Source organism: Zingiber officinale, chromosome 9A (assembly GCF_018446385.1).
Source record: "Zingiber officinale cultivar Zhangliang chromosome 9A, Zo_v1.1, whole genome shotgun sequence".
Lineage (NCBI taxonomy): Eukaryota > Viridiplantae > Streptophyta > Magnoliopsida > Zingiberales > Zingiberaceae > Zingiber > Zingiber officinale.
In genome coordinates this window covers 25441636-25513724 of record NC_056002.1, presented here as the reverse complement: position 1 = coordinate 25513724, position 72089 = coordinate 25441636, and the positions used below count along the sequence as shown (strand labels likewise).

The following is a 72089-nucleotide window of genomic DNA, read 5'->3' as shown; positions in this document are numbered from 1 at the left end:
ATTTCAGCACTTCAAATCACTTTGAGTCCCGTTAACCATTCCAAACCCCTTGGAATATATTTGTATACATTTAGGGAGAGTTTTCATGTGAAAACAAGTATGGATTGGTTAAGAAATACCAAAGTGAAGTTTAGGATAAGGTTTAGTTTCAATTCTGAATTTTGGAACCTTAAAACTTCAAGTTTTGGTTTTCAAGGGTCATTAACCATTCCTAACCCTTTGGTATACATTTGTATACATTTAGGGGGAGTTTTCATGATGAAAACAAGCATAGTTTGATTAATGTCGACTTAGGTGAAGTTTAGGTTGAGGTTAGTTTCATTATTGAATTTTGAACCTCAAAACTTCGAGTTTTAGTTTCCCTAATTATTTAGGAACCCCAAGTCATTGTTGGTGCAATGATAGAAGTTTGACCATATTTTTAGGGGGAGTTACTCTTTGAAAACATAAAATTCTTTTCAAAGATCTTAGAAGGGGGTTAAACCTTCGTGATGAATTAATACTCAGGATTGAGTATTGGGGAGCAATGAAAGATTGGTTATCTTCATTGTTAGGATGAAAAATACTCTCGAATGAGCATTGTGGAGTAGATTACTGCTTAAGGGGGAGCATTGAATATAATGAATGGGAGGTTCATTGGGAAGTTGATGCATGCTCTAGGATGAGCATTGTGAAGTGAAGTAGAGCTCAAGGGGGAGCTTTGGAGACAATGAAGAATATGAGATCTTCATTGTGGGGTTGTTAACAACATGTGAGGTTGTAAATAATGAAGAGTTACCTCTTATGGAGAAGAGTTTGTTTTCTAATTTGATGTGTGACAAAGGGGGAGAATGAAAGGTTAAGTTAGACCTTCATCCCAAGCAGAAGGAGTTTGCCCTCTAGGAAAGGGAGAGAATGAAGGAAACCTTCATTCATGCTTTGTCATGAGAGATTAAGGCTATGAGTTTTAGCCTTGGTATAAAGAAGAGATTAAGGCTATGGGATTTAGCCTTGGTATAAAGAAGAGGTTAAGGCTATGAGATTTTGTTGGTTGCTACTCGGAAAACCTAATGGTTCCACTGTACAAAAATTTGTACAAAGGTCTGAATCTTTTCCTAGCTACCATGTGTTCTTTTAAATTAAAGTTGGATCGCCTACGGAACTTAACACGTTTGATCCAAAGTTTAATCTATTTGTTCTTTTAGGTTTAGACTTGGATCTCCTGCGGAACTTAACACTTTCGATCCAAATCACCTAGGTTATTAATTCTATTAAATATTAATTTCCAAAATTGGCTTCCAGTTCTAACATGGCGAGGCACATGGCCTTCTTGGATATGGGAGCAACCACCACCGACTAGACAAAGCCTTTTAAGGAAAGCTAATATTTAATTTCCTTAAATAACTTTAGGTCAACCGAAAAGAACAATCAAATCACAAGGAAAAAGAAAAATAAAAAAACACAACATCGAAAATAAATTCGAAATACTAGAATCGCATGCCTCTTGTATTTGGTATTATTTCCAAAAAAAACTAGTATGATGCGGAAAGAAAAAATACTAGTTATACCTTTTAGAAAGACCTCTTGATCTTCTACCATATTCCTCTTCTAACATCGGACGTTGTGTGGGCAACGATCTTCCAAGATGAGGACCACCTAGCACCTTCTTCTTCTTCCTTCAAGTTTCGGCCAAGCACCAAAATCCAAGGATGAAGAACTTTTTCCACCAACCAAGCTCCAAGGGATGCAAGCTTTCTCTCCTTCTTCTTCTTCTCCAAGTAGTACCCGGCCACCACAAGAGCTCCAAGCAAAGAAGGGTTTCGGCCACCACAAAGAAGAAGAGAGGAAGAGAGGATGGCCGGCCACAACACCAAGGAAAAAGAGGGAGAGAATAATAGAGGTTGTGTCTCATGAAAGCACCCCAACCCCCTTTTTTATATTCCTTAACTTTGGTAAATAAGGAAATTTAATTACAATAAAATTTCCTTAACTTTCCTTGACAACAATTAATTAAGAAAAATTAAATAAAATTTCCTAATCAATTATGTCTTGGCCGACCACATCAACAAGAGCAAACAAGACAATTTCAATCAACAATTAAAATTCCTTATTTGTCTTTGGAAATTTTTAAAAAATAAAATTTCCCTTTAAAATCCCTTCATGGTTGATAAAAAGAAAATTCTATAATTTTAATTTTTCTACTTGTGAATAATTTATAAAAAAGAAAAATAAAATATCTTTCCAATCTACAAATAAGGAAAGAGATCTAATCTCTTTCTTTAATCTTTTGTAGACCCTTTTAAAAGAGATATTTTAATTTTAAATCTCTCCAATAAATTATATCTTTCACATAAGAAAATTTTAAAATTAAAATTCTTTCTAATTTAATGGGGGCTGGCCACCTAAGCTTGGGTTCAAGCTAGGGTCGGCCACCCATGAACCAAGGCTTGGCCGACCCTAGCTTGAACCACAAGCTAGCTTGGCCGGCCCCTACATCATGGGTACGAAGGTGGGTATAGGTGGGTATAGTACTCTATAAATAAGAGGCTACGATAGGGACCGAGAGGAGGAATTGGTTTTGGTCTCCCGATAAAATTAAGCATCCCGTGTTCGCCCCGAACACACAACTTAATTTTATCAATAATAATTCATTCCACTAGAGAACTATTATTGAACTACCGCACCAATCCCAAATTATATTTTTGGGCTCCTTCTTATTATGAGTGTGTTAGTCTCCCTGTGTTTAAGATGTCAAATGTCCACTAATTAAGTGAGTTACTGACAACTTATTTAATTAATATCTTAATCCAAGAATAGTACCACTCAACCTTATCGGCATGTCGGACTGAGTCCACCTGCAGGGTTTAACATGACAATCCTTATGAGCTCATCTTGGGGACATTATCAACCTAGATTTCTAGGACACAGTTTCTTTCTATAATCAACAACACACACTATAAGTGATATCATTTCCCAACTTATCGGGCTTATTGATTTATCGAACTAAATCTCACCCATTGATAAATTAAAGAAATAAATATCAAATATATATGCTTGTTATTATATTAGGATTAAGAGCACACACTTCCATAATAACTGAGGTCTTTGTTCCTTTATAAAGTCAGTATAAAAGAAACGACCTCTAATGGTCCTACTCAATACACTCTAAGTGTACTAGTGTAATTATATAGTCAAGATAAACTAATTCCTAATTACACTACGACCTTTCCATTTTGGTCGTGAGCTACTGTTTATAATTTATAAGGTACTGATAACATCATCTTCTGTATGTGGCACCACATACTATGTTATCTACAATATAAATTAATAGAACAACTACAACTCAATGTGGACAATTTGACCAAATGTGATTCTTTATTCAAAATAAATATTTACAAAAGCTTAGGCTTTCAGTATACACTCTAACAGATTTAGCCTAACTTAGAAGAATTGTCAAACATCAAAAAGGGGGAGATTGTTGGGGTAATTTCCCTAGGTCATGTTTGACCAGTTTGACTAAACTTGAGTTGGGTCAAGCTTGAGTCGGGAATTGAGTATTGATGTTTGACAATGTATGGAGATTGCTGGAGCAATCGTCCGATTGTGGAGATGGTCAAGAGATTGACCAGGTTGATGAAAAGACAAGTCAAGTGAGTCAGTGTTGACCGGAGACTTGACCGGGTAAGTCCTAACTGGAGTTTAAGCAATGGGAAAGTCCTAACTGGAGCTTAGGCATCTGAGAAAGTCCTAACTGGAGGTTAGGTAAGAGAGAAGTCAAGTAGGTCAAGGTTGATAGGAGACTTGACTGGGAAAGTCCTAATTGGAGATTAGGCAAAGGTAAGTCCAATAGGAAGGTTGGCAAGAGTGAAAATCCAAGTAGGTTAGTGTTGACCAGACTTGGCGGTGAAAGTCCTGATAAGTGAGATCAGGCAATTGGAAAGTCCTAGTATAGCTAGGCAAAGGAAAAGTCCTGGTGAGGAGCCAGGCAACTGGAAAGTCCAAGTGTGATCTTGGCAAAAGGAAAGTCCTGGTAAGGAGCCAGGCAATTGGAAAGTCCAAGTGTGATCTTGGTAAAACGAAAGTCCTGGTGAGGAGCCAGGCAATTAGAAAGTCCAAGTGTGATCTTGGCAAAAGTTGTAAGTCCAAGCATGTGGTCTTGGCAAGGTAAGTCCTAGTGTGACTTGGTGAGGAGAACCCGACAACTAGGATGAGGCCGATGGAAGCTCCAGAAGGCAAGGCGTGAAGGATGGGGAGATATCCGAGGGACGCAAGACTGATGGAGTAAGCTAGAAGGCTAGTTCGAGGTTGGTCGGGAGTAGCCAAATGCTAGGCGTGTAAATCCAATAGGTCACGGTTGACCGAGAGTTGGGTTTGGGAAGCTGGACTTGAGTTTGAGTCAAGTCTAGGGTGTTCAATCGATCGGGCGATCGATTAAACAGGCTCCAATCGATCAGCCGATCGATTGGAGTGTGCGCGATTGTTGGAATGACCCAATTGATCAGCCGATCGATTGAGGTCAGGAAATCGTGAGCACAAAAGCTCTCCTAATCGATCAGGCGATCGATTGGGACCTGCCAATCGATCGGTCGATCGATTGGGCAGGGGTGTTCTCGCGCAATCGCGAGAAGCACAGAATGCTTCTGGATCGATCCACCGATCGATCCAGATGTTTCCAATCGATCGGTCGATCGATTGAGATTCGACTGTTGCGCAGGATGCAGGTGGTGGACGGTTGGGATTGTCCGGATGTGACGCAGCGATCGATTGGGGATGAATTCAATCGATTGGAGTTACTGTATAAAGCCAGGCGGAGCTTTTTCTCAGCAGAACTCTTGCGATCTTTTGCGTCGTTCTTCAACGATTCACAGCGAGCTTCTCCGATCTACTCACGCCAGTTCTTGAAGGCACTTGGGGAGTTTCTCCAAGGTTCAAGAGGCGACGATAAGAACAAGTAAGCAAGAAGAAGGATGTATTACATTGTATTTTTGTCTCTTCTTCTTGTGTTCGTGTTTGTGTGTGAGTACTGTATGAGGCTTCTCCGCCTCCGGCTGCAACCAAGAAGGAGGTTTTCATTAGTGGAGTGAGTGTGTCGTGTGGATCCTTGGATTAGTCACCTCTTCTTGAGGTGGATACCAAGTAAATCCTTAGTGTTAGCGTTGTGTGTGTCTTGTGTTTATTTTCGCTACATATTATCAAGACGAAGCAACTGACAAGCGCAACGACACGTTATTCACCCCCCCTCTAGCGGACATCAAGGTCCCTACACATCCAATATTCATGTGTATGTTTGTATTCTAATATAAATGCTGGTTGATGGAAAATATAAATTTCCTCTTCAATCTTACAGATATCAGATTTTAAACTCTATAGTCGTGAGCACGTTGCTGCTATTGATCCAAAATTTGGAAGGCATTATCCGTTCGATAAATGGGTCTCTCGCACAATAGAATGTCCACAACAACAAGTCAGGTAAGTCGAGCACAGAGTGTGAATAGAACATATTGATAAAAAATATTGACCATTAAAATGGTATTGTTATTTATAGTGTTGACTGTGGCTTCTTTGTGATGTAATACATTCGATATCTCCTATACGATATGAAGATGGACTTCAAACAATGAGACATGAAAAAAATTAGAATTGATGTAATGGTATCAATTTTGTGGGATAAATTTTTTAAAACATTGGATTAAATATCCAGTCTTGTAAAGCAAAAACTTGTAGATAATGTAAATAAACGTACGAAGTGTAGGTAGTTTTATATCTTTGTATGTATCTTTGTTGTTTAATACACTGATGGAATGTATTATATGACAAGAGTATAAACTGTCATTGGAATATTAATAATATTGCATAGTGATTAGTCACAATATCCAAATTGCAATGTTGGTGCTTATCAGTGAAATCCAAATTGCGATGTTGGTGCTTATCAATGAAAAGAGAGATAATGTATATAAGTTATACTGCACACCATTTCTATCTTCTCAAAACTAAAAACAAGGTAACGGTTGGGATTGTTTAGAAAATCAAATTGGCTGGAATCAAAACTCAGTTTCAATAACACAAGGTAGACTTTGAAATTTGAATTTGGCATGTAATTATGGAACACCAAAGTAACTAACACTACAAAAATACCTGTAATTAACGACGGGAGTAGCGACGGAATTTATATTCCGTCGGTATATTCCGACCGAATTAAATCCTGTCGGTAAATACCGACGGATTATATATTCGTCGGTAACTACCGACGAAATGTATATTCCGTCGAGAATTTACCGACGGAATTTATATTCTGTCGGTAATTACCGACTGATATAAATAATCAGTCGGCAAGTACCGACGGAATTTAATTCAGTCGGGAATACGAACGATAGGCAACAGATCTAGAAGATCCGGGTTAGCGGTCTTCGTAAATTACCGACGGACCTAGAATTCAGTCGGGAAACACCGACTGAATTATATTTCCGTCGGTGAGTTTTCGCCCGCACCCGCTAATTTTAAACCCGTTAAAATTTTATACCGATAAGCTTTACTGCTTACCGACGGAATTAATTATTCCGTCGGTAATTACCGACGGAATTGTAATCAGTCGGCAATTACCGACGGAATAATTAATTCCGTCGGTATTTCAGTATTAGGGCACCGAATCGGCCGCTTTCCTCTTCTCGCGATATGCTTCCTCCTCCTCTCTCGGCGATTTCCGTCCACGATCGGCGATTTTCCAGCGCGTCCTCTCCTCCCGTTCATCGGCATCTGCAACCAGCAGTTAGGTATGCTCCGTGCCCCTCTCTCTCTCCGTTTTCACACAGCCGGCGGCCACCGCGGCCTGCTCGCCGCGAGCGGGGCGCCGCGGCCTGCTCGCCGCGAGCGTGGCCTGATCGCGGGAAGAATAATGGTGGCCGGCGCGGCCTGATCGCGGCCAGCTGGCCGGCGCGCCCTGATCGCGGCCAGCTGGCCGGCGCGGCCTGATCGCGGCCGGCGCGGCCTGATCGCGGCCAGCTGGCGGCCAGCTGGCCTACTCGCGGCCAGCTGGCCGTCGCGGCCTGCTCGCGGTAGCTCGCGGCAGGCCACCCACCGCAGGCAGGTCCTTGCGGCAGGCCACCCACCGCAGGCTGGTCCTCGCGGCAGCCCAGCTTCCCTTGTTTGCGGCATCCCAGCAGTCGCAGGCACCTGCTCGCTGCCTAATCGCGGCCAGCCAAGTGAAGTTGATAAAGTTAGTGTTAACTGTTAAGCACTTTGTTCATTCTCCTCCATATCTAAATTATCCTGCTATTGAACAAACCAATTGAAATTGATGCAAATTTGATATGTACACGAAAGCTTGTATTCTCTTTTAATGTTATAATTAGAAAAAGTTGTCTTGTAGCAAATCTTCAGCTGCACTACGATATATCATTTGATTCTGCTTATGTAATGGATCACTGGATCATTAGCTCTCTTCCTTGGTTCTAGTGTTTTATTGTAACCTGCCCTTATTTCTTTCTTTAGTTGTATAAAGTTCTAATGCTTGGAAAGAAATTGTTGCTTAAACTTTCACTTTGAATTCGGATATATGATATGTTAGTTGTTCAACAACAATAAGAAGTCCCTTCGTATTGGTTTTGAGCGAAACGGGCATTACTTTATAGTTTGCATTTCAGAGATATTAGTTTCATTTATTTGCTTTAGTGTAGAGGAGATTAATTGTAATATGATACAATGATTGTGAGATGAAATTGTGCGCATTTAAAATTATTTCAAGTGATATAAGTTTAATAATGTTTCAAATTATATTCTCTTTAGGTTATAATATAACAATGGATATGAACAAAGCTTGGATGTACAATCGATTAGATAATTGTTTTATTAGAGAGGATTTTATTGCTGAAGTTGACCAGTTTGTGACCTTTGCTAAAAGTCATCCAGAATGTATGAATGGTGCTGAGTTACGGTGCCCCTGCAATCATAAAAAATGTCAAAATAGAGCATTTCGTGATGAGGATACTGTAAAAATACACATATGTAGAAATGGTTTTGTGCCAAATTACTACAATTGGTACTGTCACGGAGAGACTTATTTATATGAACCAATTGGGCCTTCTGCTAGTTCATCTTCTGGGACTACTGTTACCGCTCCTGAAACATCAAATAATATTGATATTTCAATGCAATCAATGGTTCAAGATGCGATGAATGCAGTTGATTATTCAAATATAGATGAAATACCAACCCCTGAATATCAGCAACTATATGAAATGTTACAGGCTAGTGAAAGAGAAGTGTGGGAAGATATTCCTTCTGGTCATTCTCAACTATCAGCTACTGCAAGGTTATTGAATATGAAAGCATAACATCATTTCTCAGAAAGGTGTTACGATGACATTTGTCAATTGATGTCATAGTTGCTCCCTGCTAATAACATAATGACTGATAGCTTCTATGATACAAAGAAATTGATCAGAAGTTTAGGTTTGCCTGTACAGAAGATTGATTGTTGTATAAACAACTGCATGATATTAGTGTTGTTTGATTGTGAACCGAACATATGGTTTATTTTCCCCATCATAAAATTTCTCATAAACATTTAATAACCATTTGGATTAATTGTTTATATTTTAAAATCATAGTATTTTTTCTGTCATTTGTCTTATTCTAATGTTTATTCATTGTATTTTTAATTTTTCTTCTCATGTTCCACTAATGTGCTGTGTACAACTTAAGTTTCAGTTTTAGTTAAAGCATGAGTTTAATTTATATCACTTTCAGTTTTGCATATTGTTGTAAAGGAAGGATTTGAAAATCCCATCACCTCTGACTAAAATATCTGTAAAGTTAAATTGCTCTTATTATAACACAACTATTAAAACTTATAGTAAGCTTATTCAATTACTTTATGGTATATATAGTAGTTGCTAACAAAGCTATTATTACTCATTAATGATAGCACTATTGTATCAAGATACATACTTCCAAGTTTTTGCTATGTCTTGTGTATTTTCAAATTTCAAATACCAAATGCATGCTGAAAATAAATCTGACACTACCATGAGCATGTTGCATACATCTTGCTTTCCACTAATGCTTGAATATGATTAATTGTTTCCTTATCTCTTATAAGATAGAGTAGTCGTAACAATTTCATATTCTTGTTAGGTTTTAGATTCTTAACAAATTTAGATATTTATCTTAAATTGTATTACATTTTGCAGGAGTTCGTATTGATACAATCACCACCGTACTATCATTGGATATCTACAATATAATCCAGGTATTTTATTACATGCAAAATTACTTATATATTACAATTCTTGAGGTATATATTACATTTATATCGATTCAGTCTGATTATAATCTTTTATATTTGACTTTTACAGGATTATATTTGGATATATGTGTAGGTGATGTATCATTGTAAGTTTGGATATTTTGTATTTGATGTTAACTTGTTAGTACTTTTGGATATTTGTGATTGTCAGTATGTTTTGGATATTTGGAATTTTGGAGATATGCTTGTTACTATGTTTTGTATTGTTTTTTAGACAGTTTTATTATTTGTTTGGTTGCATATTGTATGTTGTGTTGGTTGTGTATTGTATGGATTGTTATTATATATGATTTGAGTTTGTGTTACCATCGTTTGTGATGGTTTTTATTGTATAAAATTTGTATGTATGATAATTGGAAAATGCAGGGCAGACATTTCAAAACTTACTGGATATTACCGACGAAATTTATATTCCGTCGGAAATCACCGACGGAAATATTCATTCCGTCGGTAATCTATAGAATTGTACCAGGTAGTTGCGATACAATCACCGACGGAATTTAACTTCCGTCGGTAGATTGCCGACGGAATTATGAATTCCGTCGGTATCCACCGACGGAAATTTCTATTCCGTCGGGAAATATAGAATTTTGAATAGACATTTACGATACATCACCGACGGAATGATGAATTCCGTCGGCAATTTACCGACGGAATTTATAATTCCGTCGGAATTTTACCGACGGAATTTAAATTCCGTCGGTGATTTCCGACGGAATAATAATCCGTCGGTAAACTCCGTTACTCGCTGTTGGCCATTTCTCCGACGGGAAACTTTTCTGTCGGTAAAAATTACCGACGGATCTTATAATTCCGTCGGTAATTACCAACGGAATATATATTCCGTCGGTAAATTGACTACCGACCCAATTCTTTCTGACAGATAAAACTCCGTCGGTATTCCGTCGGAAAACGCATTTACCGACGGAATACCGACGGAATATTCAGTCGTTATTTGCAGGTATTTTTGTAGTGTAAGTTACGAGAAAAAAAAATTGGTTCTTATTCTTGAAACTGCTAGAAACACATATTGTGTTCCAAATGGCATGGACAAAGAACTTCTTACCGAGGGTTTATAACTATGTTTTGAGACCATATATACCTTCCGCCCTCTCAAACCTTTGTAGGGAGGGTGGGATCAAGTAAATTCAAGTAGGGTAGGCCTATCAGTGGGTTTTGGCCAAAATTCACTGATGGACCTAGACACCTCTGATTCGACCCATTTCAAGTCTCGTGTGATTAGGGAATTGCAAGGACTCCAACAGTGCTATCCAATACAAGTTCAAAGCTCTCTATGGGTGATAGCACGTGGAGAAAAAAAATCTAGCCTCCCTTTGGGCCTGATATGATACCATATCAGGCCCAACGTGGGCCTGATATAGTACAATATCAGGCCCAACGTGTGTAACTTTACATTTCAATTGAACATCTCTCTTTTGTAGTGGATTTCAAAGTCTGCTATTTTTTTTTTCAAACTATAAATACCCTAAAACATAGTTAAAAGGATTGTTTGTTGTAATGCTTGCCAAAAAAGAGGATAGTCTGCTATGAGCACATATTAGTGGGTTTAAGTCTACAGCATGACCATTAGTGGGTTCTGTGCCAACTGGCACGGAGCAATAACTTCTAATCCAGGGGGTATAAATAAGTTTTGACACCATTTATACCATCTCCCCACTCAGACCATCACAGGAAACGTGATTTCAGGTAAATCCAAGTAAGGAAGGGCCATCAGTGGGTTTTGGTCAAAACCCACTGATGGACCTAGACATCTCTGATATGACCCATTTCAGTTCGAGTGGGATTGTGGAATTGCAAGGACTCCAACGGTGTTAGCAAATCATGATTTAAAGCTATATATGTGTGGTAGCAAATGTTGAAAAAAAAAATCAGCCACCGTTGGGCCTGATATGAGAGCATATCAGGCCCAACGTGGGGCTGATATGAGCGCATATCAGACCCAACGTGGGTCTGGTATGGTATCGTTTCTTAAAACTTGATTCTATCTCCCCCTTCTATAAACTCAACACGTGCTACCATGCTCCTTATTAAAAAAATAAAATAAAATAAAATTTGAAGGTGCTACCATAGGGTTTAAGTCTACAGCATGACCATCAGTGGGTTATGTTCCAACTAGCACGGAGCCATAGCTTAGTTTCCAGGGTGTATAAATTCATTTTGACACCATATATACCATTTTTCCACCCAGACCTTCACAGGGAACTTTATTTCAGGTAAATCCAAGTAGGGGAGGGCCATCAGTGGATTTTTTTCAAAACCCACTGATGGACCTATACACCTCTGATTTGACCCATTTCAATTTGAGTGGGATTATGGAATTGCAAGGACTCCAACAGTGCTAGAAAATCATGATTTAAAACTATATATGCGTGGTAGTAAGTGTTAAAAAAAAAATTCAGCCACCGTTGGGCCTGATATGAGAGCATATCAGGCCCAACGTGGGCCTGATATGGTATCGTTTCTTAAAACTTTATTCTATCTTCCCCTTCTATAAAGTCAACACGTGCTACCATGCTCCTTATAAAAAAAATAAAATAAAATAAAATTTGAAGGTGCTACCATAGGGTTTAAGTCTACAGCATGACCAACGATGCACTGTTCTGTGCCAACTGGCACGGAGTCATAACTTAGTTTCCAGGGTGTATAAATTCGTTTTGACACCATATATACCATTTCCCCACCCAGACCTTCACAGGGAACTTTATTTCAGGTTAATCCAAGTAGGGAGGGCCATCAGTGAGTTTTGGTCAAAACTCACTGATGGACCTAGACACCTCTGATTTGACTCATTTCAGTTCGAGTGGGATTATGGAATTGGAAGGACTCCAACGGTGCTAGCAAATCATGATTTAAAGCTATATATGTGTGGTAGCAAGTGTTGAAAAAAAAATCAGCCACCGTTGGGCCTGATATGAGCACATATCAGGCCCAACGTGGGCCTGGTATGGTATCGTTTCTTAAAACTTGATTTTATCTCCCCCTTCTATAAACTCAACACGTGCTACCCTGATCCTTATAAATAAAATAAAATTTGAAGGTGCTACCATATGGTTTAAGTCTACAACATGGCCATCGGTGCATTGTTCTGTGCCAACTGGCATGGAGCCATAACTTAGTTTCCAGGGTGTATAAATTCATTTTGACACCATATATACCATCTCCCCACCCAGATCTTCACAGGGAACTTTATTTCAGGTTAATCCAAGTAGGGGAGGGCCATCAGTGGGTTTTGGTCAAAACCCACTGATGGACCTAGACACCTCCAAATTGACCCATTTCAGTTCGAGTGGGATTATGGAATTTCAAGAACTCCAACGGTGCTAGCAAATCATGATTTAAAGTACCGTGGGCCTGGTATCATATGAGAGCATATCAGACCCAACGTGGGCCTGGTAGCAAGTATTGGAAAAAAAAATTCAACCACCGTTGGGCCTGATATGAGAGCATATCAGACCCAACGTGGGCCTGGTATGGTATCGTTTCTTAAAACTTGATTCTATCTCCCCCTTCTATAAACTCAACACGTGCTACTATGCTCCTTATAAAAAAATAAAATAAAATAAAATTTGAAGGTGCTACCATAGGGATTGAGTCTACAGCATGACCATCAGTGGGTTATGTGCCAACTGACATGGAGCCATAACTTAGTTTCCAGGGTGTATAAATTCATTTTGACACCATATATACCATTTCCCCACCCAGACCTTCACAGGGAACTTTATTTCAGGTCAATCCAAGTAGGGAGGGTCATTAGTGGATTTTGGTCAAAATCCACTGATGGACCTAGACATTTCTGATTTGACCCATTTCAGTTCGAGTGGGATTATGGAATTGCAAGGACTCCAACGGTGTTATCAAATCATGATTTAAAGCTATATATGTGTGGTAGCAAGTGTTGAAAAAAAAATCAGCTATCATTGGGCCTGATATAGGAGCGTATCAGGCCCAACGTGGGCCTGATATAAGTGCATATCAGACCCAATGTGGGGCCTGATATTAAAGAGTATTATTAGAAAATAATAATAATTAATCATACAAATAAATCGTGTCGAATAAATTTAAAATAAAATAATGGGATATCGTGCCCAAGTTTCAATCTGTAAAAGCGCACACTCTCCTGCTTTGGTCGTCATCTTCTTCTCGAAGGCATTCTACGTAGCTCCGTTCGAGGCGTGACTCTACCATCACCGGCGTTCTAGAATCGGTTTCATACGTAGCTTCATTGCTCATTTAGTGGTTTTTTCTATAACGGTTTAACCTAGGGTTTGTGTTACTGTTATGGGCATGTTAGAATAAGAGCATAGTCGTTATTACGGAATCTAAAAGTTGTTTTTCTGGGTGTGGTTATATGGTAGCTAGGTTCGCAATGGCTACAAAAGAGGCATTGACCAGTGTGAGTGATGATCGACCAAGTTATCCAAGTTATGTCAACAGAGGAAGAACTAAAAGAATGAACTGGAAAAGTATCATTTATCACTTCAGAAAATTTATTTCTTCTGTTCAACCGACTGTAGAACAAGAACAGAAGATTCGAGGCACACATTCTTCGTGGATCCTCGACCTCCCTAATAATTCTTTTGTAAGAGCTCAGGTCCAAAATATATTTGATAATTGGGATCAGGAGGAAAAAAACTTTATCTTCCATGAGAAGATACTCAAATTTACAAAGGTAGACGTGGGACTGATTCTTGGCCTTCCCGACAATGGAGAGATTGTTCGTCTTGATTTAAATGAGGCTTCCAGCGCACTGTACAAGGAGTTTTTCCAAGATTCGGATTGTTCTGCCAAACATTTGGAGAAACTGATTAGGAAGTCGAGATCAAATGACAAGCTCTACTGTCAGCTGTATATCCTGTATTTTTTTGCAACTGTTCTGTTTTATGGTAGTAACAGTGTTCTCAGAATACCTGTGCTCTCCCTAATTGACTGTGTAGATGATTTTGACAACTTAGCTAGGTTTAACTGGTGCAATGCAGTACACAGTTTCATGACTCCTCAATTAGACGTCATTGGCTTGGAGCTTACATTAAGACCAAAACCACAGGTTGTTGATGCAACGCCCAAGGCACCCTTGCTCAAGGGATTTCCAAATATTTTGGTTGTAAGTCCGATTACATATATATTTGTAATGAATATAAATTATCTTTATAATCATATTGTAGATATGGGTGTGTGAGCACATCAACATTATTGATTTTGACCATCTAGAAAAATTGCTTAGAATACTACGGTGGAGGTGGCCTAACTATCATGTCGACACAGTCAAAAAAATGATAGACCGTGTAACTGCAGATAAAATTTTAGTAGATTTTATTTTGGCAGAATCAGAGTTGGATTTATTGCCAAACAGGGCTCAGCCAACTGAGCCTCTTGAGTTGGTTGGCTAAGGATCTTTACAGCAACCCGAAGAAGGTCTACTGCAGTGTGACGATACGGTAGATTGTAGTCAGTGCAAGGAAAAGGGAGAAAAAATTGAAAGTTTAAAGCAAGAATTACATAAAGCTACTAAAAGTTTGGAGGAAGCTAATAGAAACTTGGCAACGGTCATAGAAGAAAATGATAGTCTCTTAACAGCAAAGGATATTATGATTGCTAAGATGGATTCTATGCTTAAAGAAAAGGATCTACAAATAAGTAAACTACGTAAGGAACGGGATACGAGTGCCACCAAGGCTAAGACTATCAATGCTGACGTGGATAACAGAATTTTAAATGTAAAAGACAAAATCATCGTCGATGCTAAAAATAAGATTAAAGAGCTCCAGGAAATTATACAAAGTAAGGTATCAGGGGAGCCAAGAGCATCAGAAGGCATAGACCCTAATCTGCCTACACTACCAACTAATTTTCGTGTAGGCCCTAAAAGAAAGAGAACTCAGAGAAGTTTGATATCCGAATGTATAAAAAAAAAAAAGGCAAACAGATTGTTCGGGCTGTCGAACCAGATGCTCCTGCACCATCAAAGACAGAAGATACAAGTTCATCACAAATAGAAAAAAATTGTGCTGAACTTAACGAGGTCAAGACCAAAATATTGAAGGTATAGTCGAGAGTAGGTAAGTCATTATTTTATAATCCTTAATGACATAGTAGTATTTTAATTCTCTCAGCAATTGAAGACATTTTTTAAGAAGAGTACAGATGCTGTGATAGTCGATGCATTATTGAAGCTCAGTCAGTTAAGGTAACGTATTTGGCAGCATAAATACTTAAACCACATGTCAATGAAGGATTATTATTGGAGTTTAATAATATTTATTATACTTTTCATTTATTTGGTTATTTCCATTGTCTATATCCTTGTGTGTAGGGTGACGGTGCATCCAATATGGAGGAATGATACTTTCTCTTTAGATATGCAATCTTTTATGACAATATTTGATTAGACGCAATACACCAATGGGGATTGCATAAATGTTTATTGGACTATTCTTGCTAATGAAGGCAAAAACTCTAACTCACCATACCACCCATCCATATTTTGTGGGGTTGGATTTCGAGTATGTCCCTTATCTCATTGTAAATTGTTTATAATATATATTCGATGTAGTCAACTCATTAGCTATCTTGTTTGCATAGGACTTGTTTGGAATGATGCACGTGGATGCATTGAAACAAAGTGCAAAAACTGATGAGGACAAGACCATTAGATATATTTTCTGTCCTCTAAATAACCAAGATGATCATTGACATCTAATGGTCATAGACCTGGAGGAAGGTCAAATAATTCATTATAACTCTCATGGCACCACAGAAAATTACACTTCTATTTTTGATCAAATTGTAAGTATTAAATTTCTTATATTCAATAATCATTGGTTATGTATTAATTAATATTGTTTGTTATTTGTAGGTGTTGTTTTTTAAGGAGTTAAACTAGTCATACTATCACATATGGCATAAAGGATTAGCACCTTTCTCCGGGAGAGAGTATAAAACGATTCAAGTTAATGGCCCCACACAAAGCAAATAGTAAGTATTTGTGTCTGCTCCATCATATTTGGATTGTGCTTATTTTATGATGGATTGTGCTTTTGTTTTGTAGGTTGGATTGTGCTTTTTTTTATGAAGCGCTATGCAGAGAGTTTGATGTTTCAGAGATTTGCAGACTTTATACAAGATGATATGAGAGCTTATAGATTTAGACTTGGACATAAAATCATATCTGACAAAAACTTTAAACTGTAGATACTTAAAAAATGTAATAGACTATTCTTGTAATGATTTACTGATTGTGTAAATTAAAATTATGGTGACTCAAATTATTTTATTTTATTTTATTTTATTTTTTGATAGGGGGGGGATAGAATCAAGTTTGTTGATACGATATACGAAACAATACCAGGCCCACATTGACCCTGACATGCTCTCACATATTTTATTTTACTAATTATGGCTGATTTATTTTTTTTTTCAACACTTTCTACCACACATATGAAGCTTTAAACCATGATTTGCTAGGACCGTTGGAGTCCTTGCAATTCCATAATCCCACTCGAACTGAAATGAGTCAAATCAGAAGTGTCTAGGTCCATCAGTAGGTTTTAACCAAAACCCACTAATGACCCTCTCCTACTTAGATTGACCTGAAATAAAGTTCCCTGTGAAGGTTTGGGTGGGAATATGATATATATAGTGTCAAAACGAATTTATACACCCTGGAAACTAAGTTATGGCTCTGTGCCAGTTGGCACAAAATAGTGCACCGTTGGTCATGCTATAGACTTAAACCCTATGGTAACACCTTCAAATTTTATTTTATTTTATTTTTTTATAAGGAGCATGGTAGCACGTGTTGAGTTTATAGAAGGGGGAGATAGAATCAAGTTTTAAGAAACGATATCATACCAGACCCACGTTGGGCCTGATATGCGCTCATATCAGGCCCACGTTGGGCCTGATATGCTCCCATATTAGGTCACGTTGGTCATGATATGCTCTCATATCAGGCCCAATGGTGGCTGATTTATTTTTTCAACACTTGCTACCACACATATATAGCTTTAAATCATGATTTGCTAGCACCGTTGGAGTCCTTGCAATTCCATAATCCCACTCGAACTGAAATGGGTCAAATTAGAGGTGTCTAGGTCTATTAGTGGGTTTTGACCAAAACCCACTAATGGCCCTCCCCAACTTAGATTGACCTAAAATAAAGTTCCCTGTGAAGGTCTGGGTGGGGATATGATATATATAGTGTCAAAACGAATTTATACACCCTGGAAACTAAGTTATGGCTCTGTGCCAGTTGGCACAGAATAGTGCACCGTTGGTCATGCTATAAACTTAAACCCTATGGTAACACCTTCAAATTTTATTTTATTTTATTTTTTTATAAGGAGCATGGTAGCACGTGTTGAGTTTATAGAAGGGGGAGATAGATGTTGGAGTGTATACTGAAAGCCTAAGCTTTGTAAACATTCATTATGAATAAAGAATCACATTTGGTCAAATTATCTACATTTAGTTGTAGTTGCTCAATTAATTTATACTGTAGATAACATAGTATGTGGTGCCACATGCAGAAGATGATGTTATCAATACCTTATAAATTATAAACAGTAGCTCACGACCAAAATGGAAAGGAACAAACCATTAGAAGGTCGTAGTATAATTAGGTATCAGTTTATCTTGACTGTATAATTACACTAGTACACTTAGAGTGTATTGAGTAGGACCATTTGAGGTCGTTTCTTTTATACTGACTTTATAAAGAAACAAAGACCTCGGTTATTATGGAAGTGTGTGCTCTTAATCCTAATATAATAACAAGTACATATATTTGATATTTATTTCTTTAATTTATCAATGGGTGAGATTTAGTTCGATGAATCAATAAGCCCGATAAGTTGGGAAATAGTATCACTTATAGTGTGTGTTGTTGATTATAGAAGGAAACTGTGTCCTAGAGATACTAGGTTGATAATGTCCTCAAGAGGAGCTCATAAGGATTGTCATGTTAAACCCTGCAGGTGGACCTAGTCCGACATGATGATAAGGTTGAGTGGTACTACTCTTGGACTAAGATATTAATTAAATGAGTTGTCAGTAACTCACTTAATTAGTGGACATTCGATATCTTAAACACAGGGAGACTAACACACTCATAATAAGAAGGAGCCCAAAAATGTAATTTGGGATTGGTGCGGTAGTTCAATAATAGTTCTCTAGTGGAATGAATTATTATTGATAAAATTAAGTTGTGTGTTCGGGGCGAACACGGGATGCTTAATTTTATCGGGAGACCAAAACCAATTCCTCCTCTCGGTCCCTATCGTAGCCTCTTATTTATAGAGTACTATACCCACCTTCTATACCCACCAATAGGGGGCCGGCCAAGCTAGCTTGGGAACCAAGCTAGGGCCGGCCTAGGTATAAGATTGGGTGGCCGACCCTAGCTTGAACCCAAGCTAGTGGGGGCCGGCCAAATTAAATTAAAAAAGAAATTTAATTTTAATTTTTATTATGTGGAGAATATAATTTATTAAAGAGAATTAAAATTAAAATATCTTTCTTGTAAAAGATCTACAATAGATTAAAGAAAGAGATTAGATCTCTTTCCTTATTTGTAGATTGGTGAGATATTTTATTTTCTCTTTAAAAATTATTCACATGTTGTAAAATTAAAATTATGGAAATTTCTTTTTATCAACCATGAAGAGATTTTTGAAGAGAAATTTTAATTTTAAAATTTCCGGAAACAAATTAGGAAGTTTTAATTGTTGATTGAAACTTGTCCAATTTGTTCTTCATGATGTGGCCGGCCACTTGAATTTAATTGGGAAAATTTTATTCTATTTTTCTCAATTAAATCATATCAAGGAAATTAAGGAAATTTTATTGTAATTAAATTTCCTAATTTTCCTAGGCCAAGGAATATAAAAGAAGGGGTGAGGGTGCCTTCAAGAGACACAACCTCTATTATTTCTCTCCCTCTTTTGTTCTTTGGTGTGGCCGGCCATCCTTTCCCTCTCTTCCTCTTGTGGTGGCCGAACCCCTCTCTTCCCTTGGAGCTCTTGTGGTGGCCGGATACTACTTGGAGAAGAAGAAGAAGAAGGAGAGGAAGCGAGCATCTCTTGGAGCTTGGTTAGTGTTTTGATTTTCTTCCTTGGTGAAGCTTCTTTCTTTGTGGCCGAACCTAGTGTTGGAGTGTATACTGAAAGCCTAAGCTTTGTAAACATTCATTATGAATAAAGAATCATATTTGGTCAAATTGTCTACATTTAGTTGTAGTTGTTCAATTAATTTATATTGGAGATAACATAGTATGTGGTGTCACATGCAGAAGATAATGTTGTCAGTACCTTATAAATTATAAACAGTAGCTCGCGACCAAAATGGAAAGGAACAAACCATTAGAAGGTCGTAGTGTAATTAGGTATCAGTTTATCTTGACTGTATAATTACACTAGTACACTCAGAGTGTATTGAGTAGGACCATTTGAGGTCGTTTCTTTTATACTGACTTTATAAAGAAACAAAGACCTCGGTTATTATGGAAGTGTGTGCTCTTAATCCTAATATAATAACAATCACATATATTTGATATTTATTTCTTTAATTTATCAATGGGTGAGATTTAGTTCGATGAATCAATAAGCCCGATAAATTGGGAAATGGTATCACTTATAGTGTGTGTTGTTGATTATAGAAGGAAACTGTGTCCTAGAGATACTAGGTTGATAATGTCTTCAAGAGGAGCTCATAAGGATTGACATGTTAAACCCTGCAGGTGGACTTAGTCCGACATGACGATAAAGTTGAGTGGTACTACTCTTGGACTAAGATATTAATTAAATGAGTTGTCAGTAACTCACTTAATTAGTGGACATTCGATATCTTAAACACAGGGAGACTAACACACTCATAATAAGAAGGAGCCCATAAATGTAATTTGGGATTGGTGCGGTAGTTCAATAATAGTTCTCTAGTGGAATGAATTATTATTGATAAAATTAAGTTGTGTGTTCGGGGCGAACACGGGATGCTTAATTTTATCGGGAGACCAAAACCAATTCCTCCTCTCGGTCCCTATCGTAGCCTCTTATTTATAGAGTACTATACCCACCTTCTATACCCACCAATAGGGGGCCGGCCAAGCTAGCTTGGGAACCAAGCTAGGGCCGGCCTAGGTATAAAATTGGGTGGCCGGCCCTAGCTTGAACCCAAGCTAGTGGGGGCCGGCCAAATTAATTTAAAAAGGGATTTTAATTTTAATTTTTATTATGTGGGAGATATAATTTATTAAAGAGAATCAAAATTAAAATATCTCTCTTGTAAAAGATCTACAAAAGATTAAAGAAAGAGATTAGATCTCTTTCCTTATTTGTAGATTGGTGAGATATTTTATTTTATCTTTAAAAATTATTCACATGTTGAAAAATTAAAATTATAGAAATTTCCTTTTATCAACCATGAAGAGATTTTGAAGAGAAATTTTATTTTTTTTAAATTTTCGGAAACAAATTAGGAAGTTTTAATTGTTGATTGAAACTTGTCCAATTTGATTTCATTGATGTGGCCGGCCATAAGATTTCAATTGGGGAAATTTTATTTTATTTTTCTCAATTAAATCATGTCAAGGAAATTGAGGAAATTTTATTGTAATTAAATTTCCTAATTTGCCTAGGCCAAGGAATTTAAAAGAAGGGGTGAGGGTGTCTTCATGAACAACCTCTATTATTTTCTCTCCCTCTTTTTTCTTTGGTGTTGTGGCCGGCCATCATCTCTTCTCCTCTTCCTCTTTGTGGTGGCCGAAACTCTCTATTGCTTGGAGCTCTTGTGGAGGCCGGATACTACTTGGAGAAGAAGAAGAAGAAGGAGAGAAAGCTTGCATCTCTTGGAGCTTGGTTGGTGTTTTGTTCTTCATCCTTGGTAAAGCTTTTTTGTGGCCGAACCTAGCTAGGAGGAGAAGAAGGTGATTGGTGGTTTCTCATCTCGGAAGATCGTTGCCCACACAACGTCCGAGGTTAGAAGAGGAATACGGTAGAAGATCAAGAGGTCTTTCTAAAATGTATAACTAGTAATTTTTCTTTCCGCATCATACTAGTTATTTTTGGAAAAATACCAAATACAAGAGGCTTATGATTCTAGAATTTCGAATATGTTTTTCGATGTTGTGTTCTTTTATTTTTTCTTTTCCTTGTGATTTGATTGTTCTTTTCGGTTAACCTAAAGTTATTTTAGGAAATTAAATATTAGCTTTCTATAAAAGGTTTTGTCTAGTCGGTGGTGGTTGCTCCCATATCCAAGAAGGTCATGTGCCTCGCCACGTCAGTACTGGGAACCGATTATGGAATTTAATATTTAATGGAATTAATAACTTAAGGTGATTTGGGTCGAACGTGTTAAGTTCCGCAGGAGACCCAAGTCAAAACCTAAAAGAACGAATAGATTAAGTTTTGGATCAAACGTGTTAAGTTCCGCAGGTGATCCAAAATTTAATTTAAAAGAACACATGGTAGCTAGGAAAAGGTTCAGACCTTTGTACAAAATTTTTGTACAGTGGAACCTCTAAATTTTCCGAGTAGCAACCAACACCTAGCTAGGAGGAGAAGAAGGTGGTTGGTGGTTTCTCATCTCGGAAGATCGTTGCCCACACAACGTCCGAGGTTAGAAGAGGAATACGATAGAAGATCAAGAGGTCTTTTTAGAAGGTATAACTAGTAGTTTTTCCTTTTCCGCATCATACTAGTTATTTATGGAAATAATACCAAATACAAGAGGCTAACGTTCTAGTATTTCTAATATGTTTTTCGATGTTGTGTTCTTTTGTTTTATTTATCCTTGTGATTTGATTGTTCTTTTCGGTTAACCTAAAGTTATTTTAGGAAATTAAATATTAGCTTTCTATAAAAGGTTTTGTCTAGTCGGTGGTGGTTGCTCCCATATCCAAGAAGGTCATGTGCCTCGCCACGTCAGTACTGGGAACCAATTATGGAAATTAATATTTAATGGAATTAATAACTTAAGGTGATTTGGGTTGAACGTGTTAAGTTCCGCAGGAGACCCAAGTCAAAACCTAAAAGAACGAATAGATTAAGTTTTGGATCAAACGTGTTAAGTTCCGCAGGCGATCCAAAATTTAATTTAAAAGAACACATGGTAGCTATGAAAATGTTCAGACCTTTGTACAAAATTTTTGTACAGTGGAACCTCTAGGTTTTCCGAGTAGCAACCAACAATTGGTATCAGAGCTAGGGTTTTGCCTCTGTGTATTTGGTATTAGTTTAATTATGCGCATGTCATACATAATTTAGGTAGGTTAATAGTAGGATGTGCTAATTTTGTGGATGCAGGATCCAACTATTATGACTTTTAGTTATTATGTGTGTGATTGGACCCTTGGACATGTCAAGGGCATTTATATGTATGTGCATGATTGTATTAAAATACCGCAGGAGCTGTATTTAGTTTTATTAGGATTTTATTTTTGATCTAGATAAATGTACATTCCTTTTATGGAATATAGGATTAAAAATGTAAAATTCTATTTATGTCGCGGATCGAATCTTGCAAAGCGTGGAACCTTCTAAGGACCAGAGGCGCAACGGAACTAGGAGCAAGATGGATGCGACAGCTAGACCCGGTGGCGGTGGCCAAATATGGCAGCAGCTTGGGATGACAACACACGGAGGACAACTAGAGATAAAAGCCATAATAGTTGAAAATTAGATTTTTCTATTTATTGCTTTTATATTGTGTTGTGTGTATATGTTAGTTTACATGTTTAGTAGGCTAGCATAGTTAAATTCCTCATTTATAAATAACTAAGTGGGAGAGAGATTTTTAAATAAATCTCATGGTCTCCATTACTGGTTTGTAAGTGATGCAAACAAGCTTGCGCGTTGGCTCTGAGTGCCTTCCTCCATAACGGATGAGCTTGTTTGTGGATCACTAGAACATACTTCCATTTTTGGATGACTATAGGAAGTTAATTAAGAGCGTGTGATCTTCCCCAACGGAAGGGGCATAATCTTATTAATGGACTTAGTGTCAAGTAATAGTATACACTTAGACACATCTAATAGTATCCTCCCAATCGGAGTCACTGCTATTATTTGTGTGACCAAAAGACACCAACTATTAATTTTATTTGTCAAAAAGTTAGGTTGACAAGATAATAAAATTAATGGGATAAAACCCTCCTTTTACAAATGTTGAATTTGTATACGTCCACACTAACATGGCATACAAAATTCACGGTGTTATGAGGTGTTGGTTAATTTAAAATAGTATTGTTTGAGAAATCAATATTATTCTAAATTTAGAGTTCTGACTAAAAGTTATTTGTGATTCTTAGGATGACTTTCAACCCACTGTCTATCATACTTCAACAGAATAGACTTACTGGACCTAATTACATAGATTGGAAAAGAAACCTAGACATTGTTCTTACTGCTGAAAGCTATAAATTTGTACTGACTGAGCAGTGCCCTGAAGCACCTACTGGTGAATCTACCCAAGAGGAGATTGAATATCATAGGAAATGGGTAAAAGCAGATGAGATGGCGCGGTGTTACATTTTGGCTTTAATGTCAAATGTATTGCAACATCAGCATTAAGATTTACCAACAGCCTATGACATTATGAACAATCTCAAGGAACTCTTTGGTCATCAGGATTGGGCTTCTAGGCAAGAAGCCATGAGAAAGATAATGACAGCCACCATGCAAGAGGGTAAAGGATCATATCCTAAAGATGATGGCTTATCCGAACGAGATCTGATCCTTGGAGGAGAAATTGATGGGAAACCCGGATCGATATGATCCTCCAACGCTACCTAGAAGTTTTGAGCGGTTCCGCTTGAACTATAATATGAATAAGAGGATTTATTCATTAGGGAAACTACTGAAGCAGCAGAAGGATTATTTCGTCACAATTCTCAAATTCACTATGCTGAAAATGGTTCTACTTCTAAACCGAGAGGAAAGAAGAAGAAGAAACAAGCTGGCTCAGCAAAGAAAGTGAATAAATCTCAGAGTACAGGATTTAAAGCTGGAGTGAAGAAGCCGAAGGGCAAGTGCTTCATCTGCAAGCAGTCAGGGCATTGGAAGGCGGACTGTCCTCGTAGGAATCAGAACAACAAAGGTATATCTCATGCTCTAGTTGTTGAAACATGTTTAGCGGTGTTATCTACCAGCACCTGGTGTGTAGATACGGGAGCCACTGATCATGTCTGCAATTCCCTGCAGGGGTTCCAGGAAACCCGACGACTAACTGAAGGAGAGATTACCGTCTACATGGGCAATGCTACTAAGGTGGCGGCTGTTGCAGTGGGAGACGTCTACTTATCTTTTAGTAGAAATAGAAATTTGGTTTTAAGAAATTGTCTTTATGTACCCAGTTTTAGAAAGAATTTAATTTCAGTTTCTAAACTATTCTTAGATGGATATTCAGTTTCTTTCAGTAACGATATAGTTATTAAAAGAAATAAAGTGATTATCTGTTCTGGTGCATTAGTTGGCAATTTGTATGCTTTAAATCCAAATTCTTCCACAAAGCAAAACATGGAAATTTATAACTCATCTTCTAACTCTAATAAGAGAAAAGAACCTTCGGAAATAAACCAAGCATATCTTTGACATCTAAGGCTTGGTCATATTAACTTAAGTAGGATTCAGAGGCTTATAGCCGATGGACTTTTGAGTTCATTAGAGTTGGAAAATTTTCCAACTTGTGAATCTTGCTTAGAAGGTAAAATGACCAAGAGACCATTCAAGGCCAAGGGGTATAGAGCCAAAGAAGTGTTAGAATTGGTTCATTCTGATTTGTGTGATCCTATGTCTGTCCAGGCAAGAGGTGGTTTTGAATATTTTGTCTCTTTTATAGACGATTATTCAAGATACGGATACATTTACCTAATGCGCCGCAAGTCTGAGTGCTTTGATAAGTTTAAAGAATACAAGGCTGATGTGGAGAAACGACTAGGTAAAAGTATCAAGACACTACGATCTGATCGTGGTGGCGAATACCTCTTAGGAGAGTTTAGGAATTACTTATCAGAGGCCGGGATTCAATCTCAATTGTCTGCACCTGGAACACCCCAACAGAATGGTGTAGCAGAACGAAGGAACAGGACTCTTATGGAGATGGTTAGATCGATGATGAGTTATTCAGAATTACCAAATTCATTTTGGGGATATGCTCTGGAAACAGCAGTATACGTTCTGAACTTAGTACCTTCTAAATCAGTTTCTTCTACTCCTATAGAATTGTGGAATGGGCGAAAACTCAGTCTAAGACATATTCGGATTTGGGGTAGTCCAGCACATGTCTCTACAACAAAAATGACTTTTCGCATCGCGCAAGTTCGCTTTCCAAAGCGCGAATTGCATCTTGCACAATTGAAAGTTGTTAAAAGGTCTATGTTATTAACGGCGTGCTTTTAATGAGCACTATTAATGGCTCGCTGCGGAAAAGTTGTTTTCTTGTAGAGTGTACTGAAACCAGATACTGATAAGATAGAAGTACCACAAGAGACCGCAACACGTGTCACACATGATACACAACCACGGATGCCTCGTCGTAGTGGGAGGTTGTAAGGCAAACTGAAAGATTCATGTTTTGGGAGAGTCTTGGACTTGATCCGGGTAAACATGAACTGATCCACGAACATATGAAGCACTCCAAGATATAGATGGATCTTGGCAAAAGACAATGAATTCGAAATAGAGTCTATGTACTCTAATAAGGTGCGGGAGCTTGTAGAATCACCGATGGTGTAAAAGCCGTTGGATGCAAGTGGATCTACAAAAGGAAAAGAGGGATGACGGAAGGTAGAAACCTTCAAAGCTAGGCTTGTTGCGAAAGGGTACACTCGGAAAGAGGAATCGATTATGAGAAAACCTTTTCACCGTAGCCATGCTTAAGTCTATCCGGATACTCTTATCCATTCTGCTCATATGGATTATGAGATTTGGCAAATGGATGTCAAGACTTTCCTTAATGGAAGTCTTGAAGAGAACATCCATATGAAGCAACGGAAGTTCATTGAAAAGGCAAAAAGCATCTAGTGCAAGCTCAATCGGTCCATTTATGAACTCAAAGCTTGAGGTCTTGGAACATCCGGTTTAATGAAGTAATCCAGTCATATGGATTTATTCAGTGTCCGGATGAGTCTTGTGTATACAAGAAGTGTAACGGAAACATGGTGGTATTTCTTGTACTATACGTAGATGATATTTTGTTAATTGGCAACAATGTCAAGGTATTATCAGACGTAAGGGTATGGTTGTCCAAACAATTTGATATGAAGGACTTAGGAGAGTGTGCACACATTCTTGGGATCAAAGTGATAAGGGATCGCAAGAAAAGAATGTTGTGTCTGTCCCAAGCTTCATATATAGATACAATCCTTGCTCGTTTTAGTATGCAGGATTCCAAGAAAGGTTTCTTACCTTTTAGGCATGGAATAGCTCTATCTAAAGAGATGTCTCCGAAGACATCAAAGGAGATAGAAGACATGAAAGCAGTTCCTTATACTTCGGCTGTAGGAAGCCTTATGTATGCAATGCTATGTACGAGACCTGATATTTGTTTTGCCGTGGGCATGGTCAGCAGATATCAGAGTAACGCTGGACAAGGACATTGGACTGCGGTAAAGCATATATTAAAGTACCTGAGAAGGACTAGAGATTATATGCTAATTTACCAAGCAGACGATTTGCTCCCAGTGGGTTACACGGATTCAGATTTCCAATCAGATAGGGACAATAGTAAGTCTACATCAGGCTATGTGTTTACTTTAGGAGGTGGAGCCATTTCATGGAGGAGTGTTAATTAGAAATGCATATCGGACTCAACCATGGAAGCTGAGTATGTAGCAGCCTCTGAGGCAGCTAAAGAAGTAGTATGGCTCAGGAACTTTCTAATGGACTTAGATGTGATTCCTGGTTTGCCCAAAATCATCACAATTTATTGTGATAATAGCGGTGCAGTTGCAAACTCGAAGGAACCACGAGCTCATAAGGCAAGTAAACATATAGAGCGCAAGTACCACCTGATACGAGATATCGTGAAGCGAGGAGAAGTTGTCATCGCCAAGATTGCATCAGCGGATAACCTAGTAGATCCTTTCACTAAGGCCCTTCCGGCGAAAGCTTTCGATCGGCATGTGGAGGGAATGAGAATCAGATGTATGGTAGAAGATATGGCAGCTTAGTCATTAGTATAAGTGGGAGATTGTTGGAGTGTATACTGAAAGCCTAAGCTTTGTAAACATTCATTATGAATAAAGAATCACATTTGGTCAAATTGTCTACATTTAGTTGTAGTTGCTCAATTAATTTATACTGTAGATAACATAGTATGTGGTGCCACATGCAGAAGATGATGTTATCAGTACCTTATAAATTATAAACAGTAGCTCACGACCAAAATGGAAAGGAACAAACCATTAGAAGGTCGTAGTGTAATTAGGTATCAGTTTATCTTGACTGTATAATTACACTAGTACACTTAGAGTGTATTGAGTAGGGTCATTTGAGGTCGTTTCTTTTATACTGACTTTATAAAGAAACAAAGACCTCGGTTATTATGGAAGTGTGTGCTCTTAATCCTAATATAATAACAAGTACATATATTTGATATTTATTTCTTTAATTTATCAATGGGTGAGATTTAGTTCGATGAATCAATAAGCCCGATAAGTTGGGAAATGGTATCACTTATAGTGTGTGTTGTTGATTATAGAAGGAAACTGTGTCCTAGAGATACTAGGTTGATAATGTCCTCAAGAGGAGCTCATAAGGATTGTCATGTTAAACCCTGCAGGTAGACCTAGTCCGACATGATGATAAGGTTGAGTAGTACTACTCTTGGACTAAGATATTAATTAAATGAGTTGTCAGTAACTCACTTAATTAGTGGACATTCGATATCTTAAACACAGGGAGACTAACACACTCATAATAAGAAGGAGCCCAAAAATGTAATTTGGGATTGGTGCGGTAGTTCAATAATAGTTCTCTAGTAGAATGAATTATTATTGATAAAATTAAGTTGTGTGTTCGGGGCGAACACGGGATGCTTAATTTTATCGGGAGACCAAAACCAATTCCTCCTCTCGGTCCATATCGTAGCCTCTTATTTATAGAGTACTATACCCACCTTCTATACCCACCAATAGGGGGTCGGCCAAGCTAGCTTGGGAACCAAGCTAGGGTCGACCTAGGTATAAGATTGGGTGGCCGGCCCTAGCTTGAACCCAAGCTAGTGGGGGCCGGCCAAATTAAATTAAAAAAGAATTTTAATTTTAATTTTTATTATGTGGAAGATATAATTTATTAAAGAGAATTAAAATTAAAATATCTCTCTTGTAAAAGATCTACAATAGATTAAAGAAAGAGATTAGATCTCTTTCCTTATTTGTAGATTGGTGAGATATTTTATTTTCTCTTTAAAAATTATTCACATGTTGTAAAATTAAAATTATGGAAATTTCTTTTTATCAACCATGAAGAGATTTTTGAAGAGAAATTTTAATTTTAAAATTTCCGGAAACAAATTAGGAAGTTTTAATTGTTAATTGAAACTTGTCCAATTTGTTCTTCATGATGTGGCCGGCCACTTGAATTTAATTGGAAAAATTTTATTCTATTTTTCTCAATTAAATCATGTCAAGCAAATTAAGGAAATTTTATTGTAATTAAAGTTCCTAATTTGCCTAGGCCAAGGAATATAAAAGAAGGGGTGAGGGTGCCTTCAAGAGACACAACCTCTATTATTTCTCTCCCTCTTTTGTTCTTTGGTGTGGCCGGCCATCCTTTCCCTCTCTTCCTCTTGTGGTGGCCGAACCCCTCTCTTCCCTTGGAGCTCTTGTGGTGGCCGGATACTACTTGGAGAAGAAGAAGAAGAAGGAGAGGAAGCGAGCATCTCTTGGAGCTTGGTTAGTGTTTTGATTTTCTTCCTTGGTGAAGCTTCTTTCTTTGTGGCCGAACCTAGCTAGGAGGAGAAGAAGGTTGTTGGTGGTTTCTCATCTCGGAAGATCATTGCCCACACAACGTCCGAGGTTAGAAGAGGAATACGATAGAAGATCAAGAGGTCTTTTTAGAAGGTATAACTAGTAGTTTTTCCTTTTCCGCATCATACTAGTTATTTATGGAAATAATACCAAATACAAGAGGCTAACGTTCTAGTATTTCAAATATGTTTTTCGATGTTGTGTTCTTTTGTTTTATTTATCCTTGTGATTTGATTGTTCTTTTCGGTTAACCTAAAGTTATTTTAGGAAATTAAATATTAGCTTTCTATAAAAGGTTTTGTCTAGTCGGTGGTGGTTGCTCCCATATCCAAGAAGGCCATGTGCCTCGCCACGTCAGTACTGGGAACCAATTATGGAAATTAATATTTAATGGAATTAATAACTTAAGGTGATTTGGGTTGAACGTGTTAAGTTCCGCAGGAGACCCAAGTCAAAACCTAAAAGAACGAATAGATTAAGTTTTGGATCAAACGTGTTAAGTTCCGCAGGCGATCCAAAATTTAATTTAAAAGAACACATGGTAGCTAGGAAAAGGTTCAGACTTTTGTACAAAATTTTTGTACAGTGGAACCTCTAGGTTTTCCGAGTAGCAACCAACAATTGAATCAAGTTTTAAGAAACGATATCATACCAGACCCACGTTGGGCCTGATATGCGCTCATATCAGGCCCACGTTGGGCCTGATATGCTCCCATATTAGGCCACGTTGGTCCTGATATGCTCTCATATCAGGCCCAATGGTGGCTGATTTTTTTTTCAACACTTGCTACCACACATATATAGCTTTAAATCATGATTTGCTAGCACCGTTGGAGTCCTTGCAATTCCATAATCCCACTCGAACTGAAATGGGTCAAATCAGAGGTGTCTAGGTCCATTAGTGGATTTTGACCAAAACCCACTAATGACCCTCCCCTACTTGGATTGACCTAAAATAAAGTTCCCTGTGAAGGTCTGGGTGGGGAGTTGGTATATATGGTGTCAAAATGAATTTATACACCCTGGAAACTAAGTTATGGCTTCATGCCAGTTGGCACAAAACAATGCACCGATGGCCATACTGTAGACTTAAATCCTATGGTAGCACCTTCAAATTTTATTTTATTTTATTTTATTTATAAGGAGCATGGTAGCACGTGTTGAGTTTATAGAAGGGGGAGATAGAATGAAGTTTTAAGAAATGATACCATACCAGACCCACGTTGGGCCTGATATGCGCTCATATCAAGCCCACGTTGGGCCTGATATGCTCTCATATCAGGCCCAACGATGGCTAAATTTTTTTTCCAACACTTGCTACCACACATATATAACTTTAAATCATGATTTGCTAGCACCGTTGGAGTCCTTGCAATTTCATAATCCCACTCGAACTGAAATGGGTCAAATCTGAGGTGTCCAGGTCCATTAGTAGGTTTTGACCAAAATCCACTGATGACACTTTCCTACTTGGATTGACCTGAAATCACATTCCCTGTGATGGTCTGAGTGGGGAGATGGTATAAATGGTGTCAAAACTTATTTATACCCCCTGGTTAGAAGTTATTGCTCCGTACTGGCATGGAACAGTGACTTGTTTTCTTTTTCAATGACTTCAATTTTATTTTTCAAGGATGACTACAATCCCTTTGTCTAAATTTTAACTCATTTATATTTCAAAACATATTTACATTACTTTGAAATTTCAAACTCCTTTCTGTTGAATTGAAATGCAGAGATATACTAAACCTATATGGTGTAAAGTATTAATTATGCCTTGCAGGTGATGATTGGCACTTCTCATACCTACAATACTACTATATCATAAAATAAATACTACATAAAATGATATAACACAAACATCACTTTCCAAAACTGTTTTTCTTACAATCCTATGTATGTACTACATACAAAACATATGGATCAACTCCTCCAATTTACAATTAATTCAAGAACCAGGGGCTGGCGGCATTCTACAGGTCCTCTGATTATGACCCAGTTGTTTGCACCTGCTACATTTGACTTTTACCTTCCCATTATGTTTCGACTCGATCCTTGCCTTCTTTCGCCTACCCGGTTGCACAAGGCTACGGGGACATAGAACTATAATATTGTTTACTCCCCTAGGCCAAAATTCCTTGCTTCGACAGGGGTAAATACGATCCATGTATGTTGCACTCCAATTCTGTGAATGAAAATAATCTTCACAATATGGGAGTGTATCCATGTTCCGGTGAATGATGACGCCAATTGCATGTGAGCAAGGCAATCCTGAAATTTGAAACTCCCCACAGTTACAATATTTTCTCTCCAAATCAACAATGTATGAAGCGCCCCATGTCTCTACTTCCATTTCAGATTGAGAGTAGGGGTGGACTTTATATCGTCTAACTTTCTCCCTCCTTGATTCCATTTCTTTGGTAGCATGAGGTGTCAACGCAACATACCATTTCGACACTTCCTCCCTACAGTTAAAGAACCATTGAGCAACCTTTCTTCTGGTATTATCAATTAACCTGTTTATGGGAAGTTCACGTGTCTCCTTGAACAAAGCATTTAAACTCTCTACACAATTGGTTGTTAGCATTGTGTACCTTCTGCCACTAAAGTGTGCATTAGTCCATCTTTTAGGGTCAATGTTCTGAAGCCACTTATGAGCATCTGGATATTTTTCAAGCATGGACTGCGTTATGAGATCATATTGGAGTGTTGTGTTTGATTGAGCTGCTGCCCAAAACAAGCCCAAACCTGACCTACTGCCAGTATATGTTACCATATTGCAAGACATGTGGTGGCAACAAAAAGCATGATGGGCGGTAGGGTAGACTTTCCTAACTACTGATATAATGCCGCGATGTCTATATGATACTATACTCATTAACTCTGGATCAACATCAAAGAATCTCTTCGTATGATCCAAAAATCACTCCCATGCAGACCCACATTCAACTTCAGCGATTCCAAAGGCTACTGGGAGGACATTGTTATTAGCATCAATTGATGTAGCCATCAACAACACACCCAGATATTTGCCTCTTAGGTGTGTGACATCAATTTCAATCAATTTGCGAAGATAAGACCTGAATACTCTTCTACAAGCTCCAAAACCCCAAAATCAGCGTTGGAACTGATTATCCCCATTCCTGTGTAGTGCCACATAGGTTTCAGGATCCCTGACTCTTAACTCACGCAGATATAGTGGAAGATCTCTATATGCTTGGTCATAATCTCCAACGACTTTCTTCATCGCTTTCTCTCGAGCTATGTATGCTTTTCTGTATGATATGGTCACTCCAAACCTAGCTTTTATATCTGCTATAATCATACTTGGCTTGTATTGTTCATTAGCAAGAAATTGCTCTTCAACAAAAGAAGTTACAAAGGATGAAGAGCATGCTTGATGATCAGCACTTTCCCTAATGGTGCCACATTGGTATTCCTTTATATATTTCGTAACAATGAACTCTACATTCCCCCGGGCAACTACTCTCCATTTACACGGTTGATTGAAGCAGACGACTTTTACTTTATTTTTCCGAGTGTCAACTGGATTATATCTCATATGTTTAACCATGACATGTTTCACAAGTACATTCTTGAACTCTTGTCGAGACGGAAAAAATCTGTCCAACAAAAAATTCATGCTCATCTGTTGCCTCTTCAACTGACCTTTAGAGCAATCGAGAATTTAGAATATATGGATCATCAGCTATTGGGAACTCCTCCTCTAAGTCACTGTACTGCTCTGGAGATATTTCATATTGTTCAATCTGCATATCATCAGCTAAGAATTCTTGTACATCTGTATTACATTTCAATTCCTCTCCAATTCGGTTACAATACCCTTCCTCCTCACTCCAAGTAGGCTCAAAGTAAACATCAAGTGTTGTACAAGGATTCAGAGCTTCATCTTCTTGAATACTAGCTTCTTCATTTAGATCAAATGTGAAATTACTGCTTCTATTTCTATTTGTGTTAGGCACACAACTATACTGCGAAGATGATGGAATATTTGTTCTGGATACTTCTCCTACATTAGCTCCATGTCCAATGCTAGAATTTGTATCAAGTATATTCCATATCTCAGAGAGAATTTCTTCAGTTATATGATCACCCCTGATAAATAAATTCCAAACTAATTTAGTAAATTTGCAACTACATAATCATGTGTTGTCGTTAATTTGTAATTTTGCTCAATTGAAACCACTAGGAAGGGTTGAGCGAGGAAAAGATCTATATGATGTAAAATCAAACTTTTAACCAAAGATCACATTGGGCCTGATATCGATAATATCAGGCCCAACGTGGGCCTGATATCATCAATATCAGGCCCCTACTGAAGAAGACACTTCTTGTAAATTAGGACCACCACTAACTAAACCCTAAACCCTAAATAAAAAATGGTTAGCCAAACTTAACTATTAACCTCAGAAACTAACAAGACTTAAAAATATTACATCATATTGCAGGTATTGTTGAATATTTATTCTCCACACAACCAAAATAAATCATAACAACCATTTTTTCCACCACCCTTTGCTACAATATTGTAATTTTTATTTCCCTTTTGTGTTAGTCACTATTCTAAAGGATAGTAGCCGCCCGTGATTTACCTCCTCCGTGTTGGCCCTGGGACGGGTTGGCGGGGGCACTGGGGGCGAACTTATTTGCCTTTTTGCCACCAATATTGTAATTTTTATTTACCATCACTACCCTAATTTACAGTAATAAATCTATACATACATGTCTAAATCTTTAAATGTATTCTTCTACTAATTTCTCTCTTGCAAGAAGTTTGTCCTTCTCGGCTGACTTTCTTAACTGCAGTTGTCCTTTGGTCTCCTCTTGAAACTCTTATGCCAATATCCCGAAAACCTAATTGGTCTATTGCAATGCCGCCAACCAGCACGAGCAGTAATGACAAGCGCAGGGTTTATATTTCTTTCGTGTTTATAACACCACGCAGAGGGATGGAGGGAGAGAGATGGTGAGATGACGTGCATCCAAACCACAAATTATTTTTCAATTCGATTTGTGCCTTGGATGCTTGGAAAATTGTGATTGAAAAACGTGGTTGTCAGGTAGCCAGAGGAGTAATCTGATAATTGAATTTGTTAAACTGCGTCTTTTGGTAAATACTAACCTACGATGTGCCTTTTGATAAATATAATATCCAAGTAACATCCTTTGGTAAATTGTCGATGCAAATAATTAATTTTATAATCATAGTTTATTATTAAACACCCTTTAGAAAATTAAAACCTTCCAAAAGAAAAACACTTTTCTCTAGAAGTCGATTATATTACGTGGCCAGCTCCTCATAATGTGGCTTTAAACATTATTTATTCATTAATTACTAGATTCTCCAAAAAGTCAAATCAGTTGACTTTTTCGAATCCCCATTCCAATTGGAAAAAGTTAGCAAGTTAGAAATATATATTTTTAATTAATTTATAATAAAGTTTAATAAAATATATTTATTTTATTTTACTTTAAGCCACTTTTATGATTCTGCCAAGTCTTATTGACGTGGAGCTTTTATTAAAAAATTTAATTTCTGGCAAATGTAAATATTCCTTGCCTAATGCCGATCGTGCCCATCACACCACGGCAATGGATATGGAAATAAAGGTTTTTTTTTCTTTTGAAAAAGTATTTATTTTAATTAAATTGTTCAAACTAACAGCTGTTTTCATATATGATCGATAAATATTTATTAATTTATGAAAGGAGATAAAAAAAAAAACTCAATTAGTAATGATAAAATAAAAAAAAAATCACCGTTTATATAATATGAAATCAAATCCCAATCTCACTTATGAGATAGATAAAAAGGTTAGTTTTTATTGTTTATCCAAACTTGGTATTTATTCCACATTCTCTAAAGACTTTTTCTATCATTTATCATAAAATAAAATAAAAAGACATTTACCTGCACCTTCGACCCGTGGCATTCGCATGTGGTTCCAATCCCACCCTTATTCTCCGAACAGTGGGCCCCTGGTGAGGGCTACAGGGCAGCAAAGTGCGTGGTTGGGTAACTTTGAATGTGCCTAGTTGCTTGTCCGGTAATCTCGCTTCCCTTGTATAAATAAATATCTTATTATTTTCCATCTTCTTCTTCTTATTTATTTCTATCGTTTGGCTCGATTTGTTCGTGGCGACGGCGCGATTTGGCGCCCACGTGAAACTCTTCTCCGGCGCACGTCACGCCTGACTACACCGATCTAATTCCATGGCGAAGAAGAAATAAGAATTGAGAATTGATTCGATCGCCCACCGATCGATTCGGAGGTGGAAGAAGAGCGGAGCAGGTGGAGTTTGGAATCGGCCAGAGAGGAATAGATTGAAATTGAAAAGAAATGATCGCCTCTTCGTCGAAGATAAGCAGCGCCTCCGGGGAGGGCGTGAGGAAGCGAAGCAGAGGGAAGCGGGTCGAGGCGCCGGCGCTGGCGCTGGCTCCGGCAGCGGATGAGGAGAGCACCGTTGAGGCGTTTCGGACCGCTCTTCTCGATCGGAATCTGCTGCCGCACCGCCACGACGATTATCACACCATGAGGCGGTTAGTATTCGTTGGGAATCGATCCCCTTGTCTTCCAGATTAACCTTTGTCGAATAAGATGCATGAGGGTCTTGCGTTGACTATGACGGTTGTTGATGTTGATGTTGATGAAGAATTAGCAACCATACCTCAAAATTAAATATCTAGCCTGGAAGAATAGTGATTACTTGCATTTCCAGCAATCTCAATGGTTGCAAGGCGCCAGCTTTTCCTTGTTCTTAGCTCTGCTTCACCTCGCCAAAGTTATTAAAGGTTTTTTCAGTTTGTTACTAACCATTGTCAATTAAAGCGTCAGTATGAAATAGTGTTTCCTGCAGCCGGTGATTTGAATACATGCTTCAAGTGAAAGGACATGACTCCTATAAGTTGATAGCTAACTCAACAAAGATACTTAGAAGCTCATATCTGAACAGAAAGGGCTTTCTTTCTCTCTTCTGATCAGATTCCATAGGTGTGCTGAAGAATTATCAGATCATAGATATTCTTTGTGGAACTAATTTTCTTTTGTAGATGGTCACATATCCTAGATCAAGTCCACTATATTTGTGAAATGAACAAAACATAGCGGCTAGTGGCCCTTCCAATTTATGCATTTTAGGCAGCAGAGAAATGTTTGGTAATCCATCTTACGCAGAGAGATTCAGTATTGGTGCATAGAAATGATTAGACTATTTTCTACTGTAGTTAAGACATCTAGGCTGGCAGGTGAAAGATATGCTTCATATTATCTCTCAAAGTTCCTCACCTAATAACCTATTATGGAATTAATAGTAGATCTGGACTGTGATTGGTTTGATTGCATCACATCTCTTGATTTTACATCTTTAAGTCCTCACTACTTGGAACGGATATCATGCTACTCAACAAGAACTATTGGAATTGACACAACATGAGATAAAATTAGCTGCTTTTAGCCTGAAATCTTTAATAATTTCTGGAATAGGAAGATTTCAGAATACTTTTCTATCAGATTCTGTCAATCTTATTAGTATTATTGATGAATCTCAAATTGGTAAAATGATCCTTCTACAACATTGAGATTCTTCCTTTATCCTAACGTCTGGTCTTAGGTTTCCATTTTTTGCAGAACTAACTGAGAGATAAAAATGAAACAAATCAAATGTTTTTCCTCCTATTATGATCTGGATATGAGGAATAATTCCAACTTGAGGATGCAAGTAAAGATGAGAGTGTGATCAGATAAATTCTGCATTTGCATCTGAATCCAATGATCTTCAACTGTTTGGTTGATGGTCTGAATGTTTGAATTTGCTTAGGGTTCTTCTTGATGATTAGCAGTTTCAGTAGGAAAATATCACATGCCATTTCTCCTCAAAAGCATGTGAATGAAATTCCTAATAGCTGTTTTTGAAATTAATGATTGTTATTATTATAGTCCCAGTACCCTATCAACAGAATCTTTTTTTTTTTTTTAATTTTCCATCTTCCTATCATAGTCCCAGTACCCTATTTTTAATTTTCAAATTGAGGTTCATACCGTGGTGTGAATTATCCAATCATGAATCATTTTGAATACTGAATTGAATCATAAGATTCAAGTACAAAATTTTAAAGCATATTAGAAAATAATTCTACTTTATTTATAATAGCTTTGCTATCTAAAAATACATAAAATCAAATAATGTTTTATTCATTGCATGACACAACAAATAAAGTTGACATTGATTCATAACAAAAATTATATAAGTTCGTATCCTTATGAAAATGTATATTGTTTATTTCATTCTATTGAGAATTAAAAAGAAATGAGTAATAGAAACTTTCTTGTCAAATGCTTTTGACATTGAAAAATCCTGTCATAAAATGGAAGTTAAGTTTGGCATGATATGACTTCTATGTTAGTGATGATTTTGCCCTTATTGTTGTTCTATGAATCAATCTTATAAGATATATTCTTCTTAATCATTATCCAATGTCGGGCTCACATTGACTATTATCAACTTGTGCCTTAGATAAAATTGTTTCTTCTATATCATCATTCTTTTAGATTTCATCATGGTCGGCCATTTTACTTCTATTGTATAATATAAAATTCATCATTTTTATATTATTTTATAATAAGTCAGTTTAATTTCTAATATATTAGGTTTAATTTAATTTCTTAATAGATTAGATTTATTTTTCTCTCTTATTTTCTGAATTGTAAAAAATAGGATTTGTATCTAATCATTTTGAATTGAACCAAATCATTTTGGTTCTTTTCACTTCCATTCATATTAAGCATCTTATCGTGTATGAATCATGAATTACACTATTAGTCAGTTGATAAGATGCATCTTGTCGCATGAATCACATGATAAGATGCATCTTATTGTATGATACTCATGAACATTTACTTTGGACCAATTAGTCAGTTGACCCTCTTTTAATTCTTCTGATACACATTACACTATTTATTTGACTATTCGTTGCTGCAGATTTTTGAAGGCACGCGGATTTAATATTGAAAAAGCTATTCAAATGTGGACAGAGATGATTAAGTGGAGGATGGACTTTAGTACTGATACTATTTTACAAGTAAGAGTAACCAATACGATACAAATTTGATTGTCCATTGTATGAATTTGCATGTGTGAACATTTATTCTCAATCCTCCAACTTTACAGGAGAACTAACTTATTAACATGGTATGTGCCAGACTTGAAATGCATAAGTTATTAAATGGTAGGTAGTGGGTGCATTCATGTGTATGGATCGACAAAATTAACCTTATATACATACATTAAAAAAACTTCCCCATCCAATTTGGGATTTCAGGTAGAGCCTTTAATCATGACAATAAGCATCTCAACTTTAGCCTAAAGTTAGCACATGTCAGGCCCAACCAAGCTTTGATAATCAGACTCTTTCCTAGTATCCATCTTAGACTCCCATCACCCTGATATTGACACTTCGAGTATGACACTGACATGCCTGTTTTTTATGTGTAAAATGTTTTTCAGAAAATAAGATGCCAAACAAAAATTTTCCTAGCTCTTCCACCTAAGTCTAAGTCACATAGTAGTTTAGTGGGAGATCCACAACAAAAATTTCTCTAGCTCTTCCAGCTGACAACTTTCCAGTCTTGGTCCTAATCAAAGTATCACAACTTAAAACTTTAGTATTTTAAAAAAACATTCTGCCCCTCACCCTTCTAAGTCTTTGGTAGCATATTAAATATGTGTTAATTCTATAAGTTGGACTAACAAGAGTACCTCCAAATCTAATAAATAGTGGACAGCAAATTTTCTAATCTGTGTATAAAATGGCTTCCACAACAATCTCCATGTACCACTTCTTTTATAAAAATGGATGTTCACTTTTGTTTCTTGGACAAGGTCTACCAAGTGTTGAAAAAGAATTGAAAGAAGCTTCACCATGGAAATGGAACCAAAGTCTTTATCCTGTTGGAGGCACATCAGACATACTGATGCATTCTCTTTCCATCATTGATAAAAGTGATAAAAGACATGCTTTCTGACAGAAAAAATTAGGGAACAAGTAGCTTTACATGGTTTGACAGGTCACTGTGGTATATACTCCAGTTGATGCTGCCCAAAGTGCAAAAATAATAATCTTTGTAAGCTGTAGGGGGGTTCACTTTTACTGCAATTGATATTCAAATGACTTCTATGCTCCTGACTTTGATGCTAAGAAAGTTGACAACAGCTTCGCCTACTCAGAGCGCTTGGGATCTTGTTTAGCTTATGCATCATTTTTTTAACAGAATTGTTGATACAAATGTGAGTCATCCAATATTCCTGTGTCTTATCACAGGTGCAAATCTTCATTTCCTAAGTGTAGTGAGTTTCATTTTTAAATTAGAGATCCCAAGCACCATCCAATATCCTCACCTTGTGTTCATGGTTTGGTAAAACCTATATAAATATAGCCAATGTGAGCCTTTGTCACAGTAACAATTTGGTCCAACCAAACCTTGCAATATATCAGTTAATTGGAAGGTGTTAAGTTGTTTTCTCCTTTGACCCAAAGAAATACAGGTAATTTCTTATATGATTGGTTTGTTGTAGCAATAGGATTTTGTGTGCACTCATATTAATCCGCTATCTTAGCGGCTCCCCTAGTGCCGGCCCCACGGATATGGAGGGAGGTACATGCATGTAGGCCATAGGCGCATGGTGGGGTAAGCCCCAGGTCGTCAGTTTTGAGAATCGACCCCTGGCCATTATGCCAGAGATGCCATGCGCCCACCGTCTGCGCTACACCCTGAGGGCGATTTTTTTGCGCACTCATACTTCTATGATTGCACAACATAATATCTTGAATCTTGATTTTAAGTGTTGTTGATGCATAATTAGCATTGTATTTCATCTTAAACCTGAAACCAGTAAGTTTGTTTAACCATGAGGCATTTGAGACCAGTTCAGTTCCTTTCCTGTTTTTGAAGTGTGCATGATATGTGGTTCATGAGTATGGAGTCTCATTCAGGTCCATGTTATCGTTAGAAGCAAAATTCATCTAGGATTTGACTACGGAGGTAGCATTGAATTCATTAATGCAAGCAAAAATATCTTGAAATGGGTCAGTACTTCAAGCAACAATATCTGGAATTTTTTGTATAGAGTATATTGGGCAACCATTTATCAGTCCAGATATGATTATTTAGTCATTTATTCTTTTTATAGTTGATTGATGTTTTGTGATGATTATTGTGTGTTCTATTCTTCCCTGTTATAGAATAACCAAGTCAGTACCCACAATTTCATGAAGAAATTATCTTCAACTTTTCTAGGGCTCTATATCTATAATTTCAGTCAGACCTTTTATTTCTTCTAACATATATTGTTATCCAGGACTTCTTGTTCACTGAATTAGATGAAGTTCTTAATTGCTATCCACATGGTTTTCATGGTGTGGACAAAGAAGGTAGACCTGTGTATATAGAAAGACTTGGAAAAGTTGACCCCAACAAACTTCTTTCTGTCACTAGTGTTGAAAGATTTATAAAGTACCATGTTCAGGGCATAGAGAAGGTCCTTGCTGAAAAATACCCAGCATGCTCTGTTGCATCTGGAAGACATATAGATACAATGACAACAATTTTAGATGTACAAGGAGTGGTATTTACTAAACTTACTTTCTATTCAAACATAACTGTTCTGTGACTTATGTATCCTGACTAGCTTGATTGCCCAGAACTGGTTAAGTGTTGGCAAGTTAGCTCGCGACGTTGTACTGAAAATTCAGAAAATTGACAGTGACAATTACCCAGAGGTGTGTTTGTCATGGTTGACAAGGACTGATTTGTCTTAATAGTTTCAGCTAAATTTGATTCTTCTGCTTAATACATTCCTCTTTGCAGATACTGTATAAGTTGTTCATTGTTAATGCTGGAAGTGGTTTCAGATTACTTTGGAACACCATCAAAGGCTTAATTGATCCAAGGACATCAGCAAAGATAGTGGTAGATTCTGTTTGATTTTTAAACTCAAATATACTTATGCGGAAATTCAGTTTCTCATATAACTGTGCAGGTACTTGGAGATGCATACCAGAATACACTACTTGAATTAATTGAGACGAGGTTTAAGTACTTACTTCAGTAGATTTGATGATATTTGTCAGTCATTTTTTGATTTTTGATTTTGTGTTAAACTAAGATGGACACATTTCTTTTCTTTGGTGACAGTCAACTACCTGATTTTCTTGGTGGTTCTTGCACTTGCTCAAAAGAGGGAGGCTGCCTTAGATCCAATAAAGGTCCATGGAGCAACCCTGATATAATGAAAGTAAGAACATTGGATGTACGTTTGTCATGGAAGTTAGTAAACAATTATTTTTATTATCTCTGGCATTCCCTCGCGCTACCTTTATCATATTCTGTTTGTTTCTCTTCCAGGTAGTTCATTCAGGTAGCTTAAGCACAAGAAGTCGCAGCAGTTCATTTGGTGAGAAAAGGCTGGTTCGCCAGGTTAATTCTCTAATCTTCAAGCGGCAGACAAATTTCATTATTCTAGATAATATAGTATCTTAATCATGGAAAAAATCAATCCATGGATGCAGGTTGCAATGTCCAAAAACAACAACAGTCAATCGGAATCAGGTTTTAAAGATATGGGCTTTCCTATTCAGTCTGTCTCCCAACTGGATCAACATTCAATTCCAGAGCATGAAAATGTTAGTTACCCTTCATCCCTTCTTTTAGGTTGAGACTCCTTGACTGTTTGTGAGTTGTGATCTCTTTGAAACTGAAGCATTTATTGAGTTTTCTTTTTTTGCTTATAATACCTTCTAGCTTTAAGATGTTTGATTTCTGTATAAAGTTAATTTCATGATGCTTTCATGCATCATATCAGATGTGTTTATGACAAGATGAGTTGCTTGCTGCATTCTTCAAGAGAATCCAATATTATATAATAGTAGCAACTTTCAACTTCAAGTGTATGTTTTATAGCTCTTGTCACTTCCCAAACCTACCCAAACCAGTGCAAAATATTTCTTGAAACTTGATAGGTACATAGACTAGCTAAATTGATTGAAATCTAGACCCTCAGAAGTAGGCATATAAATTTTTTAATAAAGCAAGAATAACATGGGATTGCATATGCTTGTTTTTTTCATGCTTGAAATCACATCTATATTTGGGTATAACTCCATTCTCATGATCTTCTTTTTGACTGCTTTATGCAATTCGTATATAAACCTTTCTCTTTGTATTACAGATTTCACTTTTGAATTTTTTTGCCATGTAAAAGGAATGTTATCACCTGAAAAATGTTTATAACGGGCGTTGTGATGTTATATCACCTGTATATATATATATAATGACCAATCTACATGTTTAAGACCCTATTAAAACTGAAATGAGTTATTAAAACTGAAATGAGTTTGATTGTCCTTTAAAGTTCAATTCCTTTGATTCAGTCCACAACTCATACTTTATAAACATTCCAGGGCTACAGCCAACTTCTCTTGTGATTCTGGAATAGCTACTTTATCTACTTCCTTTCACTGTATGCATGTGATTATCTGATGATAACTGCTAACTTTGATCTATTGACGATTGAATTGTATCAGCAATCGCCAATCAAGCCAAATGAGGATGAAGCTTCCAACAGCTTATCTAGCCAAACCAAATCCTCTAGATCTGGAGGTAGTCCATTTCATAATGATGCTTGATTCACTTTTCATTTTCAATGAGTTTTAATTCTAATGGTCCTTTTAACTTGAAGTGCTACTTTTTTATTATTGGAATTGTTGAAGAATTAAAATTCATTCCAAGTATACTAATAAACACTAAATTTTTACCATAAGGTGCAATATTAAGGTCCATTATTCCATGATTAATGTTGTGAGATCAGAATGAAGGTCCAAATTTCATGTCATACCATAGAAAATGTGGCCATTTATTTATTTGGACATGCACGGATGTCATTGTAACAGTCCACATGTTAAATCTTTATTTGACTGTTTTGCAAATTTCAATTTCATTATATGAAATATGTCCATAGGGTATCTTGTAGAGGGCTTGGTAATCACATCACAACTCAATTCTTACTGGTGCCAAATTCTTACAACATCACAACTCAATTCAAAATGTTAGATAAGTGTGCATTTGTAATTAATGAACGTGATAAACCCAGTAGAAAATAAATAAACAATCACAATGTTAACATGAATGGTATAGGATGTATCGGAGACGTCAACTATGTATCGGAGACTTGAACTTCTATGTCCACTTCTCTTGTTGCATTCAGTGTGATGCCTCTAAAGCAATCCACTAAGAAAAAAACTCCTTCATAGGAGGCAATGGAATAACCCTCTACAATGGGTATGATATGCCACTACTATATATTCACAATAACCATTCACTAAGACACTCAATGGAAGCTCCCTCAACTAAACTTTCTTTATTCGTGACTTCCCTCCATCTAGACTTTCCCTAGATTGAGTCCTCCCTTGATCTGGACTTTCCCTAGAGTAAGATACACGCTCAAGTTAGACTTTGCTTAGCCAAGCTACTCACTGACTATCCTCTAGTGATCTCAATTGTACCGCCAAAATGCTTATTGCTAGACCTTTTAGTGAACGATACAAGACAAATGATTGCTTTTAGATGGGATCTAGAAGCAACCAACCTCTCAAGGTGATATGAATTGAGTACAACAGAAAAATTAACCTTTAGCCCACCCTATAGATAAAATTAAGCCTTGGTGAGGAAAAGATTATGTGAGAGAGCTTCTAAATCAAGCATAAAACCTTGGGTTTGCTTCTCAAGCTTTTGAGAACTTTAGGAATGTTACAAGAAGAACAAAAGTATTTTCATTTGAACTCTTACACCAAAAGAATCATTAAAGATACTTTAACCAAAGCCCCAATGGTCATTTGTAGGTGCCTATTGATCTACCAAAACTTGTGGGTAAACTTAACCTTGAATTTGTGTTCATTGACACTTAACAAATAGTTTAGGTCAACCCTAAAACAATCCTTAGGTCACCTCAGCCAGGTCAACCTACTAAAAACCTATAGGTCGACCTACCTTAAAGTTAGATTCCTAGACTGTATCTTAGACCAAACTAAAATATTTCTTAGGTTGACCTACCATCCTTGCAAATGTTACACATCTTTCACCTGGAAGGTTAAATGTCTAGTCAAGGCTATCTAAGTCCTAGATCGTCTCTTTCACCTGGAAGGTTTAATGTCTAGTCAAGGCTACCTAAGTCCTAGATCGTCTAAGCACTAAGATACAACTCTCTAGATAATAATACCTAGTTTTACACTAAATCCTTTCTTCATATTCATTCTACTTGAACAGACTCAAAAAATTACAATTCAACACCAGAGGTCTTCGGGTCCATCTCCAAGCTTGGTGATCATCCTTGAGATTGGAGCTCTACATAGCTCCATGCTTGATTAAGTCCATGATCAAAGTTTCATCATTTTAATTATCAAAACCACAGGACCAATGCTACATACTGAAGGAGATAATCAAATACAAACTCCTAAATTTAAACACATTGCAAAATCATCAAAACACTGATTAGACCTAATTAATTACAAGAGAAAAATCAATTTTCCAGCATACCTCACTCTATGATCCTACATAAATTCTAAGTTCATTTTGACTTTACCATTAGAAGGGGAGCCTTGGCGCAACGGTAAAGTTATTGTTATGTGACCAAAAGGTCACGGATTCGAATCCTGGAAACAACCTCTTGTAAAAAGTAGAGTAAGGCTGCGTACAATAGATCCTTCCCTGGGACCCGCATGACGGAAGCTTCATGCACCGGACTGTCCTTTTTTTATTCTGACTTTACCACTAAGTACATGTAACTTTCCACAAATGTTAAGGTCAGTTATACCAGATGACTAATGTGAATATTTGAATGGACGTCCAAATTTCATAGCAATGCTTAGAAGCTATGGCCATTTTGAAACATGCATGTATCTCAATGACAATGCTCCATGTAATCTTCATTCACCTTTTTACAAATTTCAATCTCATTACACAACATCTATTCTAAAGGTTATCTTGATCTTGCATGCTTTACTCTGCATCTCTCATATCATGCAGCACGTTTCCTGCATTTATAAAATATACAGGGATTAAACATAGGTTTTTTAGTTTGTCTGATATTGATCTTAGCTAAAAACGTCAACATAATCACAATGCAGATAAGCTGTGTCCCTATCTATTTGTTCTGGCATGTTTAATGCGCTTTGTCTGAATGACTTTTAAAATTTAGTGGTATTTTCCTTTGCAGATGGTCCAACTAATAATTCCACATCAAAGTACTCTTCCTCGTCATCATCATCGTCATCATCTTCATCATCATCTTCCAATTTCTTTATATTAGTGATAGGAGCTGTCAGCAACTTCATTAAGAAATTGCTTGCAATTTTGTATTTATTTTGTCACCTAAGGAATGGAGCATTGACTCTTCTTAGCATGTTGCTCTCGGATCATCATAGATTAGAACCAGCAAAAACAGATTATGCCAACCACCTGCCTACACATGGAGTTGCAGCAATCAATGTTCTGCCATACTTGGAGAGGCTGCAGAAGTTAGAAGAATTAGTGAGTGAGATAAACAAGAAACCTACAAGGATCCCACAAGATAAAGACAACATGATTTTGGAGTCGCTGAACCGTATCCAGTCTATAGAGCATGACCTAAAGAAGACAAAGGATGTGAGTTCTAGACCTTTTCTATTTACTGATGATATTTGCACAATTGGAAATAGTCATTATCCCATATTTCATCTGTTTGTTTTATTTTTCCATTATGGGTTATGTAGGTTGTGAAAGTGACCTCACAGAAACAAGTTCAACTGGAAGAATCACTGGAGAATTTAAAAGAGACTGCTTTACAAGTAAGATATCAATCCAATTAACTGATGGGCATTTATTTCTTATACCATTTCCTTGCTAAATTGACATGAATTTCACTAATTACCGTGTTTCTTCGCAAATCTCACCCTACTCCTTTATGACAAAAATCTTGTTTTTTCTCTGTCCAACACCTGGAGGATTTCTTTGTTATGGGCCATATGGATTAATGGCTGAATCTCTATTGAAATCACATTGTTTGACCTTACTGCAGAGCAAGTCATGCTGGTTTAAGGAACCCAGAGCTTCCAGAGATACATTTTAAGCAATTATCCATTGCGAAGCTATTGTTCACATTCCTCGGCGGTGACAACTTTCTTGGTAACTTCGGTTGTTGGTCTGCTTTAACTATTTGATAGAGTGGAAGCAACACCACCTATACGTACATAGCATATGCTGAATATTATACAGAAAGGTTTATAGAGACAAGGATGATGATATCTTGAAACCTCTCTAGTTTGGTAGAAAATACAGAGAAGTATAACATGTGCTCTCGAGATATATAATTTTTTTATGTACTTAATGCAATTTTGGTCAGTTTTATCAAAAAAGATATGTGTTGATTTCTACCTCAATTTTCAATTTATAAACTTGATCATTTGGTGCTATAGTTAATTCAAATCTGCATATCTTCCTGAGAAGCCTGAACATATACTGATCATACCAATCAAATGTACAAGCTATTTCACAAGTCCACATATTTTGTTAGATTCAAAGTATTTGCGCTTATCAACTCAATTTCACATGAATTTGTTTCATGTGAGTGGATCCTATTGTTTCATGTTCTAGTTCTATGCTTCCTCATCGTTTTAAGTTGTATGATTTAGTGTGCATCTCTGTCGAGTTTAAGGTAATTTAAAAATCAAGAATATCAAATTGGTTTTCCAGTACAAACACAAGCATTCAGTATCTGCTTACATTAACTCTGTGATCATTTACAATATGCACTTTTGATGAGTATGCTACAAATGCAAAGATCTAGCACTCTTGAAGCTCTAAAGATACTCTAAGCATAAACACAAATTTCCAAACAGCATTTGAAGTTAAACCTTGCAGTACCAACAATCATTTCCTTGTACTAATCTGGACATCATTCAAAGATGGCCAACACACGTTATAAAAATGTTCAGATAATATATCAGAGAATGACTTAGAGAGAAGATGCCATGCCAAATTACCAAGATATCCAGATAGTTTACATAAATATTGTGCAGGCGTCGGCCCTCAGGTGCGCATGCGGGCTCGCAACGTATCAATTCCCTCTCTATAGATTTGATCCCCTACATGCTTGCGTGCGCGCCTGAGAGGGTTCGCACGTGTAGCAGGTTGATTGTTGACCTACCACATGCACTCATCTCCCTCAGGCGTGCACACGGGCACGTAGAAGGGGATGTGCATAGTATCATTATCCTATATATAGAGTATGGTACTGCTATATTAGCGACCCTCTTATTATTGTCTCACGCCATTGAGAGGTAGTTCAACATGAACCCAAATTATCAAGTACATAAGCAGGGGCTAACAAAGATGATGAAATCCTTTATCGAGCTTCGGCCCCTCGATCATTATAATTATTATCTCATGCACTTACCAACTGAATCAGCTCTGGGATCATCTTATATAGAGATTTGATATGTTACGCACCGTCTCGTGCACACCTTCATTGTGCAACTGAGAGTCAGGGTGCCCGGAGATGACTCGGATGCCCCGACTCACTCAGTCATGCAATGCCGGCATGAAAGTAAGTATATATATAGGGACGGAGCCACCCTTAGGCTAGGGTGGGCTCTAGCCCCACTAAAAAAATAATAATAACTATGATGTTAATTAATATTTTTCTTTTATCCCCATACTTAATTCATGGATCATTTCCCGTGAGCCCCTATTAATCTATTGTTTTCTCTTATCTTCAATTTCATTGGCTCAAATCGAAATTATTTTAATTTAACATAGCTAAATTAAAACCAAACCAAATTTAATGAGTTAAATTGATTATAATGATTTAGGATATTATGTTGAGAAAATTTAGGGTGCATTTGGTACGTGTATTTTTCATTTTCATTTTCTGAAAAACGTCTGTTTTCTAGAAAACAAAAAATGACTTTTTATCATTCTCTGTTTTTTTAGAAAACGTTATTTATTTTTTTAGAAAACAGATACGAAAAATACAAATCAAACATTATTTTTCAGAAAATACATATCTTTCAAAAAATAAAAATAAAAATAAAAAATATACATCAAATCCACTCTTACTTTTCTCATTTTCTTTTTATTTTTTCTCTCTCCCATTTACGCAGCAAGCAACTCCCACCGCCTACGACGCTGACTTTTACCTCTTTTCTCTTTTTCCTTCTCTTTTTTCTCTCTCCTCTTTTTCTTTTCCTCACCGCAGCCTACTCCTTTTTCTCCCATAGATGTAATCTTCTTTTTTCTTTTGTTTTTAAAACGCAACAGCATCAGCCCTCTCCAAATAGCAACAGTTGTACCTTCTCCCACCGAGAAATACTTTGCTGCACTCTTTCAACTGCAACAGCAATAACAACTAGCTTTTAGCTGGGCCAACAACCGCTTCTTGTAAGATTTTATTTATCCTTTAACTAAAACAAGAATAATAGTTTTCTTCTCTACTTCTAGCCAAACCAATAACATTTTCTTCTTATTTTCTTTTTCATGTCTTGTCTAGGAAATGAAAATCTATTGATACAGCGAGATTACAATTCTATCTGTCAAGTTGAATTTAATTATTTCTTATAATTTTATGTTACTATCATTATTAAATATTATTTTAAATTTGCCGAGATATTTTCATATTATTTGTAGATATGAGTTTAAGCAAAGCTCGATGGCCCAAGTAAATTTCGATCATATATAGCTACACCCCTAATATATATATATATATATATATATATATATATATATATATATATATAGTCTAAGCGTTCACGATGAATGACTACCGTGGATGATCGTAGGTGTCTCCGCATGTGAAAGGAGAGAGTGACCATGTGTGCAGGATAGGGTCCACCCCTATTGCCACGTTGGCTATCCCTCATGCACGCGCACTAGGCATGAGGTGGGCAGGAGGGAAGGCTAACATGTTTGTATTTCTCAAAAGAGAAATGATTCTTGCAGCGAAGCTCCTCAACTAAAACTCTCCACAATTGAGTAAGCAACTTGTGTGACCAAGTCCACCTTAGTCCACCTCACACAAAAAATCGCGGACTTGGATTCCTCTTTCACGACCCGTGCCCTAACTCTCCTCCTCCTTCCTCTTTGGTGATTCTCCTCTCATGCCCTAACTCTCCTCCTCCTCCTCCCTCTTTCACGATTCTCCTCCCGTGCCGTAACTCTCCTCCTCCGCTTCTTCTTCACGTTCTTCATCCCTCTCCCTGTTGGTACCCCAAGGTAATTTTGATGTGATCAAATAAGTTAAGTTAGGTCTTGTTGTGTTTAACCTTGTGTCTAAGTGTACAGGAGTTTAGGAGCACAAGACGTTGAGCAAAAGACGCAACTAGCGAGAAGGACGACATGGGAGAGAACCGACGGGTTCGGTGCGTTTGAGGGACGAGGTGCTGCAGAAGAGTATACCAGCAGACGAGAAGAGAGTGTGCGGTGTTTCTGAGGGAAACCAAAGCGAAAGATTGCTTGAGGAGCAAAAGACGTAGCTGTCCGAAGGACGAAAAGCTGTGGAAGAGTACGCTGGCGGAAAAGAAGGGAGAGCAGAGATTCCGAAAGCGAGAAGCCGGAGCAGAAGTTTGCTCGAGGAGAAGGCCAGAAGTTGGGTTCGGGTGAACCCTATTCTAGATGACCAAAATTACCCAAACGAGTAGAGCCGAAGCGGAAGACCCGGACCAAAGCTGGAGGCTCGGAGAAAACGTCAACAAAAGGTTGACTTTCACCTTCGGGGTGCCCGAAACCATTTCGGGCGCCGAAAACCATTCCGAGCGCTTAGAATGGAAAACCATTCCGGGCGCTCAGAACCATTCCGAGTGCCCGGAGCAATCCGGGGCGTCCGGAATCATTCCGAGCGCCCGGAGCAGTTTGGGGCACACGAAATCTTTCAGGGCGCCCGGAACCCAAGTTTTAGCCAAACTCAACGTGGCATGTACCGTTACGTCAATGATAAAATTTTATCCCATTTTAGGTGCCTAGAACCCTTCCAAGCACTCTGAGCATGGCTATTTAAGCAACCCTACTCCCAGAAGCTAAAAACAACAAGAAAAAGAGAAACAACACTTGTACTCGTTCAGTTTTCTGTTTAACTTTCTATTTCTGTGCATTTATTGCTATAAAGAGGCTTTTCCGCCTGAAGGAGAAACTAGTGTAACTTCATCTGCCTTGTATTAACAACCTCCCTGGTTGTAATCAAGTAAACTTGCTGTGTCTCTTTCCTTTTAGTCTCTTTTATTATTCTTATTCAAGTATTATTTTAATTAAGTTATAAGTTCGAGAAATGTTCTTTTTATTTTTGTACAGGGGCTATTCACCCCCCTCTAGCTGGCCACCAAGTGTCCTAACAAGTGGTATCGGAATCAGGATGCTTCAGGAGGACTAACCGTCGATCGAAGCATCGAATAGATGGTCGGACCGAGCATCTACCCACAAAAGTTTGAGGGGGAGTTCGCGAGCTGGAAAAAGACAATGCAGGTATTCTTTAAAACCAATTTTAAATTACTTTTAATAATGAAATTCAGTTTTGTAGCACCCGAAGGTAAGGAAGAATACCAGTGGATGAAGAAGGAGCATGCCAACTGCGTGGTATACAGAAAGGTAGAGTTCCATCTGCTGAGCGTCCTACTACCACAAGAAGTCAATCGGATCGACGCCTACAACTTAGCAAAAGAGCTTTGGGAGAAGTCTTTTGAGCTACACGAAGGGACATCCGAAGCCAAGCTCGCGAGACGGGATCTGTTTAGGAACCAGTTGAGTATCATAAAACTGGAAGCAGAAGAAATCGTTCCACATCTTCACTCAAGAATGAATGAACTAATCACCGGACTCACGAATCTCGGAGAAAAGGTAAATAATCGAGATTCGCTAAGGTACGCACTTAATGTATTTCCTAGATCTACTGAGTGGGCATCATTAGTAGATGCTTACTATATATCTAAAGATTTAGAATGTCACCTTAAATGAAATATTTTCAACATTTGAAGTCCATGAAACGAGATGTGCAGATTCGAAGAAGGAGCCGAAGCACAACATAGCCTTTAAGCCAAGGGTGGACGAATAAGATTCAGAATCCTCTCTCGATGACGACGAAACGGTAATGATGGTAAGACAATTTTAAAAATTATTTAAATCTAGAAAATCTAACCATCTGCACGATAGAAAGAAAAGAATAATCAGATGCTACCACTGCAACGAAAAAGGGCACATTAAAGACAACTGCCTAAGTTAAAGATCAAAGACAAGGACAAAGGAAAGAACAAAAAGCCTATCCAATCTAACAAGTACAAGATGTTAAAGGCAATATAGGACGAAACATCGTCTGAATAAGAAATTGAAGTCATCGTCGAACTTATGTTAGTGGCAAGTCATCAAGAATACGAATACGAATACGAAGCAAGCTCGTCCGAAATAAGCATCGAGAGCATTGATGAAGGGGGAGCTACATCGGAAGAAAGCAACAGTTCAGGGGGAGCTATGGATAACGGGATCGACAAGGTAAATCAGGTACGATCTCTGCCTCCCGATAAACTATTTAAGTTTGTTAAATTATTATCAAAGGATTGTTGCAAACTAGAAAAAGAAAATAAAGAGTTAAAATTGATTCTAGCCAAATCTTGTCCATTAGAAGAATTTGATAAAATAAAATTAAAAAATGATAATTTACAAAAAGAAATAGAATATTTAAAAAATTGTGCATACTCATATAATCAAAATATTATGAAATATAATAACTTGAACTGGTATTTCAATTTCCACAAGTGACATATTAGGAAAATTTCTCAGAAATATACTCTTAAAAGATTTTTAATTAATCCAGTTGGAAGGAACCTGTATTGGGTTCCAAAATCCTATATAAATTAAAACTTAATTAAAGTTAGGGCTTTCAACGAGTAAATTAAATGTTTAATTTCCTTAAGAGGGTTTGTCTAAAAAGTGGTTATTTTTCTAATAACCAGGAAGGCCTAGTGTCTCACCACAGTCTGGAAGCCAATTAATGAAATAAAATGTTTAATTGACTAACTGATAAAGCATTTAATTATAATTAAGGCTTTAATAGTTACTCAATTTTTTTTTGTTTTTAACTTGGAAATTTTTTACTTGTCTATCAAAGTATTTTTTGGAAGTATCAGCTTCACTTTACCAAAATTATTTCTCCAAAATTACTCAAATATTTTTTTTTACAATTTGTTTAACTTAAGAAATTATTTTTAGAAAACTTAAAGTTTCTAAAAATATTAACGTTGCAAATTTTCAAAGTTAAGAATTTTTTTTAAGTAATTATTTTCAAAAATTTTAAAAAACTTGATAAGTTTTTCAAAATTTTTTGGAAAATCTGAGTCTTAAAGTTACCCTTCAAAATTTTTTTTTGGTACCTCATTTTTATGTGATCAAAGGGGAAGAAGGGAAGATTAAGTCTAGGGGGAGGTAGCTTAATTTTTTTTCAATTTTTGTACTTTATTGCAAAATTTATTACTTTTACTTTATGTTAGTTTACCCTAACTTAACTTGGGTTGCTCACATCAAAAAAGGGGAGATTGTTGGTACCCCAAGGTAGTTTTGATGTGATCAAACAAATTAAGTTAGGTTATGTTGTGTTTAACCTTGTGTCTAAGTGTACAAGAGCTTAGGAGCATAAGACGTCGAGCAAAAGACGTAGCTAGCGAGAAAGACAATACGGGAGAGAGCCGACGGCTCAATGAGTGATGCGTCTGACGGACAAGGTGCTGTGGAAGAGTACACCGGCGGATGAGAAGGGAGTGTGCAGTGTTTCCGAGGGACGAGAAGCTGGAGCGAAAGATTGCTCGAGGAGCAAAAGATGCAATTGTCTGAGGGACAAAAAGATATAGAAGAGTACGCTAGTGGACGAGAAAGAAGCAAGCAGGGATTCCAAGAGACGAGAAGCTGGAGCAGAAGTTTGCTCGAGGAGAAGGTTGGAAGTTGGGTTCGGGTGAGCCCTATTCCAGATGGTCGAAATCACCCAAGCGAGCGGAGCCGGAGCGGAAGACCTGGACCGAAGTAAGCAAAGCCAAAGCTGGAGGCCCAGAGAAAAAGTCAACAAAAGGTTGACTTTCACCTTCGGGCCGCTCGGAACCATTCTAGGTGCTTGGAACCATTCCGGGCGCCCGGAGCAGTCCGGGGCGCCTGAAACCCAAGTTTTAACCAAACTCAACGTGGTGTGTACCGTTGCGTCAGGGATAAAGTTTTATCCCTTTTCAGGAGCTTGAAACCCTTTCAGGTGCCCCGAGTAGGACTATATAAGCAGCCCTGCTCCCAGAAGCTAAAAACAACAAGAAAAAGAGAAACAACACTTATACTCATTCAGTTTTCTATTTAGCTTTCTATTTCTGTGCGTTCATTATTGTAACGAGGCTTCTCCACCTGAAGGAGAAATTAGTGTGACTTCATCTGCCTTGGATTAACAACCTCCCTGGTTGTAATCAAATAAACCTGCTGTGTCTTTTTCCTTTTAGTCTCTTTTATTATTCTTATGCAAGTGTTATTTTAATTAAGTTATAAGTTCGAGAAAAGTTATGTTTGTTTTTGTGCAGGGGTTATTTACCCCCCTCTAGCTAGCCGCCAAGGGTCCTAACACTCCCTACTCTCCTCCCGTCAGCGAGCTAACATAGCGAAGGTCGCAGTCCCCTTCCCTTCCCTAACTCTCCTTCTTCTTCCCTTGTGCTAACTCAGCCATGCCTCCTTCTTCTTCCCTCTCCCTTCTAAGGAATCAAAGCCCTCTATTTCGTAAAATTTCTTTGCTCTAATTTCGTCACCTAAGTTCTCACCCTTAATTTCTTTGCCTATTTTTTGGTGTTGATCTCGTCGTTAGTTTTGTGGTGGTGTGTGAAATTAAGCATTCAAGAAGCACTGGCTAGAGAAGGACATCGCGGAGTACATCAAGAAGAAGTTCGATAGTAAGTATAGATATACTTGGCACTACATTATCTGTCACAACTTCGGTAACCCACTTTTTTCTTTTCATCTTTGCACTTCTCCGATTCGATTTCAACAACCGATTTCATGCTTGATTAAAAAAATAACAAAACTGAAGGGGATTTGGTTTATACATCTGTAGATTGCTAGGTTTCCAGCCTAAATAGCTCAATTATATACTCTTTTTTTTTGTTCATGCTCATAACTGGATTTTTTTTTGTTAAATTTTGTTTCTGATTCTAATCAATTAGTCTATTGTTTGCTTGAATTTTGTTCATGCTCATAGTTGTATGCTTGCAACTAGTCTACTGTTTGCAAATTATATGAACCGGGTGAAGAATTGAAGGTCATTTAGGTTAGGTCTATATTCTTTTTTTTAGCTTTGTTTTATTTTTCTTGACTTTGTTCAATGTTTTTTGATTCTGTCTATATTTTCTATTTATTTTTGGACTTGCATTTTTTTAAATAAATGTAGGTGAAGAAAGTGTCATAGAAGAAGGAAAATTTGATTCAAATGAGATAGAGAATAACAATGACCATACGAATCAAGACCCATCTCCATCTAGTGTAAATGAAATCAAGCTCCCTGTGATTGGAATGACTTTTTTTATCTGAAGAAGTTTATACTTTTCATAATTCCTATGCTCAGAATGTTGGTTTCGGTATTTGCAAATTAGGTGGTAGAAATGGAGATGATGGAAAGTAAAAATATTTATCTATTGAATGTGCCAAAAATGGTAGAAAAGTATCTCAAGCAAAAAATATTTTATACCCTCAACCTTCTACTAAGACGCATTGCAAAGCTAAGATTAATGTTGTTATTCGAAATGATGAGAACTTTGTGATAACTAGTGTATGCCGTGAACATAATTATATCTTGAGTCCCGGAAAGTCACGACATTTTAGATGTAATAAAGTATTGGATTCAGCTACAAAGAGAAAATTAGAGTTAAATGATCAAGCTGGAATAATTTTAAGCAAAAGTTTTCAATCATTTGTAGTTGAGGCTAGAGGCTATGAGAATTTGAGATTTGATGCGAGAAAGTGTAGAAATTATATTTCAGAAGCTAGAAGGTTGAGGTTAGGGGATGGAGATACTGAAGCTTTGAGTAATTATTTTTATCGCATGCAAAATAGGAACTCAAACTTTTTTTATATGTTTGATTTAGATGGGGAATCTCAAATAAGAAATATTTTTTAGGCAGATGCAAGATGTAGGACTGCGTATGAATTCTTTTCTGATGTTGTGACTTTTGATACAACCTATTTGACTAATAGTTATGACATCCCATTTGCTACATTTGTTGGGGTGAATCATCATGGTAAATCTATTTTGCTAGGATGTGGATTATTATTAAGTGAAGACTCAACAACTTTCATATGGTTGTTCAAATCTTGGTTGATATGTATGCTCGGACATACTCCAAAGGCTATAATCACAGACCAATGTAGCACTATGGCAATTGCAATTGAAGAGGTATTTTTAAATTCTCATCATTGTCTGTCTTTGGCATATCATGAAAAAACTTCCAGCAAAATTAGATGGTCACGCTCAATACAAAATGATAATAAAATAATTGAAGAACATTGTTTATAACTCGTTTACAGTTGATGAGTGTGATGAGAATTGGTTGAAAATGATTGAGGAGTTTAATTTGGAGAAGAATGATTAGTTGAAATCTTTATATAAATTTAAGAACAGACTAGATGGATATCTGTATATGTTAAATATAAGTTTTGGGTAGGTATACCCACACCTCAAATAAGTGAAAGTATGAATACATTTTTTTATAACTTCATCCATTCAAAAATATCCTTGAAGTAATTTGTTGAGTAGTATGATAATGCTTTGAAGAAGAAGATTGAGAATGAAAAACATTTAGATTTTGTTTCTTTTAATTCTATCATGTCAGTTATTCTTGTCATCCTATTAAAAGATAATTTCAAAATACCTACACTAACAACTTATTTAAGTTGTTCCTGTTGGACCCTGTGTTTGCTTTGATGTGATCAGCCAAATTAGGTTAGGTCCTATTTTATTTTAATCCCTGTGTCTAAGTCTGTAGGAGCTTAGGAGCACAGGAAGTCTAGCGGAAGACGTAACTAGTGAGAAGGATGGCACGGGAAGAGAGCCAACGGGCTCGGTACATCCGAGGGACGAAAGGTCTGCGGAAGAGTACACCGGTGGATGAGAATAACGTACATGACGTTCGAGGGATGAGAAGCTGGAGCGAAAACCTGCTCGAGGAGAATGTCGAAAATTGGATTCGGGTGAGCCCTATTCTGGTGGACGAAATCACCCAGGAGATCATAACAGCAAAGGAGCGAAAAGGAGCTGGAAGTGCTACTGGAGGTGCCTTCAAAGGTTGTTAAAGGTGCCTCCGCGCCTTCTGTGAAAGGCGCCTTCCATGACTGGAAGGTGCCTTCGATGAACAGTGCGAAGGTGCCTTCCAAGGCTATGAAAGGCGTCTTCGGCCAGTCAAACTAGCCGTTTGTAAGTGGATAAAGCTTTATCCACTTGCCACGCTGGAGGCGCCTTCTAAGCCCTTTGAAGATGCCTTCAACCTTCAGATGAGATTTCCCAGGGGCTATAAAAAGATCCCTGGACCTAGGAAATCAACAACAACTACTGTAATCATTTCTTAATCTTTTCTAAGTTTTTCAAAGAGTGTAAGAGACTTCTCCGCCTACAGAGAAAGAGATTTTTCTAGTAGAGCTTTGCAATCGCCTTGGATTAACAACTAACTAGGTTGTAACCAAGTCAAATCTATTTGCCTCTTATTTTTATTAGTCGTTCATTTTTTTATTATAATTATTGTGATAGTGCTACTAATGTTAGTTGAAAAATAGAGAAAGGTTTTTGTTTTCTTTTACAGATGTTGTGCCCTCTAACCGGTCGCCACTACGCCAACAAATGGTATCAGAGCCCAACTGCCTCAGAGGGACTAACCGCCGACTGAAGCATCAAGATCAAGACGATAGACGGTACAAGCATTCACCCACCAAAGTTCGAGGGAGACTTCACACAATGAAAACGCTAGATGGAGGTATTCTTCAAAATAAATTTTGAAATTCTTTTAATAATGAAATATGGTTTTACAGTTCTAAAAGACAAAGATGAATATCAGTGAACGAAGAAGGAACAAGCTGACTTCGTGACAAACAGTAAAGCAGAATTCCATCTGCTCAACGTTCTTCAACCCCAGGAAGTAAATTGAATCGGAGATTACAAATTATCAAAGGAACTTTGGGAGAAGTTCTTGGAACTGCACGAAGGAACTTTCGAAACAAAGCTTACGAGATGGGATGTGCTCTGGAATCAACTAACGAACCTCCGGATGAAAGAAGGAGAGTTAGTAGCACAACTACACGGAAGAATCGAGGAGCTGATCACCGGATTAACAAACCTCGGAGAAACGATAACGAATCGGGACGCACAAGGGTATGCTTTAAATGTGTTTCCATGAACACCCGAATGGGCAACTATAGTAGACTCCTACTATATATCCAAGGATCTCGAGGTAAATACTTTAGAAAGTCTTTTCTCTACTTTCGAATTACACGAATCTCGATGCATAGGACAAAGAAAAGGATCAAGTTAGAACGTTGTCCTGAAGACAAGAACCAACGATTCAGACTCCGAAGAATCAATAGATGAAAACGAAGCAGCGCTAATGATAAAGAAGTACAATAAATTTATTAAATCTAATAAATTTAAATCACAGATGAGAAAGCAGTATCAAAACAAAAGGACCGTCCGATGCTACAATTGTAACGAAGAAGGGCACATCAAAGATAACTATCTGAAACTGAAGAACAAAGACAAGGAAAAGAATAAGAAGCCAGCTTGACCCAAATATAACCTCAAAGCCACGTGGGACGAGTCATCATCCTCTGAATATGAGATCAAAGCATACTTCGAACTAGCCCTAACGTCAATCCATCAAGAAGAAGATGAGACCAGCTCAGAGATGAGCATAGATGAAGGGAGAGGATCATCGGAAGAAAGCATCGATGAAGGGGGAGTATCAGAAATTGAGGTAAGTGAGGTGCGTATTCTATCTCCCAAGCAGTCCTTTAATTTTATTAAATGTCTTACTAAAGATCTAGTGAAACTAGAAAAAGGAAAATGCTGAGTTAAAATTGAACTTAGCAAAGGCATGCCCTTTAGAATTGTATGATAATTTAAAATTAGAAAACGAAAAATTGAAAATTGAAATCGAAAAATTGAAAAATGACCATGCATGCTTGAAATTAAATACTTTTCAAAAATCAAAACTTAGAATCTATGGTAGACTAAATTGGTGTATTAGACATCACTAGGGACAAATAAGGAGAGTTCCAAAAAATCATCTACCCTCCAAATTTTTAGTTAATCCAGTAGGAAGGAACCTATATTGGATTCCAAAAATCATACTTAGATTAAAAAAAAATTTCTAAGGCTTTCAGAAAAGTTAAATGTTTAAATTCTTTAAAAAGCTTTATCTAGAAGTAGTTGATGATCCAATAACTAAGAAGGTCTAGTGTTTCACCACAGCCTGGAAGTCGATTATTGAATTAAATATTTAATTGACAAACTAATAAGCTTATGAAATTAATTAAGATAATGCTTTCAATGTTTGTCAATTTTTGAAAAATTTCATAACTTAGAAATTATTTTAAATTTCTTTTACTTGTTTTATTAAATCATGTTTTTTCCTAAAAACTTAATTTCAAAAATTTCCATATTATTATCCTATTTTTTTGATGTGATTAAAGGGGGAGAAATATATATAACTTTAGGGGGAGTAGGGGGAGTTAGGATTTTTATCAAAATTCTGAATTTTTACGAATTTTTGCTAACTCTATTTTATAGGTCTGAATTTTGATAAATCATAATTAGTGTTGCAATTTCTTTATTGCAAACTTTATACTTAAAATATTTTATTTGCAAATTCTTTAATTACTGTTTGTTTTTTATCATAACTTGAACTTGGGTTGATGCACATCAAAAAGAGGAAGATTGTTGGACCCCCATGGTTGTTTTAATGTGATTAACCAAGTTAGGTTGGACCCTGTTTTGTTTTAATCCCTGTATCTAAGTATGCAGGAGCTTAGAAGCACAAGAAGTTGAACGGAAGACATAGCTAGTGAGAAGGATGACACGGGAAAGGAGTCGACGGGCTTGGTGCATCCGAGGGATGAAAGAGTTACGGAAAAGTACACCGGTGAACAAGAAGAATGTATGTGACATTTGAGGGGCAAGAACCCAGAGCGGAAGCCTGCTCGAGGAGAAGGCCAGAAATTGGGTTCGGGTGAGCTCTATTCCGGTGGCCGAAATTACCTAGGAGATTGCAGCAGCAAAAGAGCGAAAAGGAGCTGCAAGTGCTGCTGGAGGCGCCTTTAAAGGTTGTTGAAGGCGCCTTCGTGCCTTCTTTGGAAGGCACCTTCCATGGCTAGAAGGCGCCTTCGATAAACAGTGTGAAGACGCCTTCCAAGGCTATGGAAGGTACCTTCAGCCAGTCAAACTAGCCGTTTGCAAGTGGATAAAGTTGTATCCAATTGCCACGCTGGAGGCACCTTCCAAGCCCTTTGGAGGTGCCTTCAACCTTCAGATGAGATTTCCCAGGGGCTATAAAAAGACCCTGGACCTAGGAAATCAACAACAACTTGATAACAACTACTGTAATCATTTCCTAATCTTTTCTAAGCTTTTCAAAGAGTATAAGATGTTTCTTTGCCTACAGAAAAGGGGATTTTTCTAGTAGAGCTTTGCAACCGCCATGGATTAACAACCACCTAGGTTGTAACCAAGTCAAATCTATTTGCCTCTTTTTTTATTAGTTGTTCATTTTTTTATAATAATTATTATGATAGTGCGACTAATCTTAGTTGACAAATAGAGAAAGGTTTTTATTTTCTTTTACAGACGCTGGCCCTCTGATTGGGCGTCGCCGTGCCAACAGTTCAAAGATGAAATTAGAGGTTTGATGTGTTAGGACCTTGACGTGCGCTAGAGGGGGGGGGGGGTGAATAGCGTCTCACCCAAAACTTTACTTCCTATAATGTTAGTGCACAGCAGAATACAAAAACAAACTAACAAATACGAAAGTTAACCTAAAACAAGAAAGAAGAAGACAACAAACCAAACACAAACCCTAACACAAGGTGTTTACGTGGTTCGGAGATAACTTGCTCCTACTCCACGGCGTGTCCGTAAGGTGGACGATCCCTCAATCCGTCGGTGGATTAGTCCCCGACAAACTCTGGCTAGCTCAACCTCCTTGTGGGTGGAGAAACCTCACCACAACTCCAACCAAGATCTCTTGGCACACAAAGATCTCTTGAGCACAAGTAGACTACTAATTAGACTTTAACCAAGTCCAATTTCGTTACCTTGGCCGGTCATACCAAGCTCCTTCTTATAGAGCTTGGAACAAATCAGAACCTGATTTTCCCGTTACCAGTCGACTGGTCCTTCCACCAGTCGACTGGTGCCAGCCCAACGGCTCTCTCAACGGCTATGCTACAGTGCATTAGTCGACTGATCCATCACCAGTCGACTGCTACAGTACGCTACAGTAACTGCTACAGTAACGCTACAACAAACCCCCTAAAGCTAAGATTTTACTCCGAGTGCAATCTCTCATGCACTCGTACCCTCACGACTTATTTGACTCTTCTTTGCAGCCTTGACCTTTTGCCTTCAAGCCTACTTCCTTTGGCTCTCGTCCCTCGGATGCATCCAAGCCTGCGACTTGTCCCCAATGCCATCCTTCGCGTATGCCTCGAAGTCGCTTCCCTCAGCCATTGTCCTTGCTGCCTTGTCCATGGTCCCTCGGATGCTCCATCCTTCACCGGACCCGAAGCCGTCAACCTAAGTCATATGTGTCACCTGCAGTCCTGCACAACTCAAGTACACATATCAAATAACAAGGGTAAACCTAACTTAAACCCTTTGCCCAAACACCAAAACACATGGTCCCGCAGACCATTGGGATTGCTCCAACAATCTCCCCCTTTTTGGTGTTTGGCAATACGTTTAAGTTAGGGAAAACAAATAGCAAATAAGCATGCTAATACAATGGACTTACGATGCCAAGGCTACACACTTGGACTTACTCCGCCGAATGGACTTACGATGCCAAGGCTACACACTTGGACTTATAATGCCGAATGGACTTACGATGCCAAGACTACACACTTGGGCTTACAATGCCGAATGAACTTACATTGCCAAGGCTACACACTTGGCAACCGCCGAATGGACTTACATTGCCAAGACTACACACTTGGACTTACACCGCCAAGACTCATCCTTGGACTTTCCTCCTTTGCCAAGATCACACTTGGACTTACGTTGCCAAGACTACATGATTGGACTTACACCACCAAGACTCACCCTTGGAATTTCCTTGTTGTACCTGTATCCTGCACACTCACAATGCATATCAAATACAACAATAAACCTAACTTAAACCTTTGCCCAAACATCAAAACTTAGGGCACCTAGATTGCTCCAACAATCTCCCCCTTTTTGATGTTTGGCAACCTTTTTAAGTTAGGGAAACATAAATGCAATACATATGCAAATAAATATGCAAATCAACTCATGCATAAATAATGGAACCTAAATCCCTAGGCTCCCCCTTCACCTAAGCTCCCCCTTGAGCTAGGATTTCCCGCAAAGGTAAACTTCTCCCCCTTTGCCTAAACAATCGCTCCCCCTTCACCTAAGCTCTCCCTCGAGTTAGGATTTCTTGCAAAGGTGTATAGGTTTCCCACTTAAACCTAGACTTCTCCCCCTTTGCCATACATCAAAAAGAGCTCCAACAATATCCCAATTGTTGAAAACATGTCATCCAAATTGACCCTAAACTCATGTATTTATCCCCCATGGATCTCATATATTTAAACGAGTTGACACGGTAAAGAACAACGTTGAAAAAACACCTTTAGGCTGGTATCAGTCAACTGAACTAGGTACCAGTCGACTGCCCCCTTCGATAGAACCTTACAGAAGCATTCTGTGGTCGAAATCTACTATTACTAGTCGACTGGTATCGACACTAGTCGACTGGTATCGACAAAATGAGCTTACAGAAACATTCTGTGCTCAAAAATACTATTACCAGTCGACTGGTATCTGCACTAGTCGACTGGCACCCTATTTCTGCAAAAATCAACCTTTTCAGGCCAACTTCAGAAATGCACCAGAAATTCCTTAGACCTCCAAAAATCTCCAAATTTTGTGGAGAGGTCTATTGTACCCTTGTCTACTTGGGAAAAATATATATAAAAATATATTTATCACAGATCCCAATATTGACACAAAATTCAAAACTAGCTAAAAAGTTCAATTGAACATTGACCTAAAGTCCTAGTTTTGGCTTCCTCTTGATGTATCTGCCCATACTAAATCACAATACATACATAACATGGGTTTATATGACATCTATACATCAAAAGCTAATTTTTATGCAATATGACCCCCAATGTCATATTTTCATGCATGAAACACATCCCAATTGTGCCAACCCACTAGGTTAGAGACTTAAGTCTGTCTCTTAATCACTTGGCACATTTGATAATCCATCTATCATGGGTCCCAAAAGCTCTTCCTATCCTTAGGAATCTTAACCTTAGTCACCTCTCTTGGTGACTCATCCACTATGGCTAGGTCACTTCGATGCACCTCGGGTGACACTTGGCCTACTAAACTCACATTCTTAACCTTAGACACCTTGTCTTTGATTAATTTCTTCTTGTCCTTAATCTTGTACACCTCATCCTTGCTATAATTATATGCTACCCTAGCATATTCCTTCTTATTAGCCTTGGATGACTCTCTCTTGTCCTTGGTAACACCTCTCATACTAATGTCATGTGCTACCTTAACACTTGACCTCTTTTTGGTCTTGGAAAAGATTTTTATGTTTCCAAAGCATAACTCCCCCTAAAAATATAGTCAAAATTCCATCATTGCACCAACAATGACTTGGGGTTTCTAAATAATTAGGAAAACCAAAACTCAAAGTTTTGAGGTTCAAAATTTAATAATGAAACTAAACCTCAACCGAAACTTCACTTTGGTTTTTCTTAACCAATCCATACTTGTTTTCATCATGAAAACTCATGTAAACATTATTTAGGGTATACTTTATCAGAGAAAAATAGTTTTCTATGAAAATACTTCCTATTTTCAAAGATTCACACAAATTTGAAAACTCTTGAAAACTTCAATGTTTTCTCCTAATTTGTATCTAACTTTTCAATGATGATTACTATCAAAAGATAGTCTTCACCAAAGTTTTTCAAAAGTATTTTGAAATCATTTTCAAAACCAATATCCAACCACGTTCTTTGGGCTCAATGCACATGACTTGTACATTAGCTTTCCCAATGATTGGAAGACACATAACTATGTGTTTTGATGAACCTAAAACTCAACAAGATGCACTAGATCAACATCTTGAGTTTTGTTCACCATCTTAACATCTCACTTGTATCTAACGTGTATTAAAACACATATAAGTCACCTTATAGTTCTTTGTGAGATGTATATTTGGTCTTGCCCTAAACTAAGGGATCATGCATCTCTATCTAGGCATTGTAAAAATCATGATCATCTATCTAGGATGTCACTTGATATGATCCCTCTTGTTGGAACACTTCCATACATAATAAATGCCTTTTGTCCTTAATTACAAGGAAATTGACATATTGCATGATGATTAATGACATGGTATTTTTGTATTTTTCATAATAAAATGTGAATGCTAAATATGATGTCATGGCATATGATGGACAAACAATCATGACAAGTTAGCATAAATAAAATGTACCTAGATAATCTATCTAAGTATCCTTAATTCTTAGCTATACCTTAAAATTAAATCCTAAATTGCCCAATTTCATCAAGAAAGTGCCAAACCCAATTTTGACATGTCTTTTTCCCTTTCTAAATTTGTGCCATTTTAAATTAAACAAATTCCTCAAAGTATGACACATTTTATTCTTTCAAAGAGTATATGAAATCAAATTAAGGCTTAGATTCACCTTTAACCTTCTAAGAAAATGCCAAAACCCCCAACTTGGCATTTCTTATCCTTTTCCAAATGTGTCAATTTAAATTAGATTTAACTCCTCAAATTTTGACACATTTTTGCTTTTCAAGGCTTTAAGCACATTTGATTAAAGCATGGGTTTTCTCTTAATTCCTTAAGAAAGTATCAAAATTTTAACTTGATTTTTCTTGTACTTTTCTTAAGTGTGCCAAGTTAGATTAAGTTCAACTCTTCAAATTTTGGCACATATATTACTCTCTCAAAGAGTAACCCAATAACCTTTTTCTTTTTCAAAGGTTAACAATAACCTTGAAAATGCTCTCAAGTGTCAACTTTACAAAGGTTGGGTTAACTACCTTTCCAATTGGAGTTGACACTCTCTAACCTATCTAGAGTATAGAGAATATGCTCCTAGGAACCCAAAACCTATTGGTGCTCCTTGGATGCTCTAGGTACTCACTAGGGATGACTTCCATAGATACCTTCCTAAGGACCTTTCTAGGCTTCTTAGAAGCCTTGGTCACTTCCACTAGGTCACTTCTAGGGCTAACTCCCCTTGTAACCTTATTGGTGACTTTGTTTGGCCTTTTTGGAGCCTTAGTCACCTTTACTAAGTCAACTCTAGGGATGACCTCCCTTGTGACCTTCTTTGTGACATTATTAGACTTCTTAGAAGTCTTAGTCACATTGGTCTTTGCAAAAGTACTCTTAGGGACAACTTCCCTTGTACTTTTAGCTTGACCACTAAACCTAGGGTTGGTCTCATAACTATATGGAACCCTATGAAAGGAAGTCACATCCTTCTTGGCTTTAGGTTTGTATCCCAAACCTATATAGCCATTGGATGGCTCTTGTCTAGCTTTTCCTAGGTTATGCTCATTTTGACCCCTAAGAATATTTTCCATTCTTGCTAGGGTTCTTTCTAAATTATCAAGTCTTGACCTCAAGACTTGGTTTTCCGTCATTGAATCCATAGACTTGGATTTTTCTTGACCCCTATGAGCATTTCTATATCTAGGCATATATCTATAATCCTTAGAGTTATTGCCTAAATTGTTATTTACCTTCCGAGCCTTAGGTGTGATAAATCTAGCATGAGGAGGGATATATTTATCCTTAGATTTATCATGCATTCTATTTTCATGATAAATAGCATTATAACGATTTAAATTTGAACTAGCATTCAAGTTAGGGTTTACCTCCCTTACCCTTGAAGCTCTCTTCTTCTCTCACTTCTTCAAGTGCACCAATTTCTTGAGCTCTCCTCTCCTTGGGCACTTTGTGTGGTAGTGACCCCACTCACCACATGTAAAGCACCTAATGTGCTTCTTCTCCTCCTTCTTCTTCTTCCTACAACTTACATTAGTTTCTAAATTAACTTTAGTGAGTTTAGGGTTTACCTCCTTTATCTTCTTGAGTGAAGGACACCTACTCTTGTAGTGCCCCATCTTACCACACTCAAAGCATTTGATATGGTCCTTTGTGCTCTTCTTGGTAGTTGAGGTGGAGGGTTGAGCTTCCAAGATCTCCTCTTCCTTGGATTGCTCTTCTTCCTCTTCACTTGAAGATGTCGTTGATTCCACTTCTTCCTCCCTTGAAGATGTGGATGATACCTCCTCATCTTCCTTCTCCTCCTCGGATGTTGACCTTATGTCAACATCGGATTGGTCCTTTCCTTCTTGGACCAATGAGCCCTTCTCCTTGGACTCCTCTACTCCTTGGAATTGTGACGGGTCTTCATGATAGGCAATGATCATTTTCCAAAGATCACATGCACTTGTGCATTCACCTACACTCACAATGATATTAGAAGGTAGTAAATTATGCAAAATTCTCGTTACCTCCTTGTCCGCCTCCGATTGCTCTCGTTGCTCTTCGGTCTAATGTCGAGGTCGGAGGCGTTTACCCTTCTTGTCCGTAGGAGCTTCAAATGGGTCACTCAAGACAACCCATTGATTCCAATCCATTTGGAACCATGTCTCCAACCGCTTCCTCCAATAATTGAAGTCTTCTTTGTCATACGGAGGTGGAATTCGGATATCCCATCCGAGCGGTCCTTCGGACTCCATCTTCTTCTTCCTCTAGCTTCTTGCTCTCTTAGCGGTTAGTCCGTAGAAGAGCGACCTTGCTCTGATACCACTTGTTAGGACCTTGACGTGCGCTAGAGGGGGGGTGAATAGCGTCTCACCCAAAACTTTACTTCCTATAATGTTAGTGCACAGCAAAATACAAAAACAAACTAACAAATACGAAAGTTAACCTAAAACAAGAAAGAAGAAGACAACAAACCAAACACAAACCCTAACACAAGGTGTTTACGTGGTTTGGAGATAACTTGCTCCTACTCCACGGCGTGTCCGTAAGGTGGACGATCCCTCAATCCGTCGGTGTATTAGTCCCCGGCAAACTCCGGCTAGCTCAACCTCTTTGTGGGTGGAGAAACCTCACCACAACTCCAACCAAGATCTCTTAGCACACAAAGATCTCTTGAGCACAAGTAGATTACTAATTAGACTTTAACCAAGTCCAATTTCGTCACCTTGGCCGGCCATACCAAGCTCCTTCTTATAGAGCTTGGAACAAATCAGAACCTGATTTGCCCGTTACCAGTCGACTGGTCCTTCCACCAGTCGACTGGTGTCAGCCCAACGGCTCTCTCAACGGCTATGCTACAGTGCATCAGTCGACTGATCCATCACTAGTCGACTGCTACAGTGCGCTACAGTAACTGCTACAGTGCGCTACATTAACTGTTACATTACGCTACAGTAACTGCTACAGTACCGCTACAACAAACCCCCTAAAGCTAAGATTTTACTCCGAGTGCAACCTCTCATGCACTCGTACCCTCACGACTTATTTGACTCTTCTTTGCAGCCTTGACCTTTTGCCTTCAAGCCTACTTCCTTTGGCTCTCGTCCCTCGGATGCATCCAAGCCCGCGACTTGTCCCCAATGCCATCCTTCGCGTATGCCTCGAAGTCGCTTCCCTCGGCCATTGTCCTTGCTGCCTTGTCCATGGTCCCTCGGATGCTCCATCCTTCACCGGACCCGAAGCCGTCAACCTGAGTCATATGTGTCACCTGCAGTCCTGCACAACTCAAGTACACATATCAAATAACAAGGGTAAACCTAACTTAAGCCCTTTGCCCAAACACCAAAACACATGGTCCCGCGGACCATTGGGATTGCTCCAACATGATGTTTTGCAATGCCTCTTTGTTGAAAGAAAGAGCGACAACTTTAATATTTGAAGTAGTAGAAACTATGTTGGGAAAGAATGGAGAACTTGTAAGAGAAGTTTCCTTTATGGTACATTATACAGAGTTACATTGCAAATTGAAGTGTGTGTGCTGTCTATTTGAGTTTCGAGGAATTTTATGTAGTCATGTGATCAATATGTTGATAAGAATGAAGGTGATTGAAGTTCCTATAAATTATATTATGGATCGATGGCGTAAAGATATTAAGTGTGGGTATCAAAGTATCAATAACATCTATGATGATTATAGTTATGGTGGAGAAAGACATCAGTATAATATTCTCACTCCATTGATACAAGAGGTTCAACAACTTGACGCAAAAAATGACGACAGTTGTTCTGTTTTGGTGGAAATTTTAAAAGACACGAAGGAAAAATTGATTGCTATTGATCTTAAGCATTCAAGAGCTAAACAATTGAAAAAAGTATCTACATCTGATGCAAAAATGATACACTCTTCATTAAAAGTAAGATCTCAAGGTCGTCCACCCATAAAAGGGAAACAATCTAAGATTGAACAAATTGTGAAGAAATCAATTGCAAAGGCTCGAAAGAAGGTAAATGATAATATAATAGATACCTAAAATAATTGTGTGGTCTTATTTTAGCTAGTTTTAAAAAAATTCTATGATATATGACAGGTTGAAATTGTTATAGAAGGTTGCTAATTCTGAAGTTTTTTCTGAAACTACTGTATGACCTGCATGGTGATTTAGAACTTGAATTAGTGGCTGAGCTCATCATATGCGTCTTGTTAGTTACTTCATTGTTTCAATCGCTATTAACACTTTGAGATTGGTTGCCTGGATTTGGAGCTACTTCGATACACAAGTATAATATTAGTTTTTGTTTTCCTTTTGCATAATTGCTATCCTATTAGCCGACTCTTTCAATTTGCAGCTCTTTATGCTGAGTGCAATTCTGCTGGAGCTTCTACGATATGTGAAGGGTTGAAACTACTGTAGGAAGTTGCTGGTTCTGAAGTTTTTTCTGAAGCTACTATATGATCCACATGCTGATTTAGAACTTGAATTGATGGTTGAGCTCATGTACTTGAAGCCTACTTCATTGCTGTTTTTATTTGGCATAATTACTGAGCTCATGTGTATATAAAGTCTACTTAGATTTAGAGCTACTTTGATACACAAGTATAATGTTAGTTTCTGTTTTTCTTTTTAGCATAGTTTACTTTTTTGGCATAAGTGTTATCCTTTATCTTACTTGTACTTTGAAATTGTTATTCTAGCTTCAATGGAATTGGCATAGCTTTTTTGGAATATGTAATTAGTTTACAATTGAAACCTTACGGCTAGTGTTTTGTGATCAAAGTTCATATATACTTTCTACTGCAGTTGTTTTTGAACTTGACAGTATCTTACTTAAATCTTCTAGAATGAACATTGACCAAGGTGACACATATTGCACGTTACACAAACAATTGCCCTATTACTTTGCAATATAAGCAATTGTAAATGTTTAATGAACTTCAAATATATTCATATTTTTATAAATATGAACACTCAGAAAACACGCAAAGATCTACTTACCACACCTAGCCTTCCATATTTTCTTCTGCAAGGTAACCCTAAGACTCTTCATTCCAGTCTTAATTATATCAAATGGAGCACATATGAGAAGATTCTTGTTCTATGTTTCTACTCTCCACCTTGGTAGCATTATACCTAAGTGCATCTCTCTCAACTTGCTGAGAACCACTGTTGTATCCAAAATTTCATACTGGCAAGCTATTCGAATTGTAGGACTATCATAGTGGGAGAACTGAACTTTGAGCTCACCCATGTTTTGATGAGAAGAACCTTTTACTAATACTTGACAAAAATCTTCCAGTTTATTTCTGCAATGAGATGATGCCATTTGAAGTGGTGCCTTGCTTTCTCTAGATTTTAGTAGCTAATTCCACCCTGTAGCTAGGTCAAGGCTTTGACTCCTTGGAAGGGAGAGGGAAGAAGAAGGAGGAGTTAGGGAAGGAGAGGGAGACACAAAAATGAAGCAAAAACGCAAATGAAGAAAAAAAAAACTCACTGTTTTTTAGATAGATGGGCTTCACTCTTCTCTTCGAGAACAGGAGGGAAGAAGCGGCCCGCCTCGCTGGGAGGAAGAGTAAGGAGAACGCGAGGCTGCGGCAGAAGAAGTTAGGGCACGAAGGGGACATGCTTCACTCCTCTCTTCGAAGATGAGAGGGAAGAAGCGGCTCGCCTCGCTGAGAGGAAGAGTAGGGAGAGGGATGAAAAATGTGAAGAAGAAGAAGGAGGAGGAGAGTTAGGGCATGGGAGGAGAATCACAAAAGAGGAATGAGGAGGAGGAGAGTTAGGGCATGGGTCGCGAAAGAGGAATCCAAGTCCGTAATTTTTTGTGTGAGGTGGACTGAGGTGGACCTGGCCACACAAGATGCCAACTCAGTTGTGGAGAGTTTTTGCTGAGGAGCTTCGTTGCGAGAATCATTTCTCTTCTCGAGATAGAATATATCCTGTTACTCCTTTTAGGTTTCGAGAAATCATTTCTCTTCGCTGCGAGAATCATTTCTCGAAACCTAAAAGGACTAATAGGGTATATTCTGTCTCGAGAAGAGGAATGATTCTTGTAGCGAAGCTCCTCACTGAAAACTCTCTGCGACTGAGATGGCATCTTGCGTGGCCAAGTCCACCTCAGTCCACCTCACACAAAAAATTACAGAGTTGGATTCATCATTCGTGATCCGTGCCCTAACTCTCCTCCTCCGTTTTCCTCTTTCACAATTCTTCTCCCGTGTCCTAACTCTCCTCCTCCTTCTTCGTGTTCTTCATCCCTCTCCCTACTCTTCCTCATAACGAGGCGTGCCACTTCTTCCCTCCCATTCTCGAAGAGAGGAGCAAAGTCCGTCCCCTTCGTGCCTTAACTTCTTCGGCCATAGCCTTGCATTCTCCTTACTCTTCCTCCCAGCGAGGTGAGTCGCTTCTTCCCTCTCATTCTCGAAGAGAGGAGTGAAGCTTATCCATCCAAAAAACAGTGAGTTTTTTTCTTCATTTGCATTTTTGCTTCATTTGTGTTTCTCCCTCCCCTGTCCTAACTCCTTCTTCTTCCCTCTCCCTTCCAAGGAGTCGAAGCCTTGATCTAGCTACGGGGTCAAGTTATAGCACACATAGCAGCAACAGACAAGGAGCTACGGGGCCTAAGCAACAACCCTTTTGTAGTTTTTTTTTTAAGAATGTCATGGATTCTTTTTAAATCAAAGTAATAAAAATTTGATTATTAGGTTGCTATTTCATGATATCATCAAGTTATAGTAGCATCGATAATACGAGATTTTAACCTGTAACATATAAGGACTGCGGATAAAGAACATTGATGTGTGTTTCTAAATCAATCAAAAATCTTAAAAGATACTATTACAGATGTGGACAACATGGATGACAAAAGTAGGTGACAACTGATACTAGTTCATCTTGCAAAATTGAAAGTGAATACAGTACTTCTCATGGACATAATCCAAGAATAATCAATATACTAAAATTCATTTGGATATTAGTGATGGTGAACTTGATTCTATTAGTTGTAATTCAGATTGAGTTGTTAGTTTATTAGGTTAGTTATTCATACGCAACTCTACATCTTGCATCTGTCCAAAAAATATTTCTTATTCGAGATTCTCCATCTAAATCAAGCACATAAAAAAAGTTTGAGTTCGTATTTTATATGCGACAAAAATAATTAATCAAAGCTTCAGCATCTCCATCCCCTGACCTCAACCTTCTAGCTCCTGAAATATAATTTCTACACTTTCTCTCATCAAATGTCAAATTCTCATAACCTCTAGCCTCAACTACAAATGATTGAAATTTTTTTCTTAAAGTTATTCTAGCTTGATCATTTAATTCTAATTTTCTCTTTGTAGTTGAATCAAATACGTTATTACATCTAAAACGTTGTGACTTTCCAGGACTCAAGATATGATTATGTTCAAGGCATATACTAGTTATCACAAGTTCTATCATTTGAATAACAACATTAATCTTAGCTTTGTAATTCATCTTTTGAGTATAGGAATTATAAAAAGTATGAACTTCTTCTTAAGATAAAAAAGTCATTCCAATCTCAGGGAGATTGACTTCATTTATACTAGATGGAGATGGGTCTTGATTCGTATGGTCATTGTTATCTTTTATCTTATTTGAATCATTTTTTTCTTCTTCCATGACACTTTCTTTACCTACATTTATTTAAAAAAAATACAAGGCCAAAAATAAATAGAAAACATAGACATAATAAAAAAAATATGAAACAAAGTCGAGAAAAACAAAACAAAACTAAAAAAAAGAATGTAGACCTAACCTAAATGACCTTCAATTCTTTATCCGGTTCATATAATTTGCAAATAGTAGACTAATTGATTAGAATCAAAAATATAATTCAACAAAAAAACCCAGTTATGAGCATGAATAAAAAAAGAGTATATAGTTGAGCTATTTAGGCTAGAAACCTAGCAATCTATGGATGTATAA

At 37.6% G+C, this 72089-nt stretch overlaps 1 protein-coding gene across 2 annotated transcripts; it reads left to right on the top strand.

The window, feature by feature from the left end:
- Positions 1–35627: 35627 nt before the first annotated feature.
- On the top strand, positions 35628–46749 carry LOC122020249 (phosphatidylinositol/phosphatidylcholine transfer protein SFH9-like). 2 transcript variants are annotated; one of them, XM_042578093.1, is made up of 13 exons: positions 35628–35829; positions 38268–38367; positions 40644–40910; positions 40987–41064; positions 41153–41254; positions 41325–41374; positions 41480–41579; positions 41690–41761; positions 41854–41967; positions 42868–42943; positions 45555–45982; positions 46090–46164; positions 46395–46749. In XM_042578093.1, the coding sequence occupies exons 1-13, from the start codon at positions 35630–35632 to the stop codon at positions 46443–46445; spliced, it is 1713 nt and encodes a 570-aa protein (XP_042434027.1). In that variant the 5' UTR covers positions 35628–35629; the 3' UTR covers positions 46446–46749. The 2 variants fall into 2 exon arrangements, with proteins under 2 accessions (XP_042434027.1, XP_042434025.1); XM_042578091.1 differs by having other exon boundaries at positions 41480–41594.
- The last annotated feature ends 25340 nt before the right edge of the window (positions 46750–72089 follow it).

What these genes read in the sequence shown, in the direction of transcription:
- LOC122020249 (XM_042578091.1), top strand. Translation starts at nt 35,630, where the DNA reads ATGATCGCCTCTTCGTCGAAGATAAGCAGCGCCTCCGGGGAGGGCGTG. An exon ending in TGAAAGTAAGAACATTGGAT is followed by an intron (nt 41,595 to 41,689) that starts GTACGTTTGTCA and finishes TTTCTCTTCCAG; the next exon opens with GTAGTTCATTCAGGTAGCTT. An exon ending in TAAAAGAGACTGCTTTACAA is followed by an intron (nt 46,165 to 46,394) that starts GTAAGATATCAA and finishes ACCTTACTGCAG; the next exon opens with AGCAAGTCATGCTGGTTTAA.